The 72,089-nt window shown below is 38.2% G+C and overlaps 1 long non-coding RNA gene across 1 annotated transcript; it reads left to right on the top strand.

Annotated features, from left to right (window-relative positions):
- The first annotated feature begins 59,988 nt into the window (after positions 1-59,988).
- On the top strand, positions 59,989-61,436 carry LOC133803772 (uncharacterized). Its single transcript, XR_009878140.1, has 2 exons — positions 59,989-60,535; positions 61,176-61,436. It is a non-coding gene; the product is annotated as an uncharacterized LOC133803772 (long non-coding RNA).
- The last annotated feature ends 10,653 nt before the right edge of the window (positions 61,437-72,089 follow it).

Below are 72,089 nucleotides of genomic sequence, written 5' to 3'. Positions count from 1 at the left end.
TTTTTGTTTTTATGTGGTTTTCATTTGTTATATAATGTAAAAAAAAATCTTTTCTTTGTTTTGTTTGAAAAAAAATTATATTGGTGATTTTCATTTTCTAATGATAAGAATTATGATTGAAATTGTTCTTAGTTCTTAGAAAAATATAAATAATTATTAAGTTTTACTTTTAAATTTTAAAGTTAGTTTTGTTTAAATATATATTTTTCATAATATGTTACTTTCCTATTATATTCGAATTTGTGATATTTGGATATAGTTTATTTAAACATTAATTTCTTTAAATCTCTAAACATAAAAAATTGAAAAATCCTAGAATTTGCTTAATTATCTCTTGAGATTCAATTTATTTTTGTTTGCATAAGCTTGTCCAAATGTTCACATGATGATTTGATGTTTTTGTGTTTGCGTGTTAAATAGTTATTTTGAAAACAATTTTAACTTTTTAATTAATTACATAAGCTTTACTTTTATTTGTGATTTTCTTTGAACTATTTCCATTATGTAATTTTTGATGAAAACATTTGACATCACCAATTAAAAAAATGTGTGTGTTTTAAATTTTTCTCTTGCTTAAGGACTAGCAAAACTTTAAGCTAGAGGTGTGATAACTCTACAAAATACAGCTATTTTACCACATTTTTTATGCTAATTGTTGCTTAGTCTTTGAGTTTTTAAGTAATTTATTAAGTTTTTAAGTAATTTTGTATTTATTAATCTTATTGCAATTTTCTAAATTTTTTATATATTTTTAAAGATATTTTATTGTTTTATGTTGTAATTTAATTATTTAAAATTAGTATTGTTAGTTTGAATGCTAAAAATATGATTTTATTGAACTTAAATGTTAAATATAAATTAAGTTTTAATTAATATTTTCATGGAACTTATGTTGTATATTTGATTAATGAAAATATTTAGTTTTAATTTAATTTATATTTTTTTATAGGAGATATGTTGTATTTTTGGGCTCTTGAAAAGCAAGAAAAATAAGGAAAAATTGTGGCATTTATGAAATTCAGGCCCCTGCCCAGCCATACCAAGCCAATTGGGCCCACCTACTGCACTCCCAACCCATTCCTCCACTTAGCTTCTCCACCACACGAGGCCCAACACACCAGTTGAAGCCCCCAACCCAGGCCCACGGCCGGATCCAGCATGCTGCCTTCACCACATGGGCGAAGCCCACATGCCTAGCATTTGCCACTAACTGCTGCTCCTTCTTTCAGCTTTTCCAGGCCCACGCCTAATGCCCCCAGCCTTCCTTCCTTGCCCAGTCGTACACCAGCCAGCCCCGCTGCACCATTTTGAGCCCAACAATTGCCCAATATCTCCTTGTCCCCTATGATCAAAAATGCCATTTTTTTACTTAATCTTTCCACATATTTCACCACAACATCGTCATTACACCATATAATTTACCCCTATTTTACATATTATTATTAATTTAATTAATTTAATCAATTTAATTAATTTAAATTGATTATTTTAATACTCTCATTTTGAATAGGGAATTTTCAAGACCATCTGGGTGTGCTTATTTTAGGGGAGGTCATACCACAAAGTTTCTACACTTTCAAACCTCTCTATTCTCTTCATCTTTTTCTTCTTTTTGGTCATTTTTTCTATGAGTTTTTAGAGGAAAAGTTTGGGGGTTCATCCTCCAAATTTTCCTATTTATGTTTGTAATTTTTAGTTTGTATTTGCTAATCTAGTTATGAGTTTCTAATCGTTTTAAGATTATTAAGGTGATGATAAAACAATATGTAACTAAATAGTATTTTTGTTGTATGTTGATTTCCCTTGTAATGCACCAAAGTTTATGAATTTTTCTTCTTTATATATGTCTTTCATCTTTAATATCTCATATTTTGTATTGTTAGATAATATTGCACTTTGTTCTTCATTTTGCAAAAACATAATATTCTTTGTATAAGATGTGTCATTAAATTGTACACATCCATGCTTAGAACAAAATATTATGTTTTTCCTTATAAATAATGTTATTTAATTTTTTGTTGTTTCATTAGGTTGATTGACATTAAATACTTTGAAATTATACTTTTTGAAAAGTGAAGAAAAATCCTATCTTTTTTAGAAGTAATTTGTGCTTAAAATTATAAATCTATTTGGAAAATGATAGTTTGATTTATTTTAACTATTACTAAAACTTTGGAATCAATGTACTTATAAATATTATTGAACTTATATTTTGTGGATTCTAATACCTTAATAATCTTCTTTTACCATCTTGATTTCTACTATTCATTTATTTTTATATATTTTCTTTAATTTCTTTGTTATTATCTTTTATTTTATTTTCATTATACAAAAATCTCATCAATCTTTGGAGCTAGGTTAGAATTTATTATTTTTGGTTTAAAATAGTTTTCTTTTTTATTTTAGACAACTCCTTTGGGTTCGATCTCGTGCTTAAACGAACACTATTTTCCATAGACGATTCGTGCGCTTGCGAGTATACATTTTTAAAACATACCCGTTTTGGGTCCACCACCTAATCTGTGAAAATTGTCATTTGTGGTCGCAGAAAACTAGGCTATATCACCGGTGACATTATTGTGCCTCCATTGACCGATGCAACTTACAAGGTATGGCAGGCTGAAAATTTAATTGTGCTTGCTTTGCTCATTAATTCTATGGATCCGAAAATCAGGCATAAGTATCTATTTTTTAAAATGGCTAAGGAGGTGTGAGATGTTGCTCGGAAAATGTATTCTGATCTTGGGAATACTTCTCAGATATTTGAAATTTTCACAAAACTTAGAGATCAAGCAAGGTAATAAGACGGTGACTCAATATTTTTCGAACTTACAAGATTTATGGCAGGAGCTCGATCTGTATCTCAAGACCACACCTCTTTGTATTGGATGTAGCATAATACAGAGACAACAATTGGAAAAGGAATGGGTTTTCAAGTTCCTTACAGGGTTAAACAACAATCTTGATGAAGTCTAGGGTCGTATAGTTAGTCGTTCTCCTCTACCTGATACCAAGGAAGTTTTTTTCTGAAGTTCGTCGTGAAGAAGCACGACGCCAAGTCATGCGTACTATTCTTGAATCCCAAGCTGTTGATGGCTCTACTCTCATTTCCCGATCTAGTTCTTCATCCTATGACAAATCCAATCCTGATCAAAGTCCAAACTGCAAGGGTGAACAACCCTAGTGTGATCATTGTCAATGCCATGGACACTCCTTGCTCCACTTACTAGGAGATTCATGGAAAACCTGCTAACTAGACTCCTCGGCGTCAACCTAAGAGGAAGGCGTACCAAACACAGAACCAAGGCATCACTGATATTCCAACAGACTTTGCCTCACTCCCATTCAGTAAGGAACAACTTGCACAGTTGTATGCTCTCTTGAATCGGTCCTCTTCCTCGAGTTCTGAGTCTCATAGTGCATCTTGTTTTGTTGCCCACTCTGGTAATTTTTCCTTTGCTCTCACCGACTCTCAAACACCTTGGATAATTGATTCTGGCGCCTCTGATCATATGACCAGTTTGTATTCTTTGTTTGAATCCTATACTTCATGTTCTAATCCTTCTAGTTTCAGAATAGCAGATGGCACACTCTCTCCTGTTGCAGGAATTGGTACCATTAAATTTTTGGCTGATTTAATTCTTAAATCTATCCTTCATGTTCCTTCTTTAACATGCAATTTAATTTATGTCAATAAGTTGACTACTGATAATCGTTGCCTTGCTAAATTCCTCTCCAATTCTTGTTAATTTCAGGAATTATCTTCGGGGAGGACGATTGGCAGTACTAGGATTCATGGTGGACCTTATTTCTTTGAAAATCATCAACAAATAATACAACAACCTAGTTCATCTTATCTGCCTTCTACTTCTGTTTCTATAATAAACTCTCTTTCCATTTCAAACTCTAGCAAAATTATGTTATGGCATTATCGACTTTGTCATCCAAGTTTTTCATATTTAAAACATTTGTTTCCATCATTATTTTCAATTAATAATTATAGTTCTCTGCAATGTGATATTTGTCAATTGGCTAAACACACACGAGTTGTATTTCCTCCAAAACATTACACCCCAACCTGCCCTTTCTCTTTAATTCACAGTGACCTATGAGGACCTTCAAAAGTCACTACTTCTCATGGCCATCGATGGTTTATCACATTTATTGACGATCACACACGTCTTACTTGGGTGTATCTCCTCAAACACAAGTCTGATACAATTCATATGTTTAAACATTTCTATAACATGATTCAAACACAATTTCAAATTTCTATTCGTATATTACGAACATATAATGGCACACAATATTTCAATTCTATCTTAGGTCCCTACCTATCTAAAAAAGGCCTTATTCATCAAATTTTATGTGTCGATACCCCTCAACAGAATGGCATTGTTGAACATAAGAATCGTCATCTCTTAAAAGTTGCCCGAGCTCTACTTTTTACTGTGCATGTTCCTAAATACCTTTGGGGAGATGCTATCCTTACTACTGCCTATCTCATCAATCATCTCCCTAGTTGTCCACTTGGTTTTCGGACACCATATTCTCTCTAGATTTCCTATCCCCATCTATCTTCAAACAATCTTCCTATCAAAACCTTTGGGTGTACCGCTTTTGTCCATATCCATCCTAAGGATCGCACCAAACATTACCCTAGAGCCCTAAGAACTATCTTCATTGGTTACTCTCATACTCAAAAAGGCTATCGATGTTATTGCCCTCTTACCAAAAAAATCTTTATCTCCAAAGATGTCCATTTTTTTTAAACCACTCCATACTTCTCTCCCCCCTCGCTTCAGGGGGAGACCAACACTTATCTAGAGAACGAAGCTTAGTGGTCATAGGGATTAGAACTACCTTTGGGTCAATCTATAATCCCATCACATCCCACAGACTCATCTCTTCCAGAATCCAGTCACCCTCCGGCAGATCCAAATTCAAAAGATCTTGCCTCATCTTCTGAGTCAATAAAAATGGATGCACATCCTCCAAGCCAACAACAAGAGTTGCGTGTTTATTCTAGATGACAAAGAAATAACCAAACCATGAATCCTCAACACAGTCAGGAAGCCAACCCAATGGTAGATCCCCTTCCTCCAGATGAGTCAGGTAATAACCACCCAAACACTGATCTATACGTTCTTATAGCCCTAAGAAAAGGAACTAGGTCTTGCACTCAACATCCCATCTCCAAGTTCATCTCTTATTCAAAATGGTCATCTTCATTTAAAGATTTTTCTTCTAGTTTGTTAGACATTTTCATTCCTAGGAACATCGAAGAAGCACTTGATATTCCTGAATGGAGAGTAGCTATTCCTGAAGAAATGAAAGCCCTTGAGAAAAATGAGACTTGGAGATTAGTGGAATTACTACCTGAGAAAAAGGTGGTAGGATGCAAATGGGTGTTTACTGTCAAGTATAATGCAAGTGGATCTATCGAAAGGTACAAAACTCGATTAGTTGCAAAAGGGTTTACACAAACATATGGGATTGATTATACTGAAACCTTCGCTCATGTTGCTAAACTCAATACTATCAGAGTTTTAATCTCGCTAGCAGCCAACCTGGATGGGGAGTTACATCAGTTGGATGTAAAAAAGGCCTTCTTAAATAGAGAGTTAGAAGAAGAAGTTTATATGATTCAACTGTCGGAATTTGAAGATACTCCTAATTCCAAGATCGTCTACAAGCTCAACAAGTCACTCTATGGCCTGAAACAATCTCCTCGGGCATGGGTCAATCAATTTTTGAAAGCAATCAAAGGTCTTGGGTACTCACAGGGCCAAACAGACCACACTTTGTTCATTAAACACTCAAGAAAAGGAGAAATAACTATCCTGATTGTGTATGTTGATGATATAATTGTCATCGGTGATAATACCAAAGAGATGATTATGATCAAATGATTGTTGGCAAAGGAATTTGAAGTCAATGATCTAGGAGTATTAAGATACTTCATGGGTATGGAATTTGCTAGGAGTGAAAGGGGTATTTCTGTATCACAAAGAAATTACACTCTTGATCTTCTAAAGGAAATTAGAATGCTAGGCAGTAAACCTTGCAAAACTCCAATCGAACTTGGGGATAAAAAATGAATGTTCACGGGAGATCCAATTAACAAGAGGAGATACCAATAGTTAGTTGGAAAACTCATTTATCTCTCACACACTAGACCCGACATTGCGTTCGTTGTGAGTCTAGTAAGTTAATACATGCATGACCCTTGCCAAGGTCACCTCAATGTCGTGTATCGAGTGTTGAGGTATTTAAAGAAAACACCAGGAAAAGGGTTATTCTTCAAGAAAGCTCCTGAATGGATAGTTGAAGTATTCACAGATGCAGACTGAGCTGGATTGATTGATGATAGAAAATCTACATCTGGATATTGTACTCTATTATGGGGTAACTTGGTAACATGGCGAAGTAAGAAGAAAACTATTGTTGCAAGAAATAGTGCAGAAGCAGAATATAGAGCCATGGCCCATGGAGTGGGCAAAGTAATTTGGCTAAAGAGACTATTGGAGGAGTTAAAGATTAAATATGAAGCTCCTGTTCAACTTTACTATGACAACCAGTCTACTATTAGTATTAACCTGATACATAACGATAGAACAAAGCACGTAGAGGTGGATTGTCACTTTATCAAGGAGGAAATTGATGGACGTGTTATCAAAATTGAATACGTGCACACAGACCAACAACTGGAAGATATTCTTACCAAGGGATTATCTAAAAATGTATTTGATTTCCTTACAAACAAGCTTGGACTCATCAGCATCTATAGTCAAGCTTGAGGGGGAGTATTGACAGATAGGAAATCAAGTATATTAGTTGTGTATATATTTAGTTTCTATATTTAGAAATTGATCTGATTTTGTATTTACGTTAGAATATCATGTAAAGCCTATATATTTGTAACATATTCATCTCAATAGATATACAATTCCTACTATTCTTCTAAATTTCTTTAAATTCCATTCCCAGAAAATACCTGAGTGCGCCATGATCATTGACTTCAAATTATCTTGTCAACATTTCTTTGATAAGAATCATTTCTTCAGTATGGTTGTCAATGACAATGATATCATCAACATACACAATTAGTACTGACATTTTTCCAGTTTTTGAGTGTTTGATGAAGAGGGTATGATCTGTTTGACCTTGCATGTATCCAAGTCCTTTGACTACTTTCAGGAACCGATTGAACCATGCTCGAGGAGATTGTTTTAGACCATAGAGAGATTTTTTTAGCTTGCACACTTGGGTTGTATTGGGAGATTCCTCAAAACCCGAGGGCTGACTCATGTACACTTCTTCTTCCAGTTCTCCATTCAAGAATGCATTTTTTACATCAAGTTGATGTAACTCCCAATCAAAGTTGACTGCTAGCAAGAGAAATACTCTGATAGTATTGAGTTTGGCAACCAGAGCGAAGGTTTTAGTGTAGTCAATTCCATAGGTTAGAGTAAAACCCTTGCCAACTAACTATGCTTTGTACCTCTTAATAGATCCATTTGCACTGTATTTGACCGTGAATACCCATTTGCACCCTATTACTTTCTTGTCTGATGGTAACTCCACCAGTCTCCAAGTTCCCTTCTGCTCAAGGGCTTTTATTTCTTCGAAAACTGTCGTCTTCCATTGAGGAGTACCAAGTGCTTCACTAATATTACTGGGAATCACAACATCTAACATACTAGAGGTAAAAGCTCTAAATGGAGATGATAATTTTACATAAGAGATGAATTTTGAAATAGGGTGTTGGGTACAAGATCTAGTTCCTTTCCTTAATTCAATAGGAATATTTAGATTTGACTAAGTGTTTGAGGGAAGTTTACCTAGATCATCTGAGGGAAGTTGTTCTATCACCGGATCGAATTCTTAACTGTGATATGTATATCTTTGTTTATGTGAGAAGTAGAAGGAGATGGATGATCTTGAGAAGGATAAGTAGATGGGTGATCTTGAGAAGCAGAAGAAGATGAATGATCTTAAGGAGGAAAAGTATCTAGCTCTGAAGGGAATGAAGTATCTAGGGGTAATTGTAAACCCCACAACCATTGAGCTTCTTGATAGTGATGGATGTGCTCCCCCTGAAGCGAGGTGGGAGTGAAATAAAGAGAATTTTCAAAAAAAAAAAAAGTGACATCCCTTGAGGTGTAGGATTTCTTGGTGAGAGGATATTAACAACGGTAGCCCTTCTGTGTAGGAGAATATCCTAGGAAAACTATTTTTATGGCTCGAGGATCAAGTTTACTCCGGTATTGGGAGTGTATTTGGACAAAGGCAGTGCAGCCAAAAACTTTGACTGCTAGAGTATTTGTAGAAATGAGGGTAGAGAGACTGAACAATAGAGTATGGTGTTTGGAACTGAAGGGGCCGAGTAGGGAGACGTTTAATTAGATAAGTAGCAGTAAGGACAACATCGCCCCAAAGATATTTTGGAACATGCATATTGAACATAATGGCATGGGCTATTTCGAAGAGATGACGATTTTTCCTTACGGCTATGTCATTCTGTTACGGAGTATCCACATACGAACTTTGATGAGTAATACCATGTTGTAAAGGACAGGGATCGAGAGTGGTATTGAAATATTCAGTACCATTATCAGTACAAAGTGTCCGAATAGAGGTTTGGTCTGTGTGTGGATCACTTGGTGGAAGTTTTGGAAGACCTGGATGGTTTCAGATTTGTGCCTAAGTTGATAAACCCAAGTGATCCGCATATGGTCATCTATGAATGTAATAAACCAATGTTTCCCAGAAGAGGTAGTGACTTTTGATGGTCCCCATAAGTCACTGTGAACAAGAGAGAATGGATTGGAAGGTGTATATAGTTTGCGAGGAAACGACACACAAGTATGCTTAGCAAGTTGGCAAATATCACATTGAAAATCAGCAACCTTTTTATTGATAAATAAAGAAGGAAACAAATGTTTTAAATATAAAAAACTTGGACGTCCAAGTCGACAATTCCATAACATAGTTGTTCGAGAATTTGAATAAAAAACAGAATTAGAAATCGAACTTGAAGTCAAACAATGCAAAGAAGGCTGCTCTTTGGGCAGATTTTGAAAGAAATAAAGTCTGTCACGAATCCTAGCACTGCCAATCATCCTCCCCAATGATAGATCTTGAAATTGATAAGAACTAGATACAAATTTAGGAAGACAGTGATTGTCAGATGTTAATTTTTGAACAGAGATTAAATTGCATTTCAATGAAGGAACATGGAGTACTGATTTAAGAAGTAAATCAGCAGACAATTTTATGGTGCCAATTCCTACAATAGGTGAGTGAGTACCATCTGCAATCTTAACACTAGAGGTAGTAGAGCAAGGGCAATAAAAATCAAACAAATGAGGTAAACCTATCATGGGATTAGTGGCGCTTGAATCGATGATCCATGGTGTTTGAAAAACAGAAGAAAAATCACCAGAATGTGCAACTGAGGCACTGTGAGACTTTAGACCAAACTTGGGTGTCATGGAGGATTGACTGAGGATCATGTATAAATGCTCGAGTTGTTCCTTACTAAATGAAGGAGCAGCAGTACCGCTCTGATTTGTGTGACCCTCATTTTGAGTTTGGTAGGCCTTTTTGTCATTCTGGTGACGAGGAGTCCAGTTTGATGGTTTACCATGAATTTCCCAACAAGAGGAGCGAGTGTGACCATGACGTTGACAATGATCACACCAAGGTCATTCACCCTTTCGATTAGGTCGAGGGTAGGGAGTGGATCTACCAAATTGTGGGGGGCCAGACTTTGAGACCAGTGTTGATCTCTCGATGGGTGGTTGTTCTAGAATGGTAAGCATGAAGTGACGACGTGCTTCTTCACGCCGGACCCTAGAGAAAGCTTCTTCAATGTCAGGAAATGGATAAAAACTAACCAAACGACCTCGAACTTCATCAAGATTATTGTTCAACCCAGTAAGAAACTCAAATACCGGCTCTTTTCTAATTGTTGACGCTGAAGTGGGGTGCAATTAGCACACAAAGGTGTGGTATTCAGGTACAAATCGAGTTCCTGCCACAGGTCTTGTAAGTTTGAAAAATATTGGGTAGCAGTGTGATTACCTTGCTTGATTTCATTGAGTTTGGTACAAATTTCAAAAATCAAAGAGGCATTCCCAAGGTCAGAGTACATCTTCTTAGCAGCATCCAATACTTCCTTAGCAATTTTAAAAAATAAATACCTTCGACTAATTTTAGGATCCATTGAATTGATAAGCCATGCAAGGACAATAGAATTATCAGTCTGTCATACCTTGTAGGTTGCGTCCGTCAGAGGAGGGGCAGGAAGGTCACCAGTGAGGTACCCAAGTTTGCCATGCCCACAAATAACCAATTTTACCGACTGTGCCCATTGTAGATAATTCCTTATTCGGGTTTTATGCCCTAATTAAAACCCAAATTCTTTCTAATCTGATTTTATTATCAATAAAAGAATAGAAATTACTTTTGTGACTTGGTCAATCACTTTGCTCACCTGTTTTATTTTCTTGATTATTTGTTTAATATAAACTTCTATTAAATCCCGAGCATATAGCTAATCGTATTTATAGTGACGTAATGACAGTGGAATATAAATATGATTATATGTTCAAAATAAGTTAGTCCCAAGATTAGTCAGTGCACAGGATTTACACTGACTTGCCAATCTACGATATGATCTACTTACACATTACAGTGTTATGTTCTTTCCAGAACATTAGCAAAGTAGATAAGATCGGATGTATTTGTTACATCGGACTGGACCGATATTGACAGTTGATAAGATAAGTAAACATATCGTTATTATCTATTCTAGTCATATCATATAGTTGTTCATAGGTCAATTCAATCTTAATTCTTAGTGGTTAGTATTCAAACTGATTGTATTATTTGAGTTCTTTGACTTGTTCGTTACCAGCTTACCCTACGGACTAGCCCATACTTACATCTTGGGAACTTGGTAGTATAATTGAGTGGGAGTGTTAATCATAGATATGAACATCTATAGCTTCTGATGATGAAGTGAAACGATGGTTTCCTTTTAGTTTGGTTCAAGATGTTAAATGATAAAGATCTCATTTCAGTAATTAAATTAGTTTACTGAAATATCATTTACAAGGAACTAAGTGTTTTAATGATAAAATACAATGAGGGGTAAAACGATATTTTAGTCCCATGTCATTGTAGACCGTCTATAGAGGATTGAGTGGCAATTATGGTTGTAACAATGGATAATTAATAGCATGTTATAGAGCATTCTATGAATTCAAGAGTGCAACTCCGAGTCTATAGTGGAGTCACGAGGAATTAATAAGTTAGTAAATTTATTTGTTAGATTTATGATAACTTATTAGAGCTTGATTTCATAGGCCCATAGTCCCCATTGTACCTTGGATAAAATCATCTAGACAGTCTCAATTAATTGATTTAATTATCAATTAGAATTATCAAAGTTGACTAGGTCAATTTTGGATAGTTTCATAGAGTTATGTAATTTTGAGAAGAAAAGAGAAATTATGATATATTTATTAATTAAGATAAATTAGTATCTAAATTAATAAATAAATTTAAATCAAGGTTCAAATTATAAATAATTAATTTGATAAATGATTTAAATAATTATTTAATTAATTAAATCAATAGAAAATAATCAAATGAGAAATTTCACGGGCCTAACGCCCATGATAATTTTTACCTAGGGCTTCAAATTGGCTATTATTTTATTAATTTTTTAATTAAATTAAATGGTCTAATTGAGTCTATAAAATGAGTGCTTAGAGAGAAATCAAAACATAAGTTCTGACAAGTTTGACAAGCCACAAGTCAGATTTTCTGATAGTTTTAGATTCTCTCTAAACACAAGTCTTTTTCTAAGCCTCTTATTATTCTTTTATCTTCTTCTCTCTGTATCTATCTCATGTGTTGAGAACTGCCTACACTAGTATAGGTGATTCTAAGGATACATTGGAAGAATGTGAAGAAATTAGAAGAACAGTTCAGTTTCTTGATAATACTTTGCGACAGAAAGGATACAATAGTTAGAGAAACTGAAGGAATGACTCTTTCATTCCGCTACGTGTACTGTAAGTATTCTTATCTTTGTTTCTCTTTGAATTCAATTTTAGAAACATGTTTTAGGTTATCTCATATTAATTTGTTTAATATTAGATCTACATGAAAATAAATAAAGATCATATATAAGTTTCCCAACAACTGGTCTCAGAGCCTTTGGTAATCTTTATTTTCATGCATGAAAATGTTAAAAATTTGATTATTTAATGTGTTTGAATAATTGGATGGATTTTCATGTTTTTATGAAGCATATTAATTTTATGTGATTATTAGCAATTTTTAGGTTATTTTTTAGTGTTTTCTATGCTATTAATTTTTATATATGCTTTATTTTTGTGTAAAACATGTTAAAAATTAATTAGAAAATGGTTTTGGTTTGAAAAATTGCTCAAAATTTTTTTTTTGAAAAATTTGGTTTGGTTGCCCATGCACGCACGCACGCCCGCGCGCGCCCACACACACCAGCAATTTTTTTTTTTAAATTAAAGAAAAATAAAATTTGTGGAAATAAATTATTTATAATCAAAACCAAAAATATATTTTTTTGTTTTATCATTTAAAATTGTTTTTTTTAAAATTATATATTTTTTTAGTTGAGATTTAAATAATTAGATATTTTATACAAATATTCAAATTCAAATTTAAAAATAGACTAACTTAATTTTAAATATTTTAATATATTAAAATATTAGAATTAAGAAATGAGATATTTAAGATATTTTTTTTAAATTCTTGATATTTTTATTAAATCTTTATTTGAAAATATAAATATTTTTTTATTCTATAGTTTTTAATATTTAAATTATTTGAAATTTGAATATTGTTAGTTATATATTTTTATGGAAATTTGAATTTGATTAACAGTTTTAAGATATTTTAGGGTTGTTATAACTATTAATATATATATTTTTTAATAGTTAAAATATTAGCTATAGATGTAACAACACAACATATATTTGAAAAATAATTAGGATATTGATTTTCAAATTTAAAATTGGTTAAATTTTGAAAAATATCATTTTGTCAGCCAATTAATAAAATATTTTTTTTATAAATGAGATTTAAATTAACTAAAGTTAATTGTTGATAAATGCTATTTAAATTAAATTAATATTTTTTTTAAATTAATCTAAACCAAGTTGATTGTTGATAAATAAAATTTAAATTAACTATTGTTAATTATTGATAAATTTCATTTAAATTGACTTATTTTTGTAAAATTTTAATTAATTTGAACTTTTTTTTATAAATTCTAGATAATCAGTTGTGGTATTTTTGCAAATAAAATAAATTGTAGTATTTTTGCATAAATTCATAGAATTGCTCATATAGTAACATGATTAGGCCCATCCAATTATAACATGTCTGTTTGCACTATATGCAGTATTTTTGCAATTGGGCTTAGATGCATATAGTGACCCATATGTTTGTTAGATATATGGATTTTGCCAAATAAAATATTCATAAAATGATAAGTTTTATTTGGGCCCATTAGAAAATGTAAAGTTTAAATTATTCTCTTGTGGGTGATTCCACTTGTGAATGCCCATTTGCTTTGCATGAAAATAGTGGGCCTAATCAATTAATAACAATTAATAAAATGAAAGTTTAAATTCTTGTCTTTTGGACCTTGTATGGAAGATTGGGGGCATCTGTATTGGGAACGACATACTGGACCCAGCCCTCCTCCATACAAGCCCAATTGTTAAGGCCCATTTACCTGAGTTGGACTTAATTGTATAGGTTCATTATATTAGTTAAACCTAAATATTGATTAGCAACAAATTAATTCCAAATTAATTGAATTTGTTTCAATGTGACACTTTAGAATTAATAGGAAATTATAGGACTTTGGTTTTAAAAATTTTAATCTGTTTAATTTTTTTTTTGGGAAAACCATAGTCATTAATTTTCTAAAAATAAATAATAAAAATACTATTTGTAATGCCATACTCTCAAGGGGCCGTTACGGTGCGCATTTTAAATAGTGTTAAACTCGCTAACCGAGTCATTTGGGCATAATCGTGTAACTAATTATGATTAGCGATTTATGATTAAAATTTTTGGTTAAGATATAATGTTTCATTAGAACGTTTACTGTATACATTGGGATCCCAAAAATATAATTTAAAGGTATATTACAAGAAAAAATTTACAACCAGCCGATCTAAGCGGCAAAATAGGGTTTAACCCTAGTTCCTCTTTCAACCCTCGGCCATGGCGGTCGAGCGGCCGCATATATACACATCGTCACCTAAGCTCTCCAACTCAAGGATGGTTCAACTTTCTTTTTCCTTTACCTGCACCACATAACACCCGTGAGCCGAAGCCCAGTAAGAAAACTCAATATGCTCATGAACAGTCATATCATGACATCAAATCATATCTGGCATGCCTAGCAAATATAGCTCTAATCAAGCATGCAAATAACCTCAGATAATGCTGGGGAATCTAGGATAAGAAATCATGCCCTCCTGATTGGATGACTATCAAGTCAATCCAAATCAGCTGAGTGAATTAACACTGGTGGTTCCATTAACCATAATGAGTGACTAACAAGCAAGTCACCACGGGGCTCAACACTCACAGCCATGCATATGATGATCACTATGATCATACAGAGCTTATAGCCCTGAACAGATGAGTGAATATCACTTCGAGGTTTTGTTTAACCATAATGAGTGACTGACAAGCAAGTCACTACAGGGCTCAGCACCCATAGCCATGTGACAAAATAGTCATCTGGGCTTTCTGGCAATGGCTCTAATCAGATGAGTGACTGACAAACAAGTCACTACGGGGCTCGGTACCCACAGTCGTGTGACGAAATAGTCACCTGGGCTCAGAACCCATAGCCATGTGATTAAACAGTCACTGGGGCTCTCTGGCCCTGGCTCTAAGTAACTAGCCTTTGGCTAGACAAGCACTTATAATTTTCATCGAACTTGAGGTCGGTCCGGCATTAATGCTCATTTGAGTCATTCAATGCAGATGTCTATTAGATCTAATCTTTTATCGACTTTCCGTTCATGACGCTTATGTCATTCTTGACTTTCTAGTCAATACCAGGTGACCAGTGCTCAGTACTACTACCGAACTTGACAAATAGGTCACAACTTCACAGTTAATACTGACACCATTGCCAATTCTTACTAGTTAGTCAGTACCACGCACAAGTAAGCAATGCTACCAGGCATATATCATATGTCAAATATCCAAATGTAGGGCATTCAGCATGCTTACTTAACAGTTGCTAGCATAATTATGATCATGCACAAACATAGAGACTCAAGCTCTGATCAGTCTCAAATTCAATATTCATGGCATGCCCTAATCACATGTTTCTCGTGCATCACATTTAAACACTCGACATGCCTGAATAATAACCATGCACAAGTGAGCAAGATTTCTAAGCATTCGATATGCTATCAATGTCCACATTTAAACATCCAACATGCATCAAGAATAACCATACATGTCACATATGGGGTGCAGTTTTCTTACCTTTGGTCCAAGCACAAGTTACCAATAAACAAGCCACAAGCACGATCCTGATTCCAAACCCCTAGTGATAACCTAGTCACAACCATAATATAAAACCTCATCAAAATGAGTAAATAAATACTTCCAAACCCAACCCAAGCCTCCGGGACGTCGAACCCCACTCAACTAGGTAGTAGGATCGATCCCAGGCCCTTAGAGTTAAGTTCCCATGACAAAAACACAATTATGGGCAACTTTTCCCTTAATTGCTGTGGTCCTCCATACACCATGCCGCAGCCCGCCCCCCTGACAGAGCCTCCTCCTCCTTCAGCAAGCTTGGGTCGCGACGCCCTAGAACAGGGTCGCGGCCCAACCTCGAACCAGCCATTTTTCCTCATTTTCTCCTTTTTAAAAACTTCCAAAACCCTATCCAAACATCTCCAAACTCAAATATCAGAGTTTCCAAACATCCCCATGATCCAAAACCAACAAAACCCAAGCTTCAATTCAATAAAAAAAACTTATCAAAACACAAAGTCCAATTCAAGCTTAAGAACTTAAAACTTGAATTAACTGTGAAGCTTCTAATCTTTTCTCCAGCTAATAAGCTTCTAATCTTTCCTAGGATCGCTATGCCTCGATCCTCGCTTGAATCCGAGTCCTAGAACTCAAATTTCCTTCGAAAATGCGATCGGGAGACGAATATGGAACTTAGAGGTAGAGAGAACATTTTGAACGTTCTTTTTATTTCTTAATAGGTTACTCAAGCTTAAGTAGCCTCAAGCAAATTCTAACGCTCGAGGTCCCGAAAACGTCCCCGGGGGAAAAATAGTCAAGACCTCTAGAATTTCCCCCTGATCTTACTAACTCCCAATTTATCATCAAATATTTATTCCCATCACCCAATAACCCGGTAATGTGCTAAATACCCCTTAACTTACTCTGAATCAAGTATAAATCCCGTTGTGACTTTCCCACTAGCTTACCTCCTAGGATCGTCTCATGTTGAGTAACCCTAGCATAACCAAATAATAATAAAGCACCACACACATATCACATATATGCCAAATATGCCCGAAATGGCCAAAATATGAAAATCACCCAATTAATCAGAAATAGGTTCACATGCATATTTAATACACCTAAACATGCATATAATCATTTAATAACATAATAAATCAATTATGGCCCTCCCGTCCTCCTAATCAAGGTCCTAAACCTTATTAGGAAAATTTGGGCTTTACACTATTTTTTTTTAATTTTATAATGAGCTTATTTTAAGTATTTTTATTCGATATCCACCGTTGGTTTAACATAGTCAATAGCTTAATGGGGACTCAAGGCGCTTTGATTCGCCCCCCACGGAAGGTGTTCATTAGTTATTTGGACAAGGTTAGATCTCGAAAGATAGATAATTATAGATCAAACTTTACTAGACTCACCCCCTACAGTGACTACTAGGACTAAATCTATGATTATCGAAACCGTGGGTCTAGCTCATAAAATAAGAGATTTTGTTTTCTTATTTTGATCGAAGAGTAGGTTGTTAATAGTGGTATCCATTATTAAATGATTTTACAACTCTGTTTAACTAGTGGTATTTTTTACTCTCGCCAATCGGGACAAGGATATCATAGATTAGTTAAAAACCTAAAGAAATAGAGATATGATTGTTTTTGGTATTTTTTTCTCATATCTTACATAATTTTGGTATATGTTGTGCTATTTCTTAAAATTTGTGTGAATAGAAGTTTCATTGAGCAAATGTGATTGATTTCTAGTTTATTGGTAATTTGAAGTTTTAAGTTAAGTAGTGTCTGTGTCTACTCTCATCCTTACTCAACTTTCGATGGAGAAATTCACTAGAGAAAACTTCCTTAATTGGAAGAAGAATATCAACATAGAGTTGATTGGTGATAACTCTGAGTTTATCATGATTAAGGAATCCCCAGAATGAGCACCGTGTCCACACGTTCGTGATGGCACCGTAAATGCTTGGATATCACCATCTCCGCACATACTTGATGACACTGTGAATGCTCGGATGGCACCGTGTCTGCACGTTCGTAATCAACTCAACTATGGTCCGACGCATCTCATGAACGAGCTTCAGATTTTTGAGCCTATCATGGGTGGACCTAGTAAAGGAGGAGAAAATAAGACTACTGCTATTGCTGCTGATCCAGCTCAGGCTGAAGCTAACCAAGCTTCGTCTTCGAAAGCAGGAAACAAGAGAAAGAATGGACAAAACAACAACCCTAAGCCTGCAAAGGCAGCGAAGACAAGTGTACAACCAAGTGCACATACACCTAAGGGGAAGAATGAGAAAAAAGAGAAAGGTAAAGGTAAGTGTTTTCACTGCAAAAAGAAGGGGCATTGGAAACAGGATTGCCCCAAGTTTCCAGCAGCTAAAAACAAAGGTAATGATTATAGTTCATTTATCTTAGAAAATGTGTTTTAGAGAATGATAAATCTGTTTGGATAATTGATTCTAGATCTACCAACCATGTTTGCAACTCTTTACAACTTCTTGAATCGTGGGAGGAAGTGAACGAAGGTGGCTTAAAACTTAGAGCTGGGAACGGAGCGTTCGTTGTGGTCCAAGCTAGAGGAAGAGCTTGTCTAAAGTTCGGAAATAAATACTTAATTTTAAAAGTTGTATTTTTTTCGGATTTTAGTAGTAATTTATTTTCAGTTTCCTTGTTGCAATTAGAACAATTTGTTATGACTTTCACAAGTTCTAAAATATCTATTTCTTTCAATGGATCACAATTGTGTATTGCATGTTTGGAAAACAGGCTTTATATTCTATGACCTAACGAACCCCTCGCTCTTAACAATGATTTATTCAAAGTAGTTAAACCTAGGACCAATAAATGTCAAAAGACCGATAACGATAATATGACGCATTTATGGCACTTGAGACTAGGTCACATTGGCTATGATAGGATTCGAAGACTTACAAAGGATGGAACTTTGAGGGAACTCACCTTAGGTGAATTACCTATCTGTGAATCTTGTCTAGAAGGCAAACTGACCAAGCGTCCATTCTCTGCAAAGGGTGATAGGGCCAAAGAACCATTTGGTCTTGTGCATTCAGATGTTTGTGGACCTTTGAATGTACAAGCCAGGGGTGGTTTTGAGTATTTCGTCACTTTCATTGACGATTATTCTAGATACTCATGTCTTTACCTAATGCATAGGAATCAGAAACATTTTCAAAGTTTTAGGAATTCCTAGCAATGGCTCAGAACCAATTAGGTAAAACGTTAAAGATCTTTCGATCTGATAGGGGTGGAGAATATTTGGATATGCAGTTCCAAGATCATTTAACTGAACTTGGGATTTTATCACAACTTACTGCTCCAGGTACTCCGCAACAAAATGGTGTAGCGGAACGCCGTAACAGAACTATATTGGAAATGGTTAGATGCATGCTTAGTTACTCAACTCTACCAACTTCGTTGGGGACATGCAATTGAAACCGTGAACGACATTCTCAATGTCGTGCCGTCAAAATCAATCCCCAAAACACCTTTAGAATGCTGGAATGGTCGTGAACCTAGTTTACGCCATTATAGAATTTGGGGGTGTCCCGCTCACGTCCTGAGGAAAAAGGAGGGAAAGCTAGAACCGTGAACTGAAGTTTACATGTTTGTTGGCTATCCTAAAGGTACTCGGGGTGGAGTTTTCAACTATGGCCTGACGAGAATATTTTGATATGCAGTTCCAAGATCATTTAACTAAACTTGGGATTTTATCACAACTTACTACCCCAGGTACTCCAGAACAAAATGGTGTAGCGGAACGCCGGAACATAACTTTATTTTAAATGGTTAGATTCATGCTTAGTTACTTAACTCTACCAACTTTGTTCTGGGGACATAAAATTGAAACCGCGAACGAAATTCTCAATGTCGTGCCATCAAAATCAATCCCCAAAACACCTTTAGAACGCTGGAATGGTCGTGAACCTAGTTTACGCCATTATAGAATTTGGGGGTGTCCCGCTCACGTCCTGAGGAAAAAGGAGGGAAAGCTAGAACCGCGAATTGAAGTTTGCATGTTTGTTGGCTATCCTAAAGGTACTCGGGGTGGACTTTTCTATAGTCATTCAGAAAAGAAAGTGTTTACTTCTATAAATGCTTCTTTTCTGGAAAATGACTATGTCCGGAACTTTAAACCTCGTAGCAAAGTAGTTTTAGAGGAGATGGTTAAAGAATTGTCTCCAACCAATGTTCCATCATCATCAACGCAAATTGATGATGAAATTCCCACTCTTCATGTCCAACCAACGCAAGTCGATTTAAATGAAGAAAGTACCATTGTTCCTGAGCAAACAGTCACAGAGCCTCAACGTAGTGGGAGGGTTTCTAGGAACCCAGTTCGCTATGGTTTGGATGGTGAAACCAATATGGTTGTTGGTGATACTAGTGATGATGATCCGTTGTCTTTCAAACAGGCAATGGCTAGCCCTGAAAAGGAACTATGGCTCGAATCCATGAAATAGGAAATGGAGTGCATGTACTCAAATTCCGTCCGGGATCTTGTGGAAGCACCTAGTGACTTTAGGGCCATTGGGTGCAAGTGGATCTACAAGAAGAAATGAGGTGTTGATGGAAATATCGAGACTTATAAAGCTCGATTAGTGGCAAAGGGTTATACCCAAAGAGAAGGGGTGGACTATCAGGAAACTTTTAGTCCGGTAGCCATACTCAAGTCCATTCGCATCGTCCTATCCATAGCAACCGCTCTCGACTATGAGAACTGGCAAATGGACATCAAGACAGCTTTTCTTAATGGAAAGCTTGACAAAGTCATTTATATGGATCAACCAAAAGGATTTAAAGTTGCTGGACAAGAAGGAAAAGTTTGCAAGCTGAATAGGTCCATTTATGGACTTAAGCAAGCTTCTCGTTCCTAGAATCTTAGGTTTGATGAAATAATCAAAACCTATGGCTTTTAACAAAATATTGATGAGCCCTGTGTTTACCAACTGAAGGCAAATCAAATAGTAGTATTCCTGGCACTTTACTCATTGGAAACAATGTTAAGAAATTATCAGATGTGAAGAATTGGCTGAGCATTCAATTCCAGATGAACGATTTGGGTGAAGCAAGTTATGTTCTAGGCATCCAAATCATTAGGGATAGAAAGAACAAACTCTTAGCTCTATCTCAAGCAGCTTACATAGATAAAGTGCTTGAACATTTTTCAATGACAAATTCCAAGAAAGGGCGTCCACTGTCTCTCCATGGAATTCATCTTTCAAAGAAGCAGTCTCCCCAGACTCCTGAAGAGGAAGATGCAATGAGAAAAGTTCCTTACACATCTGCAGTTGGAAGTCTGATGTATGCTATGTTGTGTACTAGACCAGATATCTGCTATGCAGTGAGAGTAGTGAGTAGGTTTCCTGAAGTATTTGAGACGGACTAGGGATTATATGTTAGTCTACAAGGGTGGTGTTCTGAACCCTGTAGGCTACACCGATTCATATTTTCAGACTGAAGTCGATGACAGGAAGTCTACTTTTGGAATGGTGTTTACTCTTGGGGGTGGAACTGTGATTTGGAGAACTGTAAAGCAGTCTACAATCTCAGATTCCACCATGGAGGGTGAGTACATAGCTGCGTCAAAAGTAGCTAAGGAAATGGTCTGGCTAAAGAAGTTCTATTCGGATCTTGGTGTTATTCCAGAAATTGATAAACCGCTTGTGTTGTTTTGTGACAATACAGGAGCGACAGCCAACTTGAAAGAACCTCGAAGTCACAAGAGAAATAAGCATATAGAAAGGAAGTATCACATTATTAAAGAATATGCGGCCAGGGGAGATGTGAAGGTTATGAAGATTGCAACTGAAGAAAATCTTGCATATTCGTTTAAAAAGACACTACCAGAAGCTACATTTGATAAGCATATCAAGGAAATAGGATTATTAGAAGTAAGGCATTAGTTTCAATTAGTGCAAGTGAGAGTTTGTTGGGGTTTTATGCCCTAATTAAAACCCAAATTCTTTGTAATCTCATTTTATTATCAATAAAAGAATAGAAATCATTTTTTTACTTGGTCAATCACTTTGCTCACATGTTTTATATTCATGATTATTTGCTTAATATAAACTTCTATTGTATTATTTGATTGGTAGTAATTTAACTGATTGTATTATTTGAGTTCTTTGACTTATTCGTTACCAGCTTACCCTACGGACTAGCCCATACTTACATCATGGGAACTCGGTAGTATAATTGAGTGGGAGTGTTAATCATAGATATGAACATCTATAGTTTCTAATGAAGAAGTGAAATGATGTTTCCTTTTAGTTTGGTTCAAGATGTTAAATGATAGAGATCTCATTTCAGTAATTAAATTAGTTTACTGAAATATCATTTACAAGGAACCAAGTGTTTTAAGGATAAAATACAATGAGGGGTAAAACGATATTTTAGTCCCATCTCATTGTAGACCGTCTATAGAGGATTGAGTGAAAATTATGGTTGTAATAATGGAAAATTAATAGCGTATATATATTTGTTATAGAGCGTTCTATGAATTCAAGAGTGCAATTCTGAGTCTATAGTGGAGTCACGAGGAATTAATAAGTTAGTAAATTTATTTGTTAGATTTATGATAACTTATTGGAGCTTGATTTCATAGGCCCATGGTCCCCATTGTACCTTGGATAAAATCATCTAGATAGTCTCAATTAATTGATTTAATTATCAATTAGAATTATCAAAGTTGACCAGGTCAATTTTGGATAGTTTCATAGAGTTATGTAATTTTGAGAAGAAAAAAAAATTATGGCAAATTTATTAATTAAGATAAATTAGTATCTAAATTAATAAATAAATTTAAATCAAGGTTAAAATTATAAATAATTAATTTGATAAATGGTTTAAATAATTTTTTAATTAATTAAATAAATAGAAAATAATACAGGCCTTGATTTTAAGTCCAATGGGCTTATAATCAAATGAGAAATTTCATGGGCCTAAAGCCCATAATAATTTCGACCTAGGACTTCAAATTGGCCATTATTTTATTGATTTTTTAATTAAATTAAATGGCCTAATTGAGTCTATAAAAAGAGTGCTAAGAGAGAAGTCAAAACATAAGTTCTGACAAGTTTGACAAGTCACAAGTCAGATTTTCTGATAGTTTTAGATTCTATCTAAACACAAGTCCTTTTCTAAGCCTCTTATTATTCTTTTCTCTTCTTCTCTCTGTATCTATCTCATGTGTTGAGAATTTCCCACACTAGTATAGGTGATTCTAAGGATACATTGGAAGGTTGTGAAGAAATTAGAAGAATGGTTCAGTTTCTTGATAATACTCTGCGACAGAAAGGATACAAGAGTTAGAGAAACTGAAGGAATGACTCTTTCATTCCGCTATGTATACTATAAGTATTCTTATCTTTGTTTCTCTTTGAATTCAATTTTAGAAACATGTTCTAGGTTATCTCATATTAATTTGTTTAATATTAGTTCTACTTAAAATTAAATAAAGATATTGTATAAGTTTTCTAACATTCCTACCATCAAGTTTTTGGGTTGTTATGTGCAGAGAGCTGTTGTCACGGCTGTAAATGAAGCTAGAGGACTAACTTTGTGCCTGAGGTTGGGCTGTAAGTTGAGTGGGCCCATTGGATTGGGATGAAACTTCTTCACCGTTGAACATAGTAACACATGTCAGGGCTAGGGCGAGGAATCTTTAAGAAGGCGAGGGGTCTTGACTTTGTGAGAATAAAGTTTGTGGGATGCGATTACGATAGAAGATCGAGGGCTGCTCTGGGTGATTGAAGACCGAGGAGTCGAAGGGTGGTGATCGAGTTGGCTAAACGGAGTATGGGACTGAGATCCACGTCGGACATGAGCAATGAAGGGCCGAACTGGATCACCGAAGGGTCGAAATGGAGGTCACCATGGCCTGACTGGAGTCGCAGATACCACCTGGAGCCAAGAATATCATCGGAAACCTGAAAAAAAATTCGGACTAGACAGAGGTCATTAGACCGATTAGAGAAGAGGGAGAAAGTCGTACGGCTCTGATACCATCTAAAATTTGTAAGAGAATTTTGTTTTTCTTATTTCTGTGTATTCCATTAGTAAAATACAATCTTATTTATAGGACTTATACACCTAATCTTCTTAATTACAAAACAAACTACAATCATAAAGATAATTACAAATCTTCTAAATAAGGAAACTCTTAATTTACAGCTACAATCAAATCATGGGATTTGATTTTCTTTGATTTTCTCTTATCTGTCAACATATAGGTATTCCACTAATTATATCGCTTAACAATGTGTATGTCTTCTTTTACATACACATGTATATAGGCTAATGATGTTTCTTTTTGGTAATGTGTGTGTGTGTGTGTTGGCCATGAAAAATGAATACTTGGTCATTTTCATTTAGTGGAATGGTAGCATTTGGATTAGAGCTCCTTAATGATATGAGTCATGACCCATTTTTTTGTTAGCAATGTATTTTTCTTTTTGGAGCACTTATGTTCATTTTTTACTAAGCCTAATAACTTTGCTTTAATGCTCACCGATTGGGCTTAGCAAGGTTTGTAACCCAAAACACTGTTAAGAATTTTTCTCCAATAGTCACCCAAAATAGAGGAGTGGATTCTGACAACAACGAACTTGGTATACATTTATATATTTTGACCTCACACATTGAGCCAACAAAACTTAAATCAATAAATACTTTGATTGATTGGTCTTTAATCTTTTGCTTGGGTCATTTTAGATGAGGTAATGGATTTTGAGAGATTTTAATGTTTAATCAAAATTTATATTGTAAGAAATTTTTTACAGTATAACAATCTAATTTTATTTTGTTGAGAGTATGAGAGGAATAAATGAGTTGACTGTCTTTTTTGCTATCAACTAATTAAACAAGAACTTAAAGAAACGCAGGTAAAAGACACAGATTTTACGTGGTTCAGGTTATAAGACGATCCTAGTCCACGAGGTTTTAGTATTAGTGTTCTTGAATCTTGAGATGGCAAGCTCATTAGAGGTTTTCTCAGACAGCGTATATGTTGCTTTGGGTACAAAAGTGGGATCAAATGTCTAAGAGCCAAAAGTCATTTACAATGGATGCCCTAGTCCTATTTATAGTGGATGGAGCAATTAATTCCTCTAATGGGGATTTATTACAAATATTCCCAATCATTTGGGAGTTTAAAGCTAATTAACACTTTTGGGTGCCCTAATAAAGGTGGTGGGCCCAGGCGTATCGCACAAGGCCCAATTCGTAGGTTGCAGCCCACAACTTTACAGGAGACATGCCCACTGACACTGCCAGAACATAGTTTCACGTTTCCCATGTAAGGTGGTGCATTGGGACATACCAATTGTTGAGTGTACGGGCTCGATACCACCACTCGAGGCACAAAAAGATGTCAGATGGCCGCTTGTGGTACAAAGTTGCTGGGACTGACATCTGGTGTTCCCTCCAGGCCCTGAGGAAAAACTCCTAGGCTTGGAGGACTAATTGATCAAGAAGACGAAAGGTCCATAATGGATGTCCTCGAGATGTGCCCTAACTTGAAGACATTCATGCCTGGAAACGGATAATAATGCATTGGGAGGAATCTACGCTCCAAGGAGCTCTAGGCGAGGTCCACATAGCTCCCGAGGAGCCTAATCACTTCTGTAATGACTGCCACGTGTCCAATAATGAAATCACACATAACAGAATGCATTCCATAAATTTGAAGGGGAATGATCATAGATAAGTAGATAATTAAAAAAAAGAATAAATGCATTCTATAAATGCGTATCTATGGAATGAATGCATTCCATAATACTTGCTTACTTACCCTTCAAGAACAAGAACTTATTTCTCTTTCTCTCCCTATTTTGGAAGAGTGTCACTTTTTTTTTCTTTCTTCTATTTTCTTTGTCGCCACAAATCAATCCCCTCTACCGATGTTCTTTCTTTGATTTTCTTTGTTACCAAAAATCAATCCCCTTTTATTATTTTCTTTCCTTCCATATTTATAGAGCTGATATTTGTTTAACTACTATACTTGATTTCAAGTCAAGTGAGTGGTGTACCCAAAAATGGCTCCTGATGATGTGGAAGAATTTACTTACACGTGGCTGGCATGTGGCATTTTTAAGTGAATGAATCATGTTCGACCATTGACCAGAGAGTTATTGATTTATCAAGCCTCACGCTTAGGTGCGACCAATCTGGTCGCACGCTTTCATTTACTGCCTTGTGAATACGCAATCTTGTAATATTTGCATTAATTGTATTTTCCTTTAATACCTTGATACACAAGTCTTAATTGTAATTAAGGCCATGAGCCCATGAAACCTTCTTGAGCCTATAAATAAGAATCAAAGGGCTCAAGGAAGGGACTTTTGGACTCCAGAACTTTGTTCTTTGTACTAAGAGAGAAGAATATAGTGTCATTATTCCCCGAAGTTGTAATCTTCCCAAGGCTTGTGAAACTCGTGAACCCTAGTTCATTGATCACAGTGTTGGGATTCAATATCAATAAGAACACTAAGTGGATGTAGGTCATTACCATCCAATTGGGGCTAAACCACTATAAATCGTTTGTATCATTTGCTTTCCATTTGATTTTTCTTCTTGTATTTATCTCATTTTCTATCGTTTATCTGACTCTGTGTTGTTGACTAATTTGAGGGTCAAAATTTTGGTGCTTTCGTTGAGAGATTAATTCTATACTTCAAGGAGATCAAATGGCAAAGACATCCAAGAAGACGGGACAAACTTCCGGCGCTGCAACCACCAAGCCTCCTCCACCAAATGTGCTTGAAAATGAACCACAGTTAGATTTTGAGGAGGAGGAAATGGATTCTGAAACCCTGAGGACAACACTGAGTGTGTTGCAAGAGGAGTTGTCCAATCTGAAGGCCAGTCAATAGAATGCGGCTGGAACGTTGGCGTTTCAATAGAGGGAAATCGAGCGCTAACGCCAAGAACTGAATAAGCGGCAGGCAAACATGGACCACTGGCAGAGAGATGCCACTGCCGCCCTAGAAGCAGCCATTTAGTTGGCTCGGGGGCAAGCTGCACCAACTTCTCAACCGGATCAGCCACCAAATTCACCACCTCAACGAGCCCCAAACTCGAGTCCTCCGCTTCAGCCTGTGAGTCCTCAAAGGCCGGAGCAACCACCTATTGCTCAATAGGATATCCCAATTCAGGATCCTGAGTAATAGCCACCTTCTTGTGCTGGTTGGGATAATCTCTAGTGTCAAGGGCAGAATAGGGCCAGGGAACCTTCCCGAAGCCCTAGATGCCCAATGGTTGTTGAGCCAAATCCACCGAGCAGGGGGCAACATCCTTCTGTCAACAGAAGGTACAACAAGTCAGGCTCTGCGTTCAGGGGATTCCCACGGCATGATAATGCTGGGGCTAAAATAGTGGGCGATGAAGGGAAAATGATGGCCCTTACTGCTGGAGTAAGGCGTCATTCTCCCTTCTAGAACAACTGAAGAAAGAATGGAGTGAAGAGTACCTAGGAGTTTCTTGATCAAGAAGATCGATACAATAAGCTCGAGGATGCGATTGCCAACGAGGGGAAATCGCCTGCGAAAAACAAGGGACCAAAAGAAGATCCCGCTAAAGCTGCCAATGGGTTAGATAAACCCAATGGCAATGGCAAAGGCAACAGGAATGGTAAAAATGGTGGAAAAAGGGCAAATGCTGAACCATCAATGTCTGAAAATAAGCGCCCTAAAGGAAACAGGTACGAGCCAAGGTTCACCAACTACACGGCCCTTGTCGAGAGCAGAGCAGAGGTTTACCGGGCAACCAGCTCCAATGTCCCTTACAAGCGACCAACGCCTATAAGGAAGGATATCTCCAAGAGAGATACAAAACTTTTTTGTCGTTTTCACAACGACTATGGTCATGACACTAATGAGAGTAACAAGCTAAAGGATGAGATTGAGTTCCTTATCAGACAAGGACACCTGAGGAGATACGTGCGAGCCACGAGAGGTTCTCAGCGAGAGGCTCAAGGAGACAACGAGCAGGCGCATGTACACTAACGCTCGCCACCTTTACAGCCAGCTCTTGTGGCAGGTACATTGCTGACCATCTGTGGCGGCCCACACCTTGCAGGAGATAGTGGGAAGGCGAGAGAACGATACGCTCGGACTTTACGCCACGACCAAGACATCGAGATGCTGAATAGAGGAAGAACTGATAACTTTCTCTGAGTTTGACGCTCAGTATGTCTGATTTCCTCACTCAGACCCCCTGGTCATGGACGTCCATATAGCCAACATGATGGTCAAAAGGGTCTTGGTCGACACATGGAGCTCAGTCAACATCTTGTACAAATCTTCACTGGATAGGATGAAGTTGTCCATGAAGGACATGGAGCCGTGCAACCAAACCATTTATGGTTTTTCTAACGAAGAGCTCGCGCCAACAGGGTCGATTAGGCTTCTAGTTACAGCAGGAACGACGCCCGCGAACAGGACATTACTCACTACTTTTATAGTAGTTGATTGTCCTCCTGCGTACAATGCTGTAATTGGAAGGCCTATTCTGGTCGACCTGCGAGCTGTAACCTCGGTTTGGCATCTTGCCATGAAATTACCAACTGACGTGGGGGTAGGATGCATATTGGGAAACCAACAAGAAGCGAGGGAATGTTATAATTCCTCGATATCTAAGGAAAAGAGAGGTGGATCGAGGGAAGACGCCGAAAAAGAGTTGCAGTCGGCCAATGAAATACAAACCCAATCAGATGAGCACGTCATCAAATAGGGTGTTGCCCAAAGTGAGGATAGAGATTTGGATCCTCGCTTTGGGGATTTTGATGAAGAAGTAGGATCAATCGAGGACCTCGAAGAGGTCCAACTCGATGAAGCAAATCCGACCAGGGTTGTGAAAGTCGATAAAAACATAGAGACAACAACAAAACAAAATCTGGTGGAATTTTTAAGGAAGAACCAGGAAGTCTTTCCCTGGTCGCATAAAGACATGGTGGGAATTGACCCAGCAGTTACCAGCCTTGTCCTAAACATAGATAAAAGCTTTCCACCAGTGCAATAGAAAAGAAGGCTGCTTGACAAAGATAGATCGAAAGATTTAAAAGAAGAATTCGAGATGCTAAAGGAGAACGAATTCATCAGGGTGGCATTTTATCCATCGTGGGTCTCTAATCCCATACTAGTACCCAAGCCGAATGGTAAGTGGAGAACATGCGTGGATTTCACCGATCTTAATAAAGCCTGCCTGAAAGATTGTTTCCCTCTCCCAAGGATCGACCAGCTAGTCGATGCCACTTCGGGGCATGAGATCCTATCATTTATGGATCCATACTCTGGGTACAATCAGATCAGTATGCACCCACCTGACGAGGATCACACTAGCTTTCAGACTAATAAAGGGCTTTCCTGTTACAAAGTAATGCCCTTTGGTTTGAAAAACGCTAGTGCGACTTACCAGCGACTAGTCAATCACATGTTTAAGGAGTTGATCGGTACAAATATGGAAGTATATGTTGATGACATGCTAGTTAAGTCAAAGGCAGAAGATATTATATTATTTTATAATATAATGTAATATTATATTATGTTATAATATAATGTTTTAGATTAAATAAATGTGACAAAGAGTGTCACATATTGTAAGATATAATAGAGAGTTACAATATTTAGATATATGAGATATATCCAAATAATGTAACATATTTGGTGTTACAAATTTGTAACTTCCAAATATTACCCTTTATTGTGTAAGTTTGGTGTTACACAATATTGAGATGAATTTCATAAAGCCATATGTGAAATGGCTGTTAGAGAAATGATTTTAACCCCAATAATGTGTTTTGGGAGTTACAAAATCATTTGGGAGGGTTTGGAACCGTTTGGAAAAACAACACATTTTCAAGTGCTGAAACTGGGCTGTGGCCGCAGCCACTGAATGATGGTGGCTGCGGCCTGGGGGACAGAGAGTAGAGGCCGCGGCCACTGATGTCCCTGGCCACAGCCACAGGTGCATTTCAGGCCAATTTTTCAGTTTTTTCCAAATGTGTTGAACGGTTCCAAAAACCCAAATAACTCCCAAATCTCATTTTTAATTCCATATTAATCCAATTAAACATTGTTAACAGCCATGGGGGTTGGTTGTAACGACCCAAATTTGCTAATAAGGCTTAAGGGCCTTGATTAGTGTGCCTGGAGGGCATAATGGGATTTATGTGTGATTTTAATGATTAAGATGCATGATTATGATTTAAAGCATGTTATATGACTATTTGAATATTTGTGATGCATGACTATGTGTATTAGTATGCATATAGGCCCTGATTAGGTTAGAAGGGCATAATCATAATTTTGGCCATTATGGGCATAACTGTATTGATATATGTGATAATTGTCGAGACCACATTATTATGTGGATATGTCTGTGATCTGCGACTCGAGACGATCCTAGTGAGCAAAGTAGCGAAAAATTCATGGCAGGGATTTATACCCGGCTCGAGGTGAGCTTAGGGTTATAAATGGGAATTTGGTGAGTGTACTGGAGTCTATCTTGACATTGAGGAATATTATTGGTGATTAATTAGGTATCGGGAATTAAGCGGGAAATATTAGAGACACCCGAGGAGTTAGCAGGAATTGGGTAAAATGACTAGAATGCCCTTAAGTGGATTAAAGGGTTAGGAATAAAGGGGAGGGAATTAGGTTCATTTGGCTTTCTAAGGATAGAATTACTGAGACTTTATGTTAGTGGGAATTGTAGAGAAGTGTAGAAATCTGAAAGAGAGAAAAGAAGAAAAAGGAAGGAAAAAGAAAGGGAGAAAAACAGAGAGAGTCTTCTAGGTCGGTTTAAGCTTCCTTCATCAATTTCTTGAGGATTTTTGGAGCAAAGCTCAAAGGAGAGCTGGGATAGACTGAAAATCAAGGATCCTAAGCTAGGGTTGAGGAATTGGCAGAGGTTTAGCAAGAGGTCACTAACACTTGAGGTAAGACTTTAGAGTTCTTCAGTTTCTGTTTCTGGTTTTTAAGCTATGGTGTTTAAGTTGAATTGGATGGAAACTTTAGGGAATTCAGGCCTAAGGCTGAGGAGGAGTAAGCCAAGGAAGTCTAGAGGCAACTTGTGGTCGAAATCCCATCAAAGGTATAAATTCTAAGCTCTGACTTTGATGTTCAACTGGTTTCTGTTGAATTTTATTGTCTAGAAGTGGCTATGGTGAATTTTGAATTTGGGGATGCATGTGCTTGAGTTCTAGGTATTTGGGGTGCTTGGGATGAGTGGAGTGTTGTCATAAGGTTGTTTTTGAGGTTGGAAAAGATTTGGAAGAGTTTTGGTTGAGGTTGGTTCGAGGAAATCGCAGAAGGGGAAAACTGATGCTGGTCTGTCTGTGACTAGCGCTACAGTGCTAGCCTTTGGGCGCTGTAGCGCTAGGCCAAGCTTGCTGAGGGGATTTTTCTTCTGTTTGTAGCGCTGTAGCGCCCTCCCATGAGCGCTGTAGCGCTACCCTGTCTTCTGAAGGGGATTTTAGGGTTATTTGCAAGGGTTTTCGACCAAGGGTTTGGGGTTTGTTTCCACCACCTTGTTTGGTGGAACTAGAACTTCCCGGGGGCTCGGGATTAGCCCCAAGGCTAGGTTTTGGACTTGAGGATTGATGATGACTTTGGCCTATGATTGTGTTTAGGTGAGCGCTAGGGCTCGAGGGGGATCATGCTCAAGGAGTCGAGGGATCAAAGCTAGTGAATTGAAAGGTAAGAAAACTGCACCCGGCTATATGTTTGTGATGGGACTAAGTGCTCCCAATATTTGTATCAGGTCAATGATGGTATTATGCCATGGGACATGTAAAAGCGGCCTAAGGATGCCGTACACTATATTTGCGCACAGGGCGCGACTCGGCCACTGGTAGCCGAGGACAGCTTAATATTCACTGAGCTTAGTTTAAGCGGGTCGGAGTCAGTGGGATAACGGAGGGAGCGGCCTGAGGGTGCTAGCCCTAGTTATCGTTTGTGAACTGTAAATGATATGAGTTGATATGTTTAGTATGTGGAATACTTGATTATACTGAATGGTTATATGGTTGAGATTATGTGATGCAATATGAGATATTGATTTGTCTGTTGATTGCTTATGCTCTGTTGTTGTGTTTTTTTGCTGGGCCTTGGCTCACGGGTGCTACGTGGTGCAGGTAAAGGCAAGGGCAAGCTGGACCAATCCTGAGTTGGAGGGCTGCGGGGTTGAATGTACATAGCCAGTTGTTCGATCACCATGGTCGAGGAGTGGATCAGGACAGGGATTACCTAACTGTCTGTTTTGCCTTAATATGGCTTGTTATTGGATCCAAACCTTATGACTTTTATAAACGGTCCTTAAACTTAATATTTTTGGGATCCCGTGCAAACAGATGATGTTTCTTATGTTAAATGTGGCTTTTAAGACCAAAATGCTTTAACCCTAGTTCCTTTATAGTTTCAGTAACGCGTTTTAAATTAAATGACTTGATTAGCAAGTCTAGCACTTTATAAACACATAGTGTAACGGTCTTGGCTATCCAGGGCGTTACATTGGTGGTATTTGAAATTCAAAGGGTGTCTCTAAACTCTATAAATAGGAGCCTATAGCTCACTTGAAAGACACAACATTTCTATCCATTAGAGCACTTGGCTAGAAACACCTTGAGGCTTGATAATTCCATAAAGCATTTCCTATAATCTGTGAGAGATCCCTTAGTGCTTGAGTTAGGGGAAAATAATCTTTTGGACAAAGGTTTCAAACCTTGTTCAAGTTGGTGATCCCCAACACTCTTCACTTTGGTAGTGTGAGTGAGAGTTGTTTCCATTTAGTTTGTTTGTTCTTTCTTTCTATTCTATTTCTCGTCATCTTCATATTCTTCTCTTTTGTTTATTTGTATTTCTTATTTTGAGTTGTAATCTTCTTTTCTTTATTTCAAAACACTTTTACTTTATTTGTAATCTTTTGCTTAGAGTTGTATTTTACTATTATCTTCTTCTTCTTCTTCTTTTGTTCATTTGTATTTTCAGTTATAGAGTTGTAACACTTTATTTAATCAATCCTTGTCTACTGTAATATTTTGCATAAAGTTGTAATTATTCTTACTTATTTCCATTGAGGCAAATCTATTTTTTCCTAACAAAAGAAAACATAGGGGACTTGCAAGAGTGCTTCAACGTCTTGAATAAGTATCAGATGAACCTGAATCTCCTCAAGTGTTCCTTCGGAGTTGGATCAGGGAAATTTTTGGGATTTATAGTAAACTCATGAGCAATTGAAGCTAATCCCGAAAAAATCAAGGCCCTAGTCGATATGAAATCGCCAACAAAGATAAAAGATGTCCAAAGTTTGACCGGGAGAATCGCCGCTCTAAGTAGAATTATTTCGAAATCAACAAACAAATGTGTCCCATTTTTTAATTTACTTAGAGGAAATAAGAAATTCGAGTGGACGGAGGAGTGCGAATTATATTAAAAAATACGTACTTCCTGGGGTAACCCTAGTCCAACCCACCAAAGACCAAAGGGCGAACTTGCCTGGAGTCGCTTTCAGCGCCTGGTCGAGGTTTCACATCGAGGCAGGAGCTATCCTGCCTCTTCGCCCTTTCTTCCAAGGAGTGGCCAACTATTTCAGGGTCGCTCTGTAACGACCCAAAATCGCTAATAAGGCTTAAGGGCCTTGATTAGTGTGCCAAGAGGGCATTAATGGAATAATTGTGATTTAAATGAGTAATTATATGTTTGGTAATGTTTATATAATAATTGATGATATTATGTGTTAATGTGATATGAAATAAATATGTGATATATGTGAGAACCACATTATTATGTGGACAAGTTCGCAGATCACGTCTCAAGATGATTCTAGGGTCAGATAGCGGGAAAAGTCACAACGGGACTTAAGATATGACTTTGGATAAGTCGGGGGTATCTCTAGATTGCGGGTAGTGATTTGGACTATCGGGTCATGAAAATAAATATATGGAGATATATTTGAGGTTAGGATGTCTAGGCGGGAATATTGGGGGATTTTACCATTTTGGCCTCAGGGACGGTTCCGGCACCCCGAGCCTCGGGATTAACTTAATGAGTGAGATAGACATAAGGAAGCCTTTATAAAATACAAACCGACTAAAAACTTTTACCTCAGCTCTCTCTCACTCTCAAGGAAAACAAAGGGAAGGAAAAACACAGTGAACTTAAGGGGAACAAGCTGGAATTTCTGAGATTTATGGTGATGATTTGGAGGTTTAGCTCAGGAGTAAATCAAGAACAAAAACAGGGATTAAGGTAAGCATCTAATCTTCTTTTCTGTGGTTGAATTCTGAGTTCTGGCTGGGTTTTGGTCAAGTTTTGAAGCAAACATGGTTTTGATGTCTTAAGGCAGAATTAAGGAGGAAACTTGGAGATTTAGCTTGGCTTTAGCTTGGTGAGGTGATTCAACAGAAGAGGTAAGTTTTAACTCATGGTTTAGAGGTTTTAGATTGGGTTTAAATGGCTGGTTTGAATGTTCATAGCTCTTGAGTTTCAGAAATTTAAAAGGGAAGATTAGTGTGTGTTGGGTTGAGTTTTCTATGGAATTAAGTTGTTTAAGTCATGTTAAAGGTATTGGATTTGTTGGGTGTTGAAGTAGGGAGCTTAAGGGTGGTTGTGGCTGAGGTTTTGAACCTTGAAATGGTGTAAATTCTGGGTTCGAAGGGGAGGGTCGCGGCTCTGTTCTAGAGCACTGCGGCCCTAGCATGCAAAGGAGCCAAGGAGGCTCGGCCAAAGGCAAGCACCGCAGCGCCCAAAGCAAGGGCCGCGGCGCGTGTCCTCCTTCAGGGGTGGTGTTGGTTCTGTTTTGGGGAAGGGTCGCGGCTAGGCTTCAGGGGCCGCAGCCCTTGGTTGCACACATGAGTTTTTGAGGGTTTTAGGCACGGGAAAGTGGTCTAGTGTGCTCGGGTTTGGTTTCACCACCGTGCTTGGTGGAATTTGGAATCCCGGGAGTTAGTTTTGTAACTGGAAACCTATATTGAAGTATTAATGGAACCCTATACCTTGGTTGTGACTAGGTGATAAAGACTTAGGCTCGGGAACGGATCGTGCTTGAGAGGCGTTGCTTGTAATCCAATAACTGCACAGACTAAAGGTAAGAAAACTGCACCCGGTTGAATATATGTGACGGTACTAAGGGCTCCCTATTGTAAATGCTTGAAAAGTTGGTATTATGCCATGCAAGCCATTTAGTGAACCAACGGCCTAAGGGTGCCAAGGGTTTCACTAGCGCGGCTCAGCCACTGGTAGCCAAGGACAGCTTAATATGCACTGAGCTCGATTTAAGCGGACCAGAGTCAGTGGGTTAAACAGAGGGTGCGGCCTAAGTCATCGGCCCTGAATATTATGTGATATGAGTATTATATGTGATAGAATGTGTCTTGAAACTGATTATATATGCTGAATATCTGTTGGGGATTATCTGATGGGAATACATGCATAACGAGCTAATTGTCTGTCTTTATTGATTGAGTTGTTTAAGATGTTTTCTTGCTGGGCCTTGGCTCACGGGTGCTACGTGGTGCAGGTAAAGGCAAGGGAAAATTGGACCAGCCTTGACTGGAGAGCTTAGCGAGCGGAATGTACATAGCCAGGTGCTTGGCCGCCACGGTTGAGGTCTGGGCAAGGACATGAAAGCAGAAGACTATTTGTTTTGCCTTAGTATGGCTAGTGAATACTCATGTATTTTTGGGAGTCTGTAAACTTATTTTAACTCTACTTTCTTATGGGATCCCGTGTTTATTACAGTTTAAATATATGAAATCAGTCTTTTGAGACCAAAACCTTTTTAACCCTAGCTCTTACATGTTTAGTGACACGTTTTTAAAATGTTGACTTGATTAGCTAGTTTTGCACCTTTATAAGTACACAGTGTAACGGTCTTGGCTATCCAGGGCGTTACACGCTCCTTTTCCAATAACCCTTAATGGATATAGAATGCTCTCGGCACTCTATATCCTTTATAGCCATAAGAAATGGCCTGTCCCCACACCACATGAGGTCAACTATCTATTTGACCTAAAATCCAACCCCAACCAGGAAAACATAGGGTTCTTCCACTTCTGTCACCAGGAAATAGGCCACACTTTCCTGAGTGACACAACTTTTATTTCCAATGTGGGGAGGTACCACCTTGAGTACTTCCTGACTACGGACATGGTTGCCAACAATCTGGCCTTCACCTAAGGAGGTAATAATTTAACACCCCTGGTCGTTTATTTTTCTTTAATTTTTTCCTGCACTTCCTTAGCTTTTTAGCGCCTTTCAGGCCCATGGTTGGGACCAGACCTAACTCCACACATGGAGGTTCAATCAGCCCTCTTGGCTAGTATGATTGACGTGGAGAAGAGCGTCAAGCATCTGGTCACAGAAGCTAACCTTAGGCTGGTCGGGCTTTTGGCTCCTCACCAGGATGTGAGGGAGTCAATAGCGGGAAGTGCCACTGGCGAGGAGATTCCCGAGCAGCACCCAGACGTGTCACAACCTCAAAGGAGGAGGACGGCTAGAGTGACAATCATCCCGCGAGCTGCCGCTCCCCCCGCCTTACTAGGAAAGGGAAAAAGAAAAGCCACCGAACCTCCCACTCCCATCGATGAATCTTCAGATGAGAACGATACTGATCTCTCGCTCTTAGATAGTTTTCCAATTCCCTGTCACTTATTTGACGGGGACGGCAACTTTAAGTATACTCCAACTTAAGTTCAAATTTCTTCCAGGCAGTAAGTAGTTCAATAAGTAATGTAGCGGCCAGTAGTTGTAGCACGGGTACTTTACTTATAATCTCTTTACTTTCATTTTTAGTTCCGTCTATATATCTTGTCTCACTGCTTGTGTTGTTTCTTTTTATGCAGATATGTCATCTAAATATGTGTTCGAGCATTACAAGGCTGCCGCTGCATCTTCAGGCAGGAAGAAGGACAGCAAGAGGACTCGTGGGGAGAGCTGTAAAACCGCCTCAAAGAAGGCCCAAACTGAGGACCCTTCAGCCATTGTCCCTTCGAAGGAGAACATTCCACCTCCATCGCCACTCGATCAGCAGACCTCAACTCCTCCGGTCGACCAGCATTCCACTCCTCCAACACCTGTCGACCAGCACCCTACTCCTCAAGATCCTACCAACCAAACACAGCGCACTCAACCCGAAGGCTTCCTGTACAGCTTTGTGGTCAGCTCAGCCAGGGAGAGGATATACAAGCTCTCCAAACACAAACGCAGTCAAGAGGCCATTGACGGAACCATTTCCATGGAGACCGACCAAATACTCAACCGAGGGCTGAATGAGATAGTTAGCGTAAGTTACTTCCTGATGCTGAATAATTTGCTTTTGATTTTCTACCATCACCTTACCCTTCTCATCTGATTGCAGGGATTACTGACCATGACCGCTGGCTGGCGCCGTGCGGGTGCAATGGTGTCCTAGACCAAAAATTTTGACACCAAGCTTGCTGAGGCTAAGAAAGCGCTTGAAGGGAAAAACGCTGACCTTCTCGAGAAGAACAATGAGCAAACTAAGTAGAACGGCGAGTTGCTTGAGAAGAGTGCGGAGCTGTCTAAGCAGAAAGAGGAACTGCTCGAGCAAAAAGCCACTCTGACCGAGGAGCTGCTGGAGAGTCAAGACACCCTGAAGAAATCTAATGAAGACAAAGAAAAATTCAAGGAAAGTGCCAAACTCAACTACCAAGAATACAGTTCGAGCTTGATTTGATTGCGAGCAGACAGGACACGAAGGAGCTAGAAAAGCGCGTGAAGGAACTTGAGGAACTCGAAGCCAAGAACTTGGAGAAGTACAAGGAAGCCACTCATCTTTGCTTCTATGAGTTTTGGAAGCATAACCGGAAGGCTAACTTCAGCTACCTATTAGAACGCCTGAGGCGGACTCTAATGTCTCAGTGTGCCATTTGCCTGGAGGAAGAAGAGAGGGCTAATGTTCCTGCTTCCCCAGAGATCTCTCTGGCAACAGGGATGGATGGTGCAGATAATGAAGCTGGCACTGCTATCGACCAGGACGCTCCTCAAGACCCTTCAGCCTCTTAGTCTTTTTCCTTTCTATCTTTTAATCTTTTAATTACACGACCTATGGTTTGTGATGTAAAGACAATTTAATTTTCTAGTTAAAATTTTATTGTTGCATGGGCAGCTTTTACTTTTAATTGAACAATTACATCCGAGCAGTAACTACTCGCGGTGTAAAAGGTTTCCTTAAGATATTATAATATTTGCATTTTATTATAACATTTGTTCGCATGACCGAACTTAGCATAGCACTTTGGTTTGATTTAACAAAATACAAAATTTTGAAAAATACTCTAAGTACCCTAGCATGCTTTCACTTATTTTGCTCATGTGTTTACATACCTTTTGACATGCTTTGCTTACTAGTACCTTATATGCCCCCCAAGTGATCGAGGAGCTTTAGGTCCTTGGTCACTTGCCTTGACCAAAACCTGTTCAAACATTATTGCTTGGAGCAAAATAATTATAATTATAATACAGCAAAACAACACATGTAATGAGCAAATACTTGTAATAAATACAATAATTGGCAAGAATGACTAGCTGCGCACAGTCCCTTATATTTCTCATAATAAATGGATGAAACATGTCTGTACGAGTGATCAATAAGATCTTACACTTATAAACGATCAGTCACATAAAATGACCAACCCTTTTTCAAAAGTTGTTAAAAGTAAAATTAATACAAGCCAATTCTTTAAGAAGAATTTTTTATTGATAGTACTTGCGCAGGTGTTCTCCATTTCAATAGCGAGGAACGAGAACTCTGTTTAAGTGAGCAAGTTTATAGGTGCTTGGGTGAAGGACTTCTTCAATTTGGTATGGCCCTTCCCAATTAGGTCTGAGCACTCCAGCAGCTTGGTCGCGGGTGTTTAGAAAATCTCTTCGGAGTACAAGATCTCCAATGCTAAACTTTCTTTCTCGTACTTTAGAGTTGAAATACTGGGCAAATTTTTGCTGGTACGCAGCTACTCGGAGTTGGGCTTGCTCACGTTTCCCATCGATCAAGTCGAGGGATTCCATCAATAGTTGGCTGTTCAAGCCTTGAACGTACGTTATTCTATGATGCGAAGGCAGATCTAACTCAACAGGAAACATAGCCTCATATCCATAAGCTAAAGAGAATGGAGTGTGGCCCGTTGCTGTTTGATGGGAAGTTCTGTACGACCAAAAGACTTCAGGCAATTATTCAGGCCACGCCCCCTTAGCTTCTTCTAGTCTTTTCTTCAGTGTATCCTTTAGCGTTTTATTGACTGCTTCAACTTGTCCATTTGCTTGGGGATGAGCGACTAAAGAAAAGCTCTTGATAATTCCATGTCGTTTGCAAAAATCTGTGAATAAATCACTATCGAACTGGGTTCCGTTATCTAAGACGATCTTCCTTGGCAATCCATAGCGAAAAATGATGTTTTTTATCACAAAATCCAGCACCTTCTTGGTCATTATGGTTGCGAGCGGCTTGGCTTCGACCCATTTTGTGAAGTAATTGATGGCAACCACGACATACTTGACGCCGCCCTTTCCTGTGGGCAAAGATCCAATTAGATCTATGCCCCAAACTGCAAATGGCCACGGACTTTGCATCTGTTTAAGCTCATTAGGGGCTGCTCGTGGGATTTTGGAGAACCTCTGGCATTTGTCGCACCTCCGTAAAAACTCCATCAAATCTTCATTCATCGTGGGTCAAAAGTATCCTTGCCTCAGTATCTTTTTTGCCAAGCTTTGCCCCCCAGCGTGGTCTCCACAAAAGCCTTCGTGTACCTCTTTCATCAATTCTTTGGCCTTCTCTTTCGAAAACACCTGAGGAGTGGCATTGAGTATCCTCTTCAGTACAAGATCCCATCGACCAGGATATACCTAGCAGCTTGTCGCTGAAGGGTCCTGGCTTTGTTTCTGTCCGTTGGTATTCTCCCATGATTTGATTTACCACCAGCTGAGAATCATTGTAGATGTCGAGAACCTTTATATTCATATCCCTGGCTAAACGCAATCCAACGAGTAATGCTTCATACTCGACCTCGTTGTTAGAAGCGGTGAAATCAAACCTGATTGCGCAGTGAAATCGATGTCCTTCTTGCGTTATCAATATCACTCCTGCTCCAGCGTGGCACTCGTTAGAAGAACCATCTGTCAATAATTTCCACGTGGGAGCTTGGTTTTGACACTCAGGCGCATTAGGCTCTTCAACCTGCTCGCTATCTGTAAGCTCAGTGAATTCTGCAATGAAGTGAGCCAGGGCTTGCCCTTTTATCACTGCTCGCAGCAAGTAAGATATATCAAACTGCCCAAGTTCGACTGCCCATTTCAACAATCTACCTGCAGCCTCTGATTTTCGCAAGACTTGTCGTAGAGGCTTGTTGGTCAAAACTGTAATTGGGTGAGCTTAAAAGTGAGGCCGCAGCTTCCTGGAGGCCAAAACTAGGCAATAGGCTAGCTTCTCGATGGGCAGTTACCGCTGTTCTGCTCCAATTAGCCTTTTGCTCACATAGTAAACAGCCTTCTAAACGCCTTCTTCCTCCCTTACTAAAACGACACTAGCAGCGTATTCCGTGATATCCAGGTAGATGAACAAAGTTTCTTTATTGACCGGCTTTGACAGGATGGGTGATTGCGCCATGTGAGTTCTTAGTGCTTGAAAATCCTACTCGCACTCCTCCGTGCATTCAAACCTTTTGTTGCCTCTAAGTAGATTAAAAAATGGAACGCACTTATCTGTTGACTTTGAAATGAATCTACTAAGAGTGGCAATTCTTCCGGTTAAGCTTTGAACATCCTTAATCTTTGCTGGAGATTTCATGTCGATCAGGGCTTTAATTTTCTCAAGATTGGCTTCAATTCCTCTCTAGTTAACTATAAATCCCAAGAACTTTCCTGACCCTACTCCGAAAGAGCATTTAAGGGGATTCAGCTTCATCTGATATTTGTTCAAGACATTGAAGCACTCCTACGAATCCTTTACATGCCCTTCTTCTTTGTTCTACTTGACCAGCATGTCGTCAATGTAGACCTCCATGTTTGTGCCGATCATTTCCTTAAACATGTGGTTGACTAGTCGTTAAGTCGCACCAGCATTTTTCAAACGGAAGGGCATCACTTTGCAATAGTAGAGCCCTGTATCAGTCTGAAAGCTAGTGTGATCCTCATCAGGGGGATGCATACTAATCTGATTATACCCGGAGTATGCATCCATGAATGAGAGGATCTCATGTCCTGCAGTGGCATCGACCAGCTGGTCAATTCTTGGGAGTGGGAAATAGTTTTTGGGGTAGGCTTTATTTAGGTCTGTAAAATCCACGCACGTACGCCATTTGCCATTCAGCTTGGGAACTAGCACGGGATTAGAGACCCACGATGGATAAAATTCCACCCTGATGAACCCATTCTCCTTCAGCTTCTCGACTTCTTCTTTTAAGGCCCTTGATCTATCTTTGTCGAGCAGCCTTCTTTTTTGTTGCACTGGTGGAAAACTGTTGTCGATGTTCAGGACATGACTGATGACTGCAGGGTCTATCCCGACCATGTCTTTGTGCGACCAGGCAAAAACTTCTTGGTTCCTCCTTAAAAATTCCACCAGTTCTTGTTTTGTTGTTGTCTCTAAGTTTTTACTGACTTTCACAACCCTGGTCAAATTTTCTTCATCGAGTTAGACCTCTTCAAGGTCCTCGATGGGCCCAACTTCTTCCTCAAAATCCCCAAAGCGAGGATCTAAATCCCTATCCTCACTTTGGACAATGCCCTATTTGGTGACATTATCACCCGAGTGGGCCTGAGCATCAGTTCCCATTTGCAACTCTTTCCTGTGAACATCTCTTGATACACCCTTCTTTGCCTTGGTGATCGAGGCGTTGTAGCACTCCCTCGCTTCCCGCTGATTTCCCAATATGCAACCTATCCCTACGTCTGTTGGGAATTTCATGGTGAGGTGCCATATCGAGGTGACGGCTTGTAGGTCGACCAGAATTGGTCTCCCAATCACAGCGTTGTATGCTGAAGGACAATTAACTACTATAAAAGTAGTGACTAATGTCCTATTAGTAGGTGCAGTACCTGCTGTAACTGGAAGCCTAATCGACCCTGTTAGGGCAAGCCCTTCACCGGAATAACCATAAATGGTTTTGTTGCGTGGCTCCAGATCTTTGATGGACAGCTTCATCATTTCCATCAAAGACTCGTATAGGATGTTAATCGAACTCCCTGTGTCGACCAACACCCTTTTCACCACCATTCACCATCATGTTGGCAATTTGTACGTCTATGACCAGCGGATCAGAATGTGGGAATCGTACGTGCTGGGCATCGTCATCAGAGAAGGTTATCAATTCCTCCTCTATACGAGCCTTTTTTGGTGCTCGATCTTCCACACTCATCATCCCGATGTCCTGGTCGTGGCGCAGGGTTCGAGCGTATCGTTCCCTTGCCTTCCCACTGTCTCCTGCAAGATGTGGGCCTCCGCAAATGGTGAGTAAAGTGCTTGCCATAGGAGCTGGATATAGAGGTGGCAAGCGTTGGCATGTAGGCGCCTGCTTGTTGCCACCTTGAGCCTCTCGCTGAGACCCTCTTGCGGCTCGCACATATCTTCTCAAATGTCCCTGCCTGATCAGGAACTCAATCTCGTCTTTCAACTGGTTACATTCATTGGTGTCATGCCTGTAGTCGTTGTGAAAATGACAGAACTTTGTTGTATCTCTCTTGGAGGTATCTTTCCTTATAGCTGTGGGCCATTTGTAAGGCACGCTTGAGCTGGTCGCCTGGTAGACTTCAGCTCGGCTTTCGACAAGGGTCGTGTAGTTGGTGAATCTCGGCTCATATCAATTGCATTTGGGGCATTTACTCTCAGAAGCTGAGGGTTCATTGTTCGCCTGTTTTCCACCATTCCTACCATTGTCGTTCCCATTGCCTTTGTCGTTGCCATTGGGCTTTTCCGACCCATTGGCAGCTTTGGAGGACTCCTCCTTGGGTTCCTTGTCTTTGGTTGGCAATTTCCCTTCGTTGGCAATCGCGTCTTCGAGCTTGATATATCAAGCAGCCCGATCCAAGAACTCTTGGGTACTTCTAACCCCATGCTTTCTGAGGCTACTCCAGAGGGGCGAATGGCGCCTCACCCCAGCAGTTAGGGCCATCATCTTACCTTCATCACCCACTGTCTTGGCTCCAACTGCTGCTCGCATGAAGCGTTGGACATATTCTTTCAAGGGCTCTCCCTCTTTCTGGCGTATCTTGACCAGTTGGTTGGCCTTTGTGGGGTGTACACGACTCGCGTAGAACTGTCCGTAAAATTCCTTCACGAACATTTACCAAGATACTATACTAGTAGAAGGGAACTTGAAGAACCACTCCTGAGCGGTGTCAAACAGTGTCGCATGGAAGATCCGGCAGCGGGCGTCTTCTGACACTTTTTGTATGTCCATTTGTATCTCAAACTTATTAACATGAGATACTGGGTCTCCGTACCTGTCGAAGTTCGGCAATGTAGGCATCTTGAACTTACTAGGGGTTTCGGCAGAGGCAATCCTCTGTATAAAGGGGGTTCCCCTCCTCCTATCGTACTCGATATGGGACGTTCGTCCCCAGACCAGCTGCTATACCGCCTAGTTCAGGACATCAATCTGAGCCTGAACAGCTTCTGGGACTGTTGGGGCCACCGGCGCCGGGGGAGCGTACTCGTCGTGCCTCTCACGATGGTCATTAAGTACGTCCCTAAGATCATCATCTCTACGTTTCTGCTCACTAGCTCCTAGCCGACTAAAGACGTTCGGTTGTCTGGGTTGCCCCCCAGCGTTGTGGCTAGCTGACCTATTTTCTCTAGGTGGGGGGCTTCTTCCTCCTCCTCTCTCTTCATTTCTCTGGCCAGCATTTCCTCTGTCGAAATCAGCCTCATTATAGCCATGGCCATCCCTGAATTGTGGCTGATTATGGCGTGACTCGCTGTTCACGCTATTTCTTCCTCAGGCTGGTATCTCCTGTGCGTCAGGGGGAGGCCTGCGCTAGTCGTTGGGTCCCCGTGCATTGTTATGTCATGGGGGGCCCCTGACCGTAGAGCCTGACTCAATGTTCCTTCTGTTGGCAGAAGGATGCTGTCCCCTGCTTGGTAGATTTGGCTCTTCATCCCCTGGGCGTCTAGGGCTACGGGGTGGCTGCCCTACCCTATTCTGCCTTTGGCGCTGGGGATTGCCTCGACCAGCTTGGGATGGAGGCTGCTGCTCAGGATCTCTAGGTGGGACATCATCCTGAGCCATAGGCGGCTGCTCTGACCTTTGAAGGCGTGTTGGCGGGAGCGGAGGGCTTGGATTGGGACCTCTTTGAGGTGGTGCGCTTGGCGCTGGCGTTCTATTTCCCTTTGTTGCAGCGCCATCGTCTCCGCAGCATTCTCCTAATTGGCCCTCAGATTGGCCAACTCATCTTGCAACACTCTTAGTGTTGCCCTCAGTGTTTTGGAGTCTAGCTCCTCCTCATCAAACTCCAAATGTGGTTCATTCTCGGCCACATTTGGGGGAGGAGGTTGGGATGGTGCCGCGCCAGCAGCCTGTCCAGTCTTCTTGGATGTTTTCGCCATTAGATTTTTTCACAGTTTTTTCTCAAACTCTCAATGAAAGTACCAGAATGTTGACCCTCGATTTGGCCAATGACACGGAGTCAAATATACGATAAAAGATAGAACGGCGATTGAAAAAGATAATCTAACAGAAAGGAAGAAAACACCAAGGAATTATAGTGGTTCGGCCCCAAACAATGGTAATGACCTACGTCCACTTAGTGCTATTGTTATTATTGAATCTCAAAGCAGTGATCAAAGAACTAGGGTTCTTTGAGTTTCACAAACCTTTTGGGGGCATATAAGGTATCTAGGAAGCAAAGCATATCAACAGGTATGTAAACACACGAGCAAAATAAGTGAAAGCATGCTACGGTACTTAGAGTATTTTTCAAAAAAAATTTAAAACTTTGTTAAATCAAACCAAAGTGATATGCTAAGTTCGGTCACGCGAACAGATGTTATAATAGAAATGTTATGATATCAAAAGAGAAATCATTTACACCGCGAGCAGTTACTGCTCGGATGTAATTTTCTATTAAAAGGAAAGCTGCCCATGCAGAAATAAAAATATAAATTGTTTCGACATCACAAACAGTAGTTCATGTGTCTTAAACTACAAGTTAAGATTAAAGAAAAACAAATAAAATTATGAATCAGTAAGAGGGTCTTGAGGAGTTTGTTGGTCGATAGAGGCCCCAACTTCCTCTTCCATCCCATCAATGCCCGTAGCCCAGGAGATTTCAGGGGAGGCTGGGATTTTCGCTCTCTCCTCTTCCTCCAAGCGAGCAAGGCACCAGTTTATTTTAGGTTGCCTCATGCGCTCGGAGAGTTAGTTGAAGTCTACCTCACGGTTGTGCTTCCAGAACGCATAGAAGCAGTTAAAGGTGGCCCCCTTATACCTCTCCAAGTTGCTGGCATTGGTCTCCTTAAGCTCTTTGATGCGCCCCTCCAGCCTTTTAGTTTCCTTCCTGCTAGCGACTGGTCATCCTCAAGCTTTTTGGCTTCTTGGAAGTTAAGTTTAGAAGTCTCCTTGAACTTCTCTTTTTCTCCAATGGCTTTGGTCAAAGCAGCCTGGAACTGCTTTAACTCTTCAGCCAGCTTGGTGTTCTACTCGAGCAGCTCTGCATTTTTCTTCTCAGCCATCTTGGACTCCTTGAAATGCCTGGCCTCAGACTCTTTGAATTGAGTAATCAAAGCCCCGAGCGCCGCCAGCTGGCGATCATAGTTAGCATTCCCTGCTATCAGAGAAAAAGATAAGGTGATGGCAAAAAATGACAAGATAAATAAATAAAGCTAAACAATAGATAGCAGCTTACACTGGCTATTTCGTTCAGTGCGTGGTTGATTATCTGGTCAACCTCCATGGAGTTGGTGCTGACAATGGCCTCTCAGCTACGTTGGTGCCTTGAGAGTTTTGTCATTCTCTCCTTAGCCGAGCTGAGCATGACATTCGTCAGAGCATCTCTAGTTTGATCAGGAGGTGTCTGGTTGGCAGGTGCAGGAGAGGGGTTCTGGTCGACTGGCGCTGGGGGAGTGTCTGGTTGAGGGGAGACGGAGGAGGTGTTGTCTCCTTAGAAGGAACTGTTGCTGGAGGGTCCCCGGTCCGAGCCTTTTTCATCAGAGGGGCCTTGCTGCTCTCTTCCCAGTGTTGCTTCTTCTCCTTCTTCTTGCTCGAAGGAGTAGTAGGTACGCTGTAGAGTTCGAACATGTCTTCAGATGACATATCTACAAGTAATAAAACATACGAGTAGTTAGACAATATGAATAGATGTACTTACTACATCAAGAAAATAAGAGCAAGGAAATTGTAAGTAAAATACACGAGCTACAATTACTGGTCGCTACACTATTTACTGAATTACTGCTACACTCACTCTCTGGCTTGAAGAAGTCTGAATTTAAAATAGGGGTGTATTTAAAGTTGTCGTCCCTGTCAAATAAATGACAGGGAATTGGCAAATTATCTAAGAGCGAAAGGTCGGTACCGTTCTCATCTGACGATTCAAGGATGGGCACAGGGTGTTCGGAAACCTTCTTTTTGCCCTTTCCCAAAGGAGCAGGGGCAGTAGTTGCTCGCGGGGTGCTGGAGGGTTCCCTGATTGTCACCCCATTTGTCCTCCTCCTCGGAGGTTGTGACACATCATGGGGCTGCTCGGGAACTTCTCCACCAGTAACACTCCCCACTGTTGATTCCCTCACATCCTGGTGAGGTGCCAGAAGGCCGACTAGCCTTAGATTGGCCTCTATGACCAGATCTTTGACGCTTTTTTCTATGTCGGTCATGTTGGCCAGGGATGCTGCTCGAATCTCCATCTCTGGAGTAGGAGCTGGTCATTGCCATGGACCTGAAGAATACTAATTTGCTAAGGAATGTGCAAAGAAGTTAAAAGGAATTAAACGACCAGAGAATAAAGAAATTACCTCCTTGAGTGAAGGCCATATTGTTGGTGACCAAGTCTATTGTTAACAAGTACTCTTGGAAGTACTTTCCTACGTTGGACTTGTTGGTGATCTCACTCAGGAAGGTGTGAGCAGATTCCTGGTGGTAAAAATGGAAGAACCTCGTGTTGTTGTGATTGGGGTTGGACTTGAGATCAAATAAGTAATTGATCTCATGCGGCGTAGGCACAGGCCACTTCTTGTGGATGTACAGGATATAGAGAGCAGAAAGCACTCTATATCCATTTGGGGTGATTTGGAAGGGGGCGGCCTCAAAATAGTTGGCCACCCCTTGGAAGAATGTATGAAGAGACAAGGTTGCCCCTACCTCAATGTGGTATCTCGACTAGGCGCTGTAGGCGCACCCAGGCAGGTTTGCCCTCTGGTCCATGGAAGGTTTATGTAAGGTAATCCCAAAAAGTCCATACTATTTGAGATAATTCCCTATCATCCTAGCTGAAATCTTGCTAGGAGGAACTACGTACCATTCGATATCTGGTCGAAGGACGTCCCGAGGTTGGGCCTTGGTTAGAATGTCTAGATGATTATTTTCAGCTTGTGGGCTGGTCGAAGGATTTTCAGCCCGAGGAGCGGGCTGTTTGGCAGGAGAAGAGTTTTTCTTTATTTTTGGGCGGTGGATTTTACTGGACCCATGTTTGATGGACTAGTTGAAGGTCTGTTAGAGGGGGTATGGGAAAAAGGAATCTCTGGGATAAGTAACGACGGCTGATCCTGATCTTCAAGCAACTAGGCGAGCAAGTCATCGTCGATCGGCCTCTCACCTCCCCATGGATCGTGCATGAAAATTTGCGAACAGAGAAGGGGAAATGAGAATCTATGGCCAAAAGACCAAGAAGTGTAAAAGTTGGAATAACATTGCTCGTGTATAAAAGTTATGCTTTTAGACGACCAGTAGCAGACTAACAAAAACACTAAATTCTATGCGAACAATTTGGAAAATGGATTAAAAAGCAGAAGTGAAAAAAAATTCAGGAAAAACTTTTCGACTCTGGAAGGGCGGGAAAAACCCAGTTTTTTCTACAAGCTTAAAAATCGAATTTTTACTTCGCTTTTACGCCCTAAAATAATAATCCTAACTACCAAACTGATTCCTAACCCCTGCAAAGTATTATTTTCCTTATCATATTAGGCTCGGATCTACATACCCATTTACCCCAAACACAATTTCTTCAAGAACTCATAATCTGAAACGGATATAAAACAAATATTGCATGGCATCTCAACGGCTAAAAAGTTTGAGAAACTTACTTGGATAAAAGTTGGAGTAAGTTTCTGAGACGCTAAGTCAATTTGGCTGGGCAGGAGCTTCGTGGATCGTCAAGGTCGTCTGAGTTTCTAAGTTTTTTACGCCTTGTTCTTTAGTGTTCTTGAGGAGAGAGTAAAAAGTAAAAAGTGAAAGATGATTCTGAGGGTGTAACGCCCTACTTCCTTAGAGCCGTTACTAAGTGAGTTTTAAGACAAAACAGTGTGCAATGAACTCGCTAACCGAGGTTTTTAAACAAAAGTGTGTGTGCCTAATTAAAAGTTAAGGCTGTAATCTTAGAAAAATGCGTCGTTTCAATAAAACTTCTAGTATTAAACATTTGGGATCCCAAAATAAGGTTTGAAAACTATTTACATCTTAAAATAAGTTTACAATTGATCAGTTATAAAAATCATAGATTATCACAGCCATTTTCGAATAAACCCCCAACCAAAGCAGTCGGGCAGGCCAAACATGTACACGTCGCTTCACGCTCTCCATACTCATGGTTGGTTGACTCAGTCATTGCCCTTACCTGCAACACAGAGCACCCGTGAGCCGAAGCCCAGCAAGAAAACTCATGCAGAACATAACATATGCAATGTATACAGTTTATCATAACAGATAATCCACAAATAAACAAGTCAATCATTAGACTAAGCAGACACGGCCATGCCGCCCCAGAAACCTTACCAAAGCCCTAGGGTATCGGTTCTCACCGCGAGGATAACTCATGTATCCCTTGGGTCCCACCCTGACTATAGCATCCCATGTGCTAGGTGTTACTTTCGGCCCCGCTGCCGTGCCCGGCCTACGCCGTTCTCGGCCCTTGCCGTTCAATTTACTATAATCACACATATAGCATAACACAACAACATTCCAATTAATATTAATTCATTAAGTCTACACCCTAACATGTAATGCAATATAGGGCCATGCCCGGCAATCATCTCATCATGCAATATAGGGTCGTGCCCCGCAATCACACTATGGGCCCACGCCCCATCCTACGGGTGATATAGTTTTCTTACCTGCTTCCCGAGCTTTCTGATGCACCAAGGCCACAAGCACGGTCCTCTAGCATGAGCCTCCTCGAAATCCTAGTCACAACACACATACAACACTTTTAATACTAACCAACCCAAAACCACTTCCCGAGACCAATCCCGCACTCTCGGAACCTCTATTTCCCTAAAACGATACATCGGAACCAACCCCCGAGTCCCCGGGAAAAAGCCATAAAAACCAGAATTTTGCCTGCCAAAATGGCCTAGGGCCGCGGCACTCCCCTCAAGGGCCGCGGCGCCCAGCGAGTTGCCCTCCTCCTGATGCAACCTCACGCCGCGGCGCCCAAGAACAGGGCCGCGGCGCTCATACGCGAACCCAGATTTCTGGGTTTTCCTCTTGCGTTTTCTCCGAGCTAAAACCTTCCAAAATCATACCAAACCAATACCCAAACCCCAAAATCAATTTCAAACATCAAATAGACCATCTAACAACCCATAAACATCATCAAAGACATCCAAACACACAATCAAATCCCCAAAATCCACATCCTTGATTTCAATTTCAGAAAAATAAAAACTCAAAGTTCAAACTTAAACCATGCTCAAATTCCTAAACCACAACAGAAATAAATCTTAAAATTGCATAGAACCTTACCTTGAATGAAGAATCCAACCTTATGCTTCCTTGGTTCATCCCCTAAGTCCTCAAGTTTTCAGCTCCCTTCTTCTTCTTCATGCCCTAGCTTTTTCCCTCTCCTTTTTCTTCTCTTCAAATATCAAAGCATCAAATGACTAAGTCCCCAAACCGTGTACCCCTTAATACCCAGCTGCAAAATGTCAATTGCCCAGCCAAATGACCATTTTACCCCTTCATCAAAACCCTTTGCTAACTACACCTTAAGGGCACTCTAGTCCTTTCTCCTATATTGCAATTCTACCATTTCTTTCACCTAAACTTGTTACTCTCAGCAGTAACTAATGGTTACCCAGGTTACTCAATCACCAATAACCATTACCCGCTAAATCTCAACTTAACCATAAAATTCCCAAAGTACCCCTAGGCTCCTCCCGAGCCGGGTATAGAAATCCCGTTGTGACTCTTAAGTTAACTAGCTCTCTAGGACCGTCTCGGCACGTGCATCACAATAATAACACCACACTCACGTGGTACAATTCACAGAATACAATTATCACATATATGCCCTCAGCGGGCTAAAATTACCAATTTACCCCTATCATGCAAACGGGGTCCACATGCACAATTATTTCACCTAACATGCATACTAACCACGTAGTCATGCATCTCAATGTTCAATTAGTCATATAACATGCTTTAAATCATAACCATGCATTTAACTCACAAAATCACACAAAAATCCCATCGTGCCCTCCTGGCACGCTAATCAAGGCCCTTAAGCCTTATTAGCGAATTTGGGTCGTTACAGAGGGGTTATTTATATTAATCGAGGAGCAGTTACCAAGGTAATCATAAGGGGTAACTTTCCAAGGCATGGGTAAGTGTAATTGCTGTCAGACCACTTTTGGGAAACTACAAAGATATGATTGGTTGCCTTTTTTGAGAAGGCATGGGAGGCTTTGACAGATTTGATAGGGCATTCGAAAGGACGGTCGCCTAAGTTTACTTTATGCTGGTCACAGTAAAATAAACTTGGGGGGCAAATGTTTACCCAAAAACGACTCTTGATGACGTGGCGGGATTGACTTACACGTGGCTGGCATGTGGCAGTTTTAAGTGAATGAATCTAGTTCGACCATCGACCAGAGAGTTATTGATTTATCAAGCCTCACGCTTAGGTGCGACCAGTCTGGTCGCACGCTTTCATTTACTGCCTTGTGAATACGCAATCTTGTAATATTTGCATTAATTGTATTTTCCTTTAATACCTTGATACACAAGTCTCAATTGTAATTAAGGCCCATGAGCCCATGCAACCTTCTTGAGCCTATAAATAAGAATCAAAGGGCTCAAGGAAGGGACTTTTGGACTCCAGAACTTTGTTCTTTGTACTAAGAGAGAAGAATATAGTGTCATTATTCGCCGAAGTTGTAATCTTCTCAAGGCTTGTGAAACTCGTGAACCCTAGTTCATTGATCACAGTGTTGGGATTCAATATCAATAAGAACGCTAAGTGGACGTAGGTCATTACCATCCAATTGGGGCCTAACCACTATAAATTGTTTGTGTCATTTGCTTTCCATTGATTTTTCTTTTTGTTTTTATCTCATTTTCTATCGTTTATCTAACTCCGTGTTGTTGACCAATTTGAGGGTCAACAAGTGGGAAGACAGAGTTAAGAGAGTGGAGATATTTTTTTTAATTTTTTCTCTCTTTTACTAATTTTTTTCTTCACTCTATTTTATTTATTTAATTTTTAATATTTTAAATAAATCATTTCTCTTTTTTATATATATTAAAATATAATTTATTTGTTTTGTCAAAAAAAAGATAATTTATTTACATTTTTTTCTTATTGATATTTAAAAAAATAAAAATAATCACCAATAGAGACGACATGGGTTAAATAATTTTTTTTAAAGAAAATGTTTTTGGTGCTAAATTGTTAGACCATCTCCAATGCAAGATGTAAATTTTGTACCATCTCCTTTCTTCCTCTCTCCTCCCCCATTTGGTTCTCTCATCTCAGCACTCCGCCGGCGATGCTACCTCTGCCCCGAACCACGATGACGCACCTCCGCCCCCGCCCCTGACAGCGACATACCTCCGCCCCTCTTGTTGTTGTTGTTGTTATTCTTCTTCTTCTTCTTCTTCTTCTTCTTCTTCAGATCTAGTTTTATTTTTATTCTCTTTGTTCTTCTTCTTTTTCACATTTAGTTTTGTCATTTCAAATCTGATTTTTCACTTCATATTTAATTTGTTTTTCCTTCTAAACCTAACTGTAACCGATTACAGTCACGATCTGTTCTGATTTCTGGATTTTTTTTTCTGATCTATTTAAGTAATCGGGTACAATGGTGTCTGATTCTTTTTATTCATCTTTGATTTTTTTTAGATCTAGTTGTAACCAGTTACAATAACGATTAATTTAGATTTATTTGTTTATATTTGATTTTGTTTTCATACCTGACTAAGTAACCAGGTACCATGAATTCCTTTTTTTTTTTAGATTTGAATCTGTAACCAGTTAGGATTATGACCAGTTTAGCTTTTTTGTTTGTGATCCTATTTGTTTCCAAGTATGGCTAAGTAACTGGTTACCATCTCAACTAGTTCTTTTTTTTCAGACCTAGTTACCTTCACGATCAATTTAGTTTATTTTTTTTCATATCAGCTTTTTTTTCCAAATCTAACCAAGTAAGCAATTATAATTCAGTTGATATTTTGATAATAGTACATTGCTAAAAAAATCAAAATTATTTTTATAGTTGTGACTAGTTACTACAACACCACTTAAAAAATAAAACTAAATTTTATTGCTATAACCAATTACCACACACTACTAAAAAAAATTGACAGTGGCACAGGATTACTATCACAAAAAAAAATTAATTGTTTTGATAGTAGTAACCAGTTACTGGGGATAAAATATTGATTGAAGAATATAAAAAATGGAAGAGAAAAATAAGAAATAGGAATAAAAAGTATGGTGATGAAGGTCTCAATTTTTTTTCTTCAAAGAATTATGTAAAAAAATATATTTTATAAAATATGAATGATAAAAAATAATACAAATAGATTAAAATTATAAAAATAATCTCAAAACATATCACAACTAACTACTAAAAATGTATAGAAGATAAAATATTGTATACAAATAAAATTTTACAAATATATGGGAAAAAAATTCTCATAAAAATGTAAACAAAAAAACTATGCCATAAAAAAATTAAGGAAAAAAAAACTGCCATATTTTTCAAAGTTTAAGAAAAAATCTCATATTTGATGTAATTTTCTTAAAAATGAGTTAATGTTATATTTGACCCAATATCTGTAATTGTGCTCCAATGCACAAAATACAAATTAACACAAAAAAAGTCAATAATTCATTTAATATTTATTAAGAACACAGAAACATTATTATTTTTTTTATTATCTAAATTATGTACTCCAAAAAATTTGTCATTAAAAAATAAATAAAAAATGATATATGGTTGGTCATTAATTGTCAACTACTAAATTATTGTAATTAATAGTAATATGGTAAATAAAAATATATATATATATATCAGTTTGACCCCTGTGTTTTGCTCGAATACTTGATCGACCCTTATGTTTTGTTAAATGACATTTCATACCCTGTCTTTTGCAAAATAGATCAAAATAGTACCTTGGGTCCAATTTTGGTCAAATATTTTTTCAATATGACCAAAATGCCCTCTTATTTTAGATTTAGTGAATTAATTAAATCATTAAAAATAGATTTAAAAATAAAAAATCATTAAAATAATATATTAATTAATTTTAAAAATAAAAATATGATATACAAAACAAAATACAAATCTAAACTAAAACCTAAAACTATATCCAATAAAAAAAATCAAAATAATCAAACATTCTCTTTCTTTTTTTTTTTGCAGGTATGGTAGCCATGGTTCTAAAACTGGAGAACCTGCCAGAGATGGAGGCCATGGATATAAAGTCAGAGAACTCGCCGAAGATGAAGGCCATGGATCTAAAGTTGGAGAACTTGTCTGAGATGGAAGAAGACCCAACCACCCTCGTGTCAATTCCAAGTCTGTGCTCTCCCTACATGGAACCAAGAGGCAGCGGCGGTGACGTCACCACCTACATACGGTTGATGGCTCAAAAAACCTTTGGTAAACGTAGATCAGAACTCGTTGGAACCATTTACGGTGGTGGTGTAGCTCACCTCCCCATTGGATTGGCTGGATCGAGGCCTAGAAATCTCAGAAATTTTGAGATTTCGACGAGACTCCTCTGTCTGCTCTAGCAATGATTGGATCCAATTCATGGCTGGGTTTTCTTCATCTCAACATTATGGGTTCACCTGTACCACCCCCTAGCCAAGTTGCTACCAGAGATCTTAGAAGCCATGGCAGCGCACGGCTTCAACAAGCCCATTGAGACGGAGGGCGGCACGTCAGGTGGCTGAATCACGGGGGTAAGGGTTTCAAGGGTTGGCGCTTCTCATGGTGGCACGCGTGTGATCGGAGGCCGTAGGTGCCTCAATCAGGGCTGGGCAGAGGCATGTGAGAAAAGAGAGAGAAAGAGAGAGTCAGGTGAGGAGAGAGAAAGGTTCCAGGTTTTTTATTTATCTATTTTTTAAAATATGATTATAAAAGAAAATTCAATTTTATAAATTGTTTTTATATATTAGACAAAAGAAAATTCATTAAAGGGATTAAAAAAATAGAAAAATAAAAAAAGGCATTTTAGTCATAATGAAAAAATATTTGACCAAAATCAGGCTCAGGGTATCATATTGTTCAATTTTACAAAACAGAGGGTCAGTTTTGTTATTTAACAAAACATACGAGCCAATCGAGTATTCGGACAAAACACAGGGGCCAAAATGGTATATTTCCTTAAAAAATAGCATTTATTGATGTGTCAAATTAGGTTCATGCTATATTTTTTGCCTATGCTATATTTTGTGCCAAATTTGACACAAGTTTTAGCATGTGCCAAATTTGACATACTTTTTGGAATATCATTGGAGTCATATTTTATGTAAAATGTGCTAAATATAGCATTGCATCAACTTTTTGGCACTCCATTGAAGACACTCTTAGAAGCCACCTCTGTTGCAAAATTGGACCGCTGACAACGTGTCATTACTATAACCTATTAAAATAAAAATAATTTTTTTAGAGTTTCCTTTTTATGTCCGTTGTTTTGTAGTGGTATCGTGTTCTGAAGGATTGTGTATTGAGGAAAAGTAGGGAGCTTGTTCGTATATGGAACCATTGTATAAATATCATTAAGATATTTATTCTGTCTTTTGCTTGATTATTGAATAGTCACAACTGTAACTAAAAGCTTTTATAACATCGAACTAATCAGTTAAAACAGTTCTATTGATTGTAAAAAGAAAAAAACAATACTAACTTAGAAGTTTGATGAAACGTCCCAAACTCCAGGGACCGTTACGGTGTGCCTTGTAAACAGTGCTAAACTCGCTAATCGAGTCATTTGGCCAAAATCGTGATCTAGGTATGATTAGCGGTTTAGGGATTAAAAACTTTGATTAGGATGTAACGTTTCACTAGAACGTTTAATATATACATTGGGATCCCGAAAATAAAGTTTCAGAGGCTATTATAGAAAGTATTTACAACAGGCCATTCTAAGCGGCAAAACAGGGTTCAACCCTAGTTCCACTTTAAACCTCGACCGTGGCGGACGAGCAGCTGCATATGTACACGTCATCACCTAAGCTCTCCAACTCAAGGATGGTCCAGCTTCCTCTTGCCTTTACCTGCACCACGTAGCACCCGTGAGCCGAAGCCCAGCAAGAAAACACAATCCAACATGATATAATATCAACAGATAATATGACGTAATATCATCAGGTAACATGATATAATATCAACCGATAACATGGTGTAATACCAACAGATAACATGATATAATATCAACAGTAATTGTAACAGCCATTCAGGACCAACGGTCCATACAGATAGGTGACAATAGCCCAAAAGTCACAATAATGAGCATCGCTCCCTCTAGCCATGTGACGATAGGGCCACCAGGGCTTAACTGATAAGTGATCCTTTCATAAGTTTGATTAGGACTGGTGCATGGTGATTAGTCACCAACATAACCTTCCTCACGACTCTAGAGTTGAAACTATGGACAACGTCCCTTAGCCATGTGACAAACGGTCACCGGGGTCATATACCTTGGCTATAGTCATCTGGTCGTAGACCAGGCAAGCGCTTATAAGTTCTTCGACCCTAGGGTCGGTCTAGCATTAACGCCATAGAGTCATTCAATGCGTGATTCTCGACTTTAGAGTCAGTCCCTGACTAGTCAGTGTCATTCACAAGTAAGACATGCCACCAACCATATATCACATGTTCAATATCCATAAACAAGGCATTTAGCATGCTTACTAAACAGATACCAATACAATTAGGACCATGCAAAACTACAGAGGCTCAAGCTCTGAACAACATCATACTTAGTCTACAAAGAATGTCCTAATTACATGTTTCTCATGCACCATACGCAATATATCCAGCAATCCAACATGCACCAATGCATGTCACGTTTAATAGTCAACCAGCACGCATCCTGAATAGCCATGCATGTCATACATAATAATCAACCGACATGCATCAATAATAACCACGCATGTCATACTCAGTAATCAACCAACATGCATCATAATAGCCATGCATGTCACATATACACAGGGTGCAGTTTTCTTACCTCAAAGTCGAGCTAGAATGATTTAAAGAACGACCCTTGAGAACGATCGATCCTTAATCCTTTGACGGTCACCTAATCATAACCAAAACGATCTCCAATTAATGAAAATTACCAAAGATAGGGTCTTAACCCAAACCCCACTCTCGGGACCTCGAAACATGCCCTCATAGTGAGTAGATTCGATCCCGGGCCTTAAGGATTGAAACCCCAAGCCAAAAGCCCTTAAAAACACCCAAAACAGGGTTCTGGAGGAACAGGGTAGCGCTACAGTGCTGCCCTTCTAGCGCCCCAGCGCTCAAGGCAGAACCACAAACCGCCCAACCTCCCTGCAAGTAGCGCTGTAGCGCCCTACACTGGGCGCTGTAGCGCTACCTTCAGCCAGCCAATTCCCAGGTTTTCCTTCTTTCGATTCTACCATTTCTAACCCAATCCAAAAGCTTCCAAACATCAAATTAACTCCCAAATGAACCCAAATACCATCTCCACATGTCCTAGGGACCACAACCCCAAGAACCCTAGCCAAAACTCCAACCAATTCTCAAGTTCCCAACCCAAAATCCAGCTGGAACTTAACTTAGAAAACAGAGCAAAAACAAGAGTTCTAGTGGCTAGAAACTCACCTTAATCTTGGCAACACACCCTCTTCAATGGTGGAGCACAACCCTAGCTTGGCTAAGCTTGGTTCCTTGGCTTAATTCCCCAAACTGAGCTTGAAAATCCAAAGAGAAAAGAGGAAGAAAATCTATCAGGAGAGAAGGATGAGAAGCTCTGTTTTTGTTACTCTTCTATAGCCTTAATGGCTGATATATATCTCTTAGGGTAAAAAGACCTAAACACCCTTAGGTCTAAAATAAAACCTTAACAGCCACTAAGGGAAAAATCGTCATTTCGCACCTATTTCATTAATCACAGTTAACACCCTCCAACTCCCGCTATTCTCAATAACCTCAAACACCAATAATCCATATCCCATTACCCTTTAATTCCCGATAATGCTCTAACCATTAAATTCACCCTGAGACTCACCCCGAGCCCCGAACTTAATCTCGTTATGACTAGACCGAACACTTTCATCTCACGATCGTCTCATGTCAAATAGCTCGAACCAATCCACCTTATAATGTGGCTATATTAATTAATCACAATCATGCACCCAAAATACACAATTACGCCCACAGTGGCCAAATTACCTAATTACCCTCATAATTAATATATGAGCCCACATGCATGCATTCACCATCATATAATAATATAATTTACGTAAACGTGCACATAATCATTAGATACCATAATAAATCAATTATGGCCCTCCCGGCCTCCTAATCAAGGTCCTAAACCTTATTAGGAAATTTGGGGCATTACATTTGAACTAGTAAAGCCTACACAATGAGTTTGTTTATTTCTCTTTTATCTTTATTGTGATAATCTTCTTTTGCTTCAAAGTTTCCCTTGATTTGAATGGTTGAGAAGTTGCAAATATTTTGCCCTTGGTTTTTTCACCTCTCTATATATTTTTTAGGCTCGAGCCTTGAATGTTTGACTCGAAATACGTATTGTTCTCTTATTGATTAAATAATTAGCTCGAGCCTTGAATTTTTTACTCTAAATACGTATTGTTCTCTTATTGATTAAATAATTAATTAGCTAGGTTTGGTAAAAATCTCAGATCAGGGCCTAAATTGGCTGCAAAAGATAGGGTTAGCTAGCGTGTTATGTGTATGAAGAAGAAGAAGTATGGGCCACAGTTTGGGTGAGGATGATGAAAGAAATAGTCAACCAACCTATGTGAATTTGTTTAAAACAAACGAAGAAACTTCCAAGTTAAAAAGCTACTGTATTAAAAATATGTATTTCCCTACGTTTTAATTTGTGACGGGTTTCATACTGAACAAAACTATGAAACCCGCTTTCTCTTATAATTAGCAAAATAAATGTATTTGATTTTTTTAACCAAAATTTTCATCTACATGATCCTTGTACACACACACATTGTTCACTGAAAGTAAGGCTCTGATGGATGATGTGACTACAGTTTAGATGGTGGCTGTAAGAGTAAGACACATCATCTGCCATTGTACGTATATATATATTGTTAGTATCAAACGTAACGACAATAGAGGAAAGATTAACATAATAAACTAGAATAGAAGCATAAACACACAACACCAAGTTTACTTGGTTCAGTAGATAAAAGTAAGATGTTTTTGCTGTCTACATCCAAGGCAAGGCAAAGCCCTAGACGAAATTCACTATGAAAATAGAAGAGATTACAGCCACCAATGTAATGTACAGAGATCTAAAGAACCATTCTCAAACCTCAATTGTGTATCAAGAACAATTAGAAGAAAGTTACAAACCCTAGAGGTTAGTTCTCAGAACTAATCTCTCTCTCGCTAGAAATATCTCTCAATTACAAAATGCACTCTCTAATTTGATCTAAAACATTCTGAACAAAATGGATAAATATATCTCTAATAAGAGAACCAGCCACATCATCAAATTCCGTCAAAACTAATTTTCTGATATAAAACCCAGACATGTCGAGACATCCAAAACGCATGTTGAGACATGGGCATAGGCCGCGGCCACTAACAATCTTGGCCGCAGCCGCTACTATCTGACTGGGAGGCCGTGGCCAGACATTATCCAGGCTGCGACCACTGTATAAAAACGAGGCAATTCTTCAATAATCTCCACCTTTGCCTCTATTTAACAGTGAATCCGACTAAGGCACCCTTTACCACCTGAAACTAAAGTCTGACATCTACATGTTTCGTCCTCTCATGAAACATACTATTCTTAGACAAATGAATAACACTTTGGGAGTCACAAAATACAACAGTTTTACCTTGCTCAATTCCGAGTGTACTAGCCAACCCTTTCAGCCAAATTCCTTCCTTTATGACTTCAGTTAAGGCAATGTATTCCGCTTCCGTGCTTGACAAAGCCACCGCATGCTGCATACTTGACTTCCAGGTGATGGTATTTCCTCCCAATGTAAAAACATAACCTGGAATGGACCTTTTCTTGTCCAAATCACCAGCAAAATCTAAATCACAGTAGCCTACAACCCTTGTACTTTTCGTTTCACCTCTGCAAGACTTTAGCTTCAGTTGTGATGAGGTTTTTAAATACCTCAACAACCATTTTGTAGCCTTCCAATGTTCTGGACTTGGTTTGCTCATGAACCTACACTACTACAAAATACCCTTTACGGGACACTTTTTTAGGACATGCACATAAATGCAAGTCCTTAAAAATATTTATGGAGTTTTTAGGACACTCATTGGGAGTCCTGAAAAAACATAATATAGGACTCGCAATGAGTGTCCTAAAAAAATATGCGAGTCCTAAAAAATTATGGGCTAAAAAATGAGTGTTTTACTTAACAATTTTAAGGACTTGCTTTGGGAGTCCTTAATACTCTTTAAGGACTCGCTTTGCGAGTCCTAAAAATAAACTATATTATATAATATAATCTCTTATACTATAACAAGCTCCCCTTTCTCCTTCAAGCAAGAGATGTTGGTCTCATTCTCACTTTCGTCTTGAGTAGTCTTTGGAAAGCAATTAATGTATGTATGCTAATATATAATATATTAAAAGCTACACGTGAGGATATATAATGATAACTTCCATGTCTAATTTCAGTAGCTCTAGTAATTAATAATCTCCAAAAAGGCTCGGCAACATCATTCAATTCCTGTTATGTATAATTCATCCCAATAAGGTTAATTAATTTCTCAATATATATATATATATGTTTGCATAGCATGTTATATAGCTTGGTTCTTAGCAAAAATGGCATATATATGCATGCCTCTCCCCCTTGTGGTATTGAGGGTAATCAAATACTATCGATCAGATCATCACACTCTTCTTTGTATAGATTATTGAGTAGAACATCATCTATACCACTCATTAATATTAGTTTATGTAGCTATATATAGTTAATTAATTAGGAGACTCTAGCTATATACATGATATGTTTCTTGAATTTGGTTTGTCTTGTTCATGCAGCTTCTAATTGATGGTAACTTATTATTACAATAACATAATTGCTGGTCCCTTTTGTGTGTTTATAATTTGTTTTTGTTTGCATATTATAATGTGGTACTGACAGCTTAAAACAATGGCCATGAGTACTTACCCCCAAAAAAATCAGAGCTCTATCTCGCCGTTCTCCTAACTCCGCTACTCTCTCCATTTCGCTGTCATCTCTTGGTTTTCCGAGGTACTCTTGCTCGTCTTTGGTGTGCGTGGCGTCGTCTCCGGTGGTGGCTGTTCTCTCTTCTTGTTAAAGGTTTGGCTGTTCTTGGACTTAGTGTTACAAATAGCATTTGTTTATACTATGTACATTTGCTTTTGTTGATTTGTTTATACTATCTAATATTTTACAAATTTTTAGTAACGTACTTTATTAGAATATATAAAGCTGCTAATGTTTCCATTTGCACAAGTGTGGAGGTTGTGCAACTATTGAAATTGGTTTTGCAGCTTTTGAATTTTTGAGGTATTTTGATTGATCATGAGCAAATATTAGTGAGCAGAATAAGTTGATTGTATATTTGCTAATGTGCTATGAATGATTAGTAATTTGGTTTATTAATGTCTATGTGATATGATAAACTAACTAGCTTGAGCACTTTTAAATTGAGACTGACAGATATGTATTCCTTAGTTTAAATAACTAAGACTAACTACTTAAGCCATGAGAAAGTGTCGATATTCTTAGTTGTACAAGGGTTGTACAAGGGTCTTGTTTTTAGAACTTGAGAATTTCTTATTTTGATGTTCTTTACATTTTAGTCAAATTTGCTTTACTTATAAGAAACATTGAGGGGAACTATGATATATGAGTGGTTGAAATGACCATGGCTATATATGCTTTGAATTTATTACCACTAATATAATTATAATTAAATTTTTGTTTTTTTTTTCAGTTCACCTCCGACAAGCCATATACTACTCAAGAAATTGACGAAGTTAGAGAAGAATGGGCAATGTTATTTTTACATTTGGTTAGAGCAAAATGAATGATGTTATAGCTAGCTAATTACAATACATGTTTAGAAATTTTAAATTTATTTCGTAAAATTTTTTTGCCATTTTTTTAGTATTTTCTTTTCAAATTTCTTTTGATACATATTCGACACTCAAATGGATATATATATTTTTAAATCAAAATTAAAATTGTAGCTGTATTTTTTTTTAAAAAAAATTACTTTTAAGGTCATGCAAAGCGAGTCCTAAAAAATTACCCGCGAGTCCTAAAAATTACTTAGAGGCACTCAACCCGATTTTTTAGGACTAGTGTTGCGAGTCCTAAAAACATTTTTTTAGGACTCGCGTTGCGAGTCCTAAAAAGTTACTTAAAGGTACTTAACTAGATTTTTTAGGACTCGCATTGCGAGTCCTAAAAAGTTACTTAAAGACACTCAACCAGATTTTTTAGGACTTGCATTGCGAGTCCTAAAAACATTCTTTTAGGACTCGCAAAGCGAGTCCTAAAAACTTAATTAAAGGCACTCAACCAGATTTTTTAGGACTCGCATTGCGAGTCCTAAAAATAGTTTTTTGGGACTCACATTGCGAGTCCTAAAAACAGTTTTTTAGGACTCGCATTGAGAGTCCTAAAAAACCTTAGTTTTTAAGGCTCTCAAATAGAGGACTCGCGCCCCGCGAGTCCTAAAAATTTTTTTAGGACTCGCAATGCTAGTCCTAAAATACCCTTTTTGTAGTAGTGCTACTTACTAGCCCAATACTATAGGCTATATCTGGTCTAGTGCTTATCATAGCATACATCATACTACCCACTGCATTTGAATATGGGACATCCTTCATTTCAGCTGCTATCACTTCTTCTTCTTCATCCTTGAAAGCTCTTAATGTAGTGCACCAAATTTTTTTTTTTTAGTTTATTAAAATTTTGTGATTTATTTTATTTAAGTGTTAAGTGTGATGAATTGTTTTATTTAAATATTTTTTATTTTATTTAGTTGTTGTTGTTTTATTTGATTGTTTGATATTTTATTTAATTGTTAGAATTGTTGGTAGAATATTTTTTTGAAATTACTTGTTAAATGATATATATTTATTTTTATTTTAAAATATGATTATGTGAGATTTGGTTTAATGCACTAAGGTGCATGGTAGGTAGTGATGCACCCTAGTGATTGAGTATGTGCAAGTGCATGGTGTGCATGCAATAGTTTTATACACATTGATTTCCTTTTATTGGTTTATTTATTTTTTTTAATTAAGGGATTTAAAAAGAAAATAAAAAGAAAGGGAAATAAAGAGGCTTGTGTTCACACAAGAAAAACATTGGAAAACAAATGGTGAGAAATGATAGAGTTGTCTTTTTTTGAATTCCCGTAACCTTAGACCCAGCCTCAGTAAAATGGGTATAAAATTGGCTGTGGATATCCAATTTAGACACAACTTATACCATTAGAAAGCTAATAAAATTATCTACATTTTCTGTGAATATCATTTTTCCTAAAACGTAACAAAAACGGGTCAAAACCCAGTCCCAAGTCTCAGCACCCTAGAGATACGAGAATAGCATTATTTCTTTTATTAGCCATGGACAGCCAAGGAAGACAAGAGAGGAATTAGTGTGTTATCAATGATAAAATGGATTGATTGGCTGAGTATAATTTTTAATTGAATTATATTTTGATTTAGGGAAAATAAAGGAAAATGATAATTACATTTTCCTTAGCTAGGTTTTGAAGATTGGGGCATTTAAATAGAAAATAAGAAAGAGGTTGAAGGCTCATTTGGGATGGAGGGCTGCCAAACTATAGAGAGAAGAGAGAGAGAGAGAGGGCGTGACCTAGAGAGAGAAGAAGAAGAAGAAGAAGAAAAAGGGTTCAAGCTAGGGTAAGGTTTTTGGTTGTTTTCCTTATGATTGATCTAGTATTTGGATTGGGTTGTCTCTAACTATTGACTGTGTTTTTAGCCAACGATGTGAGAACGTCAAAAACGATAAACCTTCAAGAGAATTTAAACGACACAAACGGTTTAATCAGGAAAAGTAAATAACACACAAGATTTTTATAGTGGTTCAGCCTCGATCAGTCGGTAATAGCCTGATCCACTTAGAGATTTTATTATCTTATCCACACTCAAGATCAGATGAACCAGTGTCAACTGAGTTTCTTCAGTGTAAATAGGAATACAAAAAGGGTTCTCTCTAAGGAAAAATGCACTTTCTCTCTCTAGAACTCGGACCAAATCTCAAAATTGCCAAAAGTCCTTTTCTGATCCCATTAACCCTCTATTTATAGGCTCGGGATCCTAAACTGATATCCCCCTAGGATTGGGATATTCTATTATTTATATTATATTTAAATTACACAAAATATTCAAAATACAACGGATTCCTCAATTTGAGTGAGGAATGAGAGATTCTCGCAATGCCCAGACCGATTCTTGCTGAAGTCGTTTCTGGGAATTTGACGTAGTCTGGTCCATTTGTTTGATGAATATCGTCTTCTGGTCGGACATATGCATGTTGGACACCTGCATACGGACCATACCCCTTACTCTCCTCGGATCATGGTCCGAACACATGCATTGGGGCTCCTCGGACTAGGGTCCGAGCCACTCCTTCCTTGGCCCTCCTCGGACTAAGGTCCGAGCCACACCTTAGGGGTACTCCTCGGACCAAGGTCCGAGCCACACCATGGCTCTCCTCGGACCAAGGTCCGAGCCAACAACTTGGCCTCTCCTCGGACTAGGGTCCGAGCCAACCATATGGGGCATCTCCTCGGACTAGGGCCTGAGCCAACCATATGGGTCATCTCCTTGGACTAGGGTCCGAGCCAACCATATGGGTCATCTCCTCGGACTAGGGTCCGAGCCAATCACTCTCCCTTGGCCTCCTTGGATCAAGGTCCGAGCATCACTTGGACTCCTCGGACTAAGGTCCGACCGGGCACACCCTAACCCAAGTACTTTCCTTGGGTGCACTTGGCTTGGTTATGACATCCCTCAAGCAGTCTAAATTCTTCACTAATGTATTGGGCTACTGCTAAGCCAGATCACCCCATCATTCCTTGCCACTTGTCATTTTTATTGCCACGTCATCGATCTCCAATTTTTGGGGATAACACTAACCTTGTTCATCTTCTTCTCCATCTTGATTATTCAAAATATACAACCCCTAGGGTTTGAGCAAGGAGGTTATTGGATTCTTGATTGGATTGGATTCTTGATTTTCTATCAAGAAGAGGTATTGAAATCCCTCCCTAAATTTTGTGATTTTTGGTTTTGATGGATAGATTATTAGAGGGATTATGGTTAAAGGGGATTTATGTTTTGGGTAGGAAAAAAATGGGTACTTTGTGTTCTTGATATCTTGATGATAATAAGTTGTCTGATTTGCATGAAGGGTATTATGGTTTGATGTATAAAAGGGTTTTGATGTTGATTTTCTATGTATAATGATTAGTGGTAATTATGAATGCAAATATGGGGTTTTGGCCTAGGCATACCTAAGGATCATCTTGATATTTTGTTTGATGTTGTATGATTTTCAATATATTAGATCCATGTTTTAGGACCTATGTAATTTGGGTAAAATGATAATTGGAAATCTTGCTATTTGGATCCATGAAATTTTGATAGGATGCATGTGATTTTGTGAATGAATAAATTTTAAGATGCATGAAAATAATGATAGAAACATGTTAGGTTAATATAAAGGCATATGTGAATATGGTGTTTATGATAAGATGTATGTTATTGCCATTGTTATTGTTTTTGTTGGATTTCATGTGTAGATTCAATAGAATAGAAAAATGGGATTTTATAAGATTGCATGTGAATATGTTAGTAATATTCTTATAATTATGTATATAATAAGAGCATGATGAGATTTTGGACATGTATGATTTTATGTGAAATTTTTTAGATAAAAGATGAATTTCATGAGAAATTAAGCATGCTGTTTTTTTGTAAATATTTGGGTAAAAGTTTGATAAAAAAATGATTTGCATGCATAAGTAATGTCCTTGATGTTATGTTAATTTTATGGAATTAAAAATGGTATTTTAAGTCCCAATAAAATGATATTTTACTCAAATAAATACCTACAGAATTTTTATTGAATTTTTAGAAAAAATAGGAGTTTTTAAATTGAATATGGTGATTTTTAAAGATAAAAATGGTTACTGGAATTTTTGTAAAAAAATGTGAAGTGTGTTTCACTCAAATGAATTTGATGAGTTTTTGAAACAAAATTATTATCCTAAGTTATGGTAATATTAAAAATGGTATTTTAATATGGTATGAATGCATATTTTGATAAGTTATTATTTTTCTTTATTTTGATTGAGAAAAATATTTAGATTCAATTTATTTGTGATTTTTAAAGAAATTAAATAGTGGCTGAAAGTTTGGTTTAAATGATTAAAAATGATTATTTAATTGTCACATATGGATTTATGTTACATAAAACTAAGGCTTAAATCATTTAAATAAAATATATTTTTCCCACACTTAAAGATATATTTTTCTCACATCATTTATGTAACACAATTAACCAATGTTAAAATTTATTTTTCTAAAGAAACATATTAATCATAGGTATTTTAATTAATTCCAAGCTTTTTGTTACTTCTTTGTAATTTGAGAATAATAAAGGAAATTGCCACATTTTTTCTAAAAGCTAAATAAAATTATTTTATAAAATAAAATAATGTTTTTGAGAAATTTAATTTACCTAGAAATTTTAAGAAAAATAAAGCATGTTATATGTCTATTAATTTTAAAATGATAAAAGTAAGAAATGTAGAATTATCGTTTTTAAAACGTCTCAATTACGCAATGTTCCCACGTATGCATGTTACATGCAAATCCAAAATTATGTTTATTATTCAACTATGTGGTTTTTATAGAAAGATCATGCATGTAAAATAGGTAAAAAAATGAGCATTATTCTATTATGGCTTTATGTGTAGTTAAGAATAATTGCATGTTGTGTGTAACTCTTATTATGTGTGCATGGCCCATGCACACATGAGTTGTATGAAAGGGCAAAATAGTAATTTTATGAAGCTAAGAAATGTCGTTTTGATTATGGTATAGGCTCGTTGAGAGGTTGTGAATTTACTTAGGTCGGACCTGAGGTAAGGAAGTTAGGTAGATTCTATGATTTTATGCTATGAATGGTAAGACTGTTGTAAGAATGAATTGTTATGAATTATGAATGCCATAATGTGATGATATGTTGAATATGATATGTGTATGGATGTTAGATACATCAAACAAGTTACGATGTTAGATACATCAAACAAATTACGATGTTAGATACATCGAACGAGTTACTATAGCTAAAGACGTAACTCCTAGGGCGGATGCGCCGAGGTTATTCAAGGACCAGAGACTCTTGATTACCTCATAGGGTGACATGGACAACTAGCGAGCCATGCTCATCGTGTATGCTGTATGAATGTGATATGATGATATGTTATGATTACGTTATGATATGCTATGATGATGTGTTACGATTATGTTATGATATGTTACGATTACGTTATGATGTGCTATGATGATATGTTACGATAATGTTATGATATGCCATGATGTGTTAGATGAACGTTAGTGTTCGTATTTGTTGTATCCTTACTTGCTTATTGTTTGTACTTCCTTACTGGGCTTTTAGCTCACCCCCTTACTTTCCCTTCCAGGTAGCAAATAGGATTTCTCTGTGGCACGTGTGGTGACGTGAGGAGTTCTATCGTCGTAGGGTGTATGGCGTGGGGTATCCTATGGACGGAATAAACGATCACTTTAGGACACCATTTTAATTATGTTATGTTTTAAGAGACTTTCTAAATTATCAGTGGGACTTAATTATTTAATATTGTTTCTTTTGAACTTTGCATAAAATCTCATATTTTCTTTTTAAACTAATGGGCCCAGCTTGCATTGTTTTAAGCAAGTCCCCACTGAGACCTTTATAAAAAGTGGTTTTCTTTATGGACCAACGATATGTGAATGTTTTAATAAGTACTAGTCTAGGGCGTTCTTTACAAGTGGTATCAGAGACAGTCGTCCATGTTTCCAAGGACCCCCCATACACGCTAAAGACGGGAAAATCTCACCTCACCGCGTCGTAAGTACTTGCTCTAAATGTTATCTATATTTTTCCTACTTTTAAATTTTGTAGATTTGTAATTGCTGTGTAGAATGTATGCCTCTAGAAATTAGGACTTCTAGAAGGAAACTTCTCCATGTGATCAGTGGGATCTCAAGGGTTCATATAGATGATGTAAACGACGGAGATGAGTCGATATCAACTTCCCAAAAGATGTTTGTTGTAAATGAACGTATTTAATGGATGAGATGCATCATAGGAAATCACAAGTATGACACTATCACGTTTAAAATAAAGTGAAGAATGGATTACGTCAATTATAATATAACTAGACAATATCAAGATCAAAGTGAAGAATGGATGTTTGTTGGAGTGCTTATAGGCCTTGTTTTTTGTTGTCCGAACACTTAAACTAACTTCTCAAAGTATCCCACTTGCGAAACCGTGAGAATGCCTTTGTCTCTATCTCTAAAGATCTCCATACCCAAATTCCTTCTTGCTGACCCTAGGTCTTTCATATCAAACTCAGTATTTAAAATCTCCTTAAGCTTTTGAACATCTTGCTAATGCTTACATGCAATGAGCATGTCATCCACATATATTAGGAGATAAATGAATGAACCATCAATGAGTTTGGTAAAATAAATGCATTTGTCATACTTACTGCAAGTGAAACCTTTCCTTGCCATAAACTCATCAAATCTCCTATACCATTGTCTTGGAGATTGCTTCAAACCATATAAAGATCTTTGCAAACGAAAAACTTTTTCCTCATCACCTTTATGCTCAAAACCTTCTGGTTGTGTCATTAAGATCCTTTCCTCCAAATTACCATGTAGAAAGGTCGTCTTGACATCTAATTGCTCTAACTCTAGATTTTGAATAGCTGAAATGGCTAAGATCAACCTTATATAAGTATGTTTGACCACCGGCGAAAAAACTTCATGAAAATCTATCCCTTCAATTTGATAAAATCCCTTCGCCACAAACCTTTCCTTGTACCTTGCTTCTTCTACACCAGGTATCCCAGCCTTTTTCTTGAAGACCCACTTAGAACCAATCACTCTTTGTCCCTTTTGCTTAGGAACTAACACCCAAGTCTTATTCATAGTCAAAGAGTTGATTTCTTCTTGCACTGCTTGCTTCCACTTAGGCCAATCTTATCTATTTTTGGCTTCTTGAAATGATGTTGGCTCTCTCATTTCCAAAATATTAGCCACATTTAGAGCAAATGCTATTAGATCTGATTGAGGATATCTTATAGGAATATGAACTTACCTTCTCACTCTATCTCTTGATAAGACATATTCTTCAAAATGTTCTTCAGGACTCATGATTTCTTCTTCAGCTTCTTCTTCATCACCATCTTGTTCACTTTCAACTTGATCACTTGCTCCACCTTGATTAGCATCCATACCTGCATTTTGATTTTGTAACTCAACCTGAGACTTGTTTAGAGTCTCGATTTGTTCAGTGGCTTGCTGAACTTGTACCTGCAAGTTAGTCTTATAATATGCATTTTCATCAAATATTACATCTCTACTAATAATGCATTTTTTATCTTCAACTAGCCAAAATTGTATAAGCCTTAACCCCACTAGGATAGCCTAAAAAATAACATTTCTTGGCCCTAGGATTGAGTTTACCTTGACTTACATGCACATATGCTAAACAACCAAATATCTTTAAATGATCATAACTAGGAGGTGAACCCGACCAAAGTTCTTGAGGAACTTTGAAATCAATGGCTGTAGATGGTGATCTATTTATTAAATAACAAGGTGTAGATGCTGCTTCAGCCCAAAAATATTTTGGCATCCCCGAATCATTCAACATGCACCTAACATTGTCCATTATAGTCCTATTCATACGCTCAGCCACGCCATTTTGCTGTGGCGTTTTAGGACATGAACGATGTCTAGCTATTCCATTTTCAGCACAAAAAGAGTCAAATTCTTTATTCCAAAACTCTAAACCATTATCTATCCCAAGTCTCTTTATTCTTTTACCAGTTTAATTTTCTACTAAAGCTTTCCATGTTTTAAATGTCTCAAAAGCCTCATCTTTAGTTTTAAGAAAATACAAACAAACTTTCCTAGAATAATCATCAATAAAAGAAACAAAATATTGAGACTTAGAGAGTGAGAATGGTACCTATGGTGAACCCCATAGATCTTAATGGAGTGGCAAACTTGAGTCGGTGTGATTTTTCCAACACACAACTCTCACAAAATTCCAAATATGAAATTTTCTTCTTATCCAAAAGAACTTGCTTTGTGAGTTCTAGCAGACCCTTAACACTCATATGTCCTAGCCTTTTGTGCCATAACTCAGTTTGATCATCCCTTTGAACCGAGACACCAACTTCTCCCAAAATGGCTGAACCATGTAGAACATACAACCATGTTCAAGAACTCCTTTCAACACCACCATAGAACATTTTACCACTCTCAAAACTCCACTTTGAGTTTTGTAAGACCAACCTGATTTATCCAGCTGCCCTAGAGAAATCAGATTCATTTTCAACCCTGGAATGTGCCTAACCCCAGTCAAAATTCTAACTGTACCATCCCACAGCTTTAGCTTTATTCTCCCTTCACCAACTTCATCACAAGTTTGGTTGTTGCTCATGAGTACCTTGTTTCCCCGAACTGTTTTGTAGTCAATAAATCATTCCCTTGTAGGTGTCATATGGAAATTACACCCAGAATCTAAGATCCGCTCATCCTTTGAATCTGCATTACTGACTGTTAAAACATCCGAAACGAATGTCAAAACATCGACTGTACCGAACTCATTTGAGACATCTGCTGTGATTCCAAAAGTATATTTTCCTCACTTTTGTTCCTTGTTAGACTTCCACTGAGGACATTGCTTCTTGTAATGACCCTCCTTATTACAAATCAACAAACCTTTGATCCTTGAGCACCATTTCTTGACTTTGACCTAGACCTTCCTTTTCATTTCTTGTGATTTCCCCTATTCTCCGACCTTCCTCTAACACTCAAACCTTATCCATTTTGTTTGGATTTCTTGCCATTAGCCTTCAAATCCAGTTCTCTGGAGTAAGAAGCTCCTATCACTTCCTCTAGAGTCAAAGTGTCCTTGCTGTACTTAATAGTGTCCCTGAGTTGGTCATCTTGTCGAGGGAGAGAATTCAAAAGAAAAATAGCTTGGTCTTCCTCATCTATTTTAACTTCCGGATTTTCCAAATCTGAAACTAACTTAGTGAATTCATCTATATTTTCATCAATGAATTTATTCTCATCCATCTTGAAACCATAAAACTTTTGCTTCAAATAAATCCTATTTGGTAAAGCCTTTGTCATGTACAATTGTTCTAACTTATTCCACATTTCACAAGCTGAAATTTCTTTGATTGCCTTTCTTAGAACTGAATCACTCAAACTCAGAATGATTGTGTTCCTTGCCTTCTTGAGAATCTCAACCTTATTCTTAATTGAATCCCCCATCTTGGACTCACCTTCAAGAGTATCATCCAACCCAAGATTTCCCAAATGTGCCATCATCTTTTGTCGCCATAGATTGAAATCGTTCTTGCCATCAAAATTTTCTACTTCAAATTTAGAGGTTGACATGATTAAAGGAGCTTCTGGCCAGGAAGTCTTGAACGAAAATTTCTTTTAGTAGAACCCACTTTTTGACATCAAGAACTTGTCTCCTTTGAATCAAGAACTTCAATCTTCCAGCCGATTACACCAACCTGGCTCTAATACCTATATGTTAGGATCAACCCTAATGACAATAGATGAAAGATGAACACAATAAACCAGAACAAAATCATAAACACACAACACCAAGTTTATTTGGTTCATTAGACAAAAAGCAAGATGTTTTTGCTACCTACTTCCAAGGCAAGGCAAAGCCCTATACAAAATTCACTATGAAAATAGAAGAGATTACAACCACTAATGTAATGTACAAAGATCTAAAGAATCACTCTCAAACCCCAATTGTGTATCAAGATCAATTAGAAAAAAGTTACAAACCCTAGAGATTAGTTCTCTAGAAATCTCTCTCAATTACAAAATGCACTCTCTGATTCGATCTAAAACGTTATGAACAAAATGGGCAAATATATCTCTAATAAGAGAACCAGTCACATTAGCAAATCCCATCAAAACTGATTTTCTGATATAAAACCCAGAAATATCGAGACATCCAAAACGTATATTGAGACATGGGCACAGACTGCGGTCACTAACAATCTTAGCCGCAGCCGCTACTCTCTGACTGGGAGGCTGCGGTCAGACATGATCTAGGTCGCGGCCACTGTATAAAAACGAGACAATTCTTCAATATATATAAATATTTATTATATGTTATTTTATGCATGACCATGTGCATTATCCAAGTGTGTATATTTATGTATCATTATGAGACATCTAGAAAGTAAGACAATTTGGTTGTAAAAGAACAACATAACACAAGTGTAGAAAGCATCAGATTCTTGGGTGGAAAAAAGAAGAAAAAAACAAAAGTGTAGAATGCATCAGTCCTGAGATTGAATTGAAACCATGGAAGATCACATCCGTCAATAGCTGCTCTTAATTAAGAATGAAATTCTAGAATTGAATTTTTCTATGGCCATAATGAACATCGTGATGATTGTGAATCTTTTTGTGGACTGAGGCTGTATTTGTAGAGCAAAACTCTACATACTCGAACGTACTTTCAATTTTCAAGAAGAATAATTAGTGTCTTGCATGTTAAACACAGTGAAGAA

The sequence above is a fragment of the Humulus lupulus genome, chromosome X (genome assembly GCF_963169125.1).
Source record: "Humulus lupulus chromosome X, drHumLupu1.1, whole genome shotgun sequence".
Classification (NCBI taxonomy): domain Eukaryota; kingdom Viridiplantae; phylum Streptophyta; class Magnoliopsida; order Rosales; family Cannabaceae; genus Humulus; species Humulus lupulus.
This window is presented reverse-complemented; position numbering and strand designations above follow the sequence as displayed.